We start from the raw sequence: 60873 nt of genomic DNA on the forward strand, positions 1-60873 counted from the left end.
CACAACTCTCCAACAAAAATCCCTTTTCATCACTAGGTCTACCACAATTAGGCTTCTCGCAGCAAAACTCTTCAGGCTCCTGCCCAGCGGGGGAAATAAGGAAAGGAAAAATAACTCCTTTAACAACAGGACCCCTTTTTCTTCCTAGAGCTCCCCAGTTTAGTATTGCTTTCTTCTTTCTTCCAAAAATCGCCCATCTCCCCCAGTTTTACAACCTGTGTCCTAGCTTCTTCGGTATGCCAAGTTCTGACTGCCTCTTCCTTTCCACTACCTGCTTTCAGGGCAAAAGAAGTTGGATGAGCGTCCTGAATTTACTGTCCAGCGTTCAAGAAGGAAATTTCCAATGATCTGACTGTCACCTGAACCCCCTTCCTTGTGGGGACTAAACTGGGCCCTCTTGTTGCCTGGAGTTTCATTTACTTGCTCTTCTTCTGGTGAGTTTCTTCCCTTTGCACTTATCCAAGAACTTCTACTTTGTCAAATGGGCTCCTTGCTTTCTCAGAAGGGTTTCTAATCCATCCAAGGGTCTCTACCAAATGGTGAGTCCATTACAAGTTGCAACTTTGGGAAGTCAGATAAGGAAAAGGGTTATTTATTGTACATGTTGACTGCTTTGGATGAATGCAAACATTTATTAGATTGATGTATTTCATTATTTATTGCAAAGAAATATTTTTCTCTTCTCTAGCTCAGCAACTTAGATACCTTTAGGGGATGGACAGGGAAGGGCCCAGAGTGTGGCCAACCAAAGACTGTGGTCCCCATATAAGTGATGCCAGCCAGTGGAAATGGCCAAGTGGAAATGCCAGGGCAGTGTTGGCAGAACTTTTTCTTTTTCTGAGAAGAAACCAGAACACTGTCTTTATGTGAAACCTTGTGATCTTTAAATGTTGACAACAAATTTAATAACTATAAAGACAGTGTGGGGTCCTTACAAAACATGTTTGCTGGCCACCAGTTTGGAATTTGGGGGTTTGGGTTACACAGACCTACACAAATACACACGTGTTTGGGTGTATGCGTCCATGCTGGACTTTGTCTCTTCAGAGCAGTGGTTCTCAAACTTTTTCATCTTAGGATCCCTTTACCACTTAAAAATTACTGAAGACCCCATAGAGTTTTTGTGCAGGTGAACTATATCTGGTGAAATTTTGCTGTATTAGAAGTTTAAACTAATAACTTTTTAAAATTTTTATTAATTCATTTAAAAATAGCAATAGTAAACCCATTGTATATTAACATAATTGACATTTGTAAAAATTTAACATTTCAGAAAACAAAACATTGAGTGAGAATAGTGGTATTGGTTTTCATGTTCGGAGTCATCTGGAGTCTAAAATCTGCTTCTGCATTCAGCCTTTTGAGATAAGTCCTGTAGCTCCTGGTAAGTTTCACTGAGAATGAGAAAGGCAGATAACATCTAAATATTATCATGAAAATGATTTTGACCTCCAGGACTCCCTGAAAGACTCTTGAGGACCCCAGGAGTCCTCAATATGAAAACTGCTTTCTAGATTTTAATCCTTATCAGCATTTGTCTGCTAAGACCAGCTTGTGGAGTGAGAAACTTAGATGCCTCTTTTCCCCATTTAGTTAATTCTGTGTAAGAATTTTCTCTGGAAAGTACAGTCATAGCCTTCTGATTTCTCTGTGTCTCTCCCTTTTCCCATGTAAGCTTTAAAATCGGCTTTTTAAATGAGTGATCAGAGGAAATGAGTTAACCTTCTGGTTAAACATATGTATTGGTTACATGGCTAGAGGAGGAATCTTCTCTGATTGTTCAACTTAAGGATGTAGGTGCCAGGTGTAGGACAGGAGTCCCCATCTCCAGCGTGGAATCCTAGCATAGTGGAGTGGTCAAGTGTGAGGGCTTTGAAGTCAGACTTCCTGGGGTTGAATCCTAACCTTGATTTTGGGCAAATTAATATAATTTCTCTGGCCTTTATTTGCCTCATCCGTAACATAGGGTTAATAATATAGTATATGCCTCAAAGGAATGTTGTAGGAATTAAGTGAAACAATATACAAGTGGTTGCAGTAGTGCCTGGAATATGATAAAGCTTTGGTCAGTGCTTGCTATTATAATGGTGATGATTATGGAGTCAGGCAGGAAGATAAGTGAGGACTCTGGGAACTGGAGGCCATGGCCCTTTCCAGGGATATCCATTGTCCCCCTCTCTGTCCTTTTGTTAATTCTTAGGAAACATTAAATCTTAATAACTTTCAAGGGAAGTCAGAAATTCATATACCTAGTTGAAATCTCCCCATTAAAAAAATGCTGGCGACTAAACCAATTGTGTAGGTCAAACAAAACAGGAGTATAGTTAGCAAAAATGCTTGGAGTGGGAAATAAGGAAAGAATATGCATATCAAGGGTAAAAGCTGCAAGTCTCTTCTGTCTCCCAGCTCCCAACAACCTGATGGTTGTATTGAGACATGATTGCGCTCTCCTGGGTAACAGAGAGGGAACGGAGGTGCTTGGAGCTGGGAGTAGGGGGTAGAGGCTGACAGACCAACAGGTTGGGGCTTTTCAAAGGGGACGAGAGGTGGCACAATGGAATCCTGTCACTCATCAGTGAAAGGACACTGGGAGCCTTCTGTGATCAGAGTTCTGTGCCAGGCAGGATGCTGTGAGAAGTACAGACATATAAGGCAGAGTCTCCGTCCTCTCAGAACTTCTAGTCTGGAGGGAATGGAAGAGCCTGAAAGATCGTTGAAGTCTGAGGTCATTTGGGATAAGAGTTAAGTGGTTGTCAGACAAGTGCTTATCCGAGTTCAGAGGAAGGAGAAATAATCTCAGACTTAGTTATGTTGACTGTATTCTCTATAGTGGAGGGGGGCATTTAGGCCTGATTTTGAAGGGTTTCATTTGGTAAAGCTGAATAAAGAAAAAGTGGTCCAGGGAAACTGCACAAATAAGGGTCATAAATATTCCAGGGCCGGTACGGCATATAAATGAGTGAGGTGGGAAGGTGGGAGAAATTAGGGAGTGGTGGGGACTGTGGCAAACTGGAGCGCGCATGCTGTGTCTGAAGGCAGCTGTGGCTTCTCAGCTCCAGCCAATGTTGTTTCTTGGACTCAGTGTTGACAGATTATCCGATCTTTCCTCCCAGATATTTAAATAGAAGTTGGAAAAGCTTATTTCAATGCAGTGTCCAATGTGGTAGCTGCTAGCAGCTCTGTAAATTTAAATTTAATTAAAATTAAATAAAATAAAAAATTTAGCTTGTCGGTTGCACCAGCTGCATTTCTAGCTGCTCATCACCCACATGTGGCGAGTGGCTATCATTGGACGGTGCAGATGAAGAACATTTCCTCCAGCACAGAAAGTTCTTTTGGACAGTGATGGGCTGGCCAAAAGAACTCTGACAGATTTTTCCACTTGATAACCAATTGAAAAATATTGAAATTTACTGCAGACTAAATAAAATATCTTTGTAGACTAGGTAGACATTCAGATTGTTCCCTTCCTTCCCTTCAAACAGTGCTACAGTAAATACTATTTACCTAATTGCGGATTTATTACTGTGGCCTAGAAGCATATGGTAGGTTACTTTCCTGATAGGTTGCAGCATTTCTTAGAAGAATCCCTTTCTCCTTCTACCCCTACCAGTCGTGGAATGTTGGCCTATTTTAGAAGAAAAAAATAATATTGCTTTGGATCCCCAGTGTTGACTTAAATTATTTTTTCAACTGGTAAACAAGGCCTAAATGATGATAAAATGAGGCTTAAATTCCTAAAGCTTACAGCTCTTGTGCCACCATAAAGCCGAAATCAGTGTGCAAATTGAAGACAAATAAAGCAACCAAACAAATGTAACTCAGATTACAAATATTAACTTAATGAGAGGGATGCAATTTTGCTGAAACTTAACTGCTTCCTTGAAACAGATACTTTGCAGACTGCCCCACTGGGCACTTTTGGGTTTAGCAGTCTCTGTGGTGTCTCAGATCTCCCGTCCTTTTTCTGTTTGAACTGCAGCAAAATTTCCACTTGTACCATGATGTCTGTTGGCTTTAGTTGAGCCCAAAAGCATTATCATGAGATAAATCCATCTCTATCCTCTTCTCACTAGCCTGTGGCAATTAAAGCCCTTTCCTATTCAGCATTAGTGGCATTAGTGAAATCATAAACATGCCTCAGGCATTGAAAGCAAGTGGTAGTTGTGCTGGGTTAGAAGGTGGTAATCCAGTAATCCAGATATACAGATCTTCTTCTTCAGGTTGTTCTCAAAATGAAAACACAGTATTACAGAGTTCTTGGAAAGAGTAGTTGAGTGCTTGGGAATGTCTCCAAGTTTCCAAGGGACCAGAAACCCTGCCCTGTGGGGACTAGCAGGGAGCTCTGTACCTAGAAGGCGCTAAAACTTGTTGAATTGAGTGTATCTGTTGACAGAAGAGCACATTCAATATTGGTTGGCGGGGGATGGGGGGGTTGCTTTACTGTCTGGAAAAGGATGTAAATGTCAAAGCATGACGTCTGGGCTTCCGGGTTGCCTGTCCGAGGTTGTCACTAGACCAGTTTGTTCTATGGACAGTGGGAGGTTATGTCGGAAGGTGGGTTGTTTGGCATTTGGGGGAATCCAGAGACATTCAGTCTCCCACCCCATCCCCACCTGGCACCTTTTGTGTTTTCTAGTGTAATTGGTGCAGTGCAATCTACAGTTTAATTTATAGAAAATCAATATTGGGCAGAGGGTAAGAATACAAGCTCTAAAGTCAAAATATTTGAGTTTAGAATCTAGTTCAGCTACCTGTGGCTCTATGACTTTGGACAAATGATTTACTCTCTTAGAGTCCCTTTTCTTCTCTGCAAAATGGAGGTAATAGAACCAGTCTCTGGGTTGTGAGGAGTGAGTGAATTCATGCACATAAATCGCTCAGTGTGATCCCTGAGCAGGAGAAAATGCTTAAGATTTTACTTTATAAAATACTGCTTTCTGTTTCTTTTAAATAATGCTTTATGTTTTATACTATTAGCTTGTTTTTATTACTCGGCAATGAAGGAGATGGGTTCTCTCCCCCTTGGAGTGCCGAGAACATTTCATAGCAGTATGGTAGAAGAAACTTCGGAGTTGGCAGAGAAATTCGTCTTGCCTCAGAGTATAAACATCTATAATCTGCATTCTCTTGTCTGCAATTTAGAATCTCCTAAAGCTCTGAGAATCCTGAGGTGTCTCAAACCTCACTTGGTGGCCCAACCTGAACTTACATGTTGCCATTTACAGACTGTATCTATTCCATTTACTCTGAGTTGTCAAGGGTGTCGATGCAAATAATGATTTGGTCACCAGGTACTGCCCTGGACCCACAGGGGTTACTTGCAGTGTGGCATGTGCATTGATGTACCTTTCTCTATCCCCTAGATTCTGAATTCTGAAACTCACTTGGGTCCCCAAGATCTGGTACAGGATTTCAGACCTGCATTCAGCTTTAATTTGAGCTCCCTCAGTAGGGAGCTTACACAGACACCCAGGTAGACTCATAATGTAAAACTCAGATGTTGAGGGCACAGCTGTTCCATTGCATGTCAACATGAAGTGTTTAGAAACAGTAGAAACCTACAGCCTAGGAAACTAGGCCCAAACTCCAGTTACTCTAGGATCCGCTGGATTTGTTATCAGTGAGTCATCAACTGTTTGTTAAATGTGGACAGAGTTATTCACAGTAGCCCAGAATGGAAACAACCCAGATACCTGTCAACAGGTGAACAGATGAAGAAAACATGCTCTGTCCAGACAGTGGAACAGCGATCATCTGTGACAGGGAGTGAAGTGATGCTTTGTGCCCCAGTGGCGATTTACCTTGAAAATACTGAGCTTTGTGAAAGAAGCCAGATGGAAAAGGGCTGCCTATTGTTTGAGGCATTTATATGAAATGGATGGTCTTCTCCGTACTTTATTTGCATGCATCATAATTTTTGTTGTTAAAAAAACTGGACACTTCGAATGTTATAATGTGGTGACTCTGGGAATCAGATTCTCACCCCTGACCCCAGGCTTTGCTGTTGCCCACTGTGGGTTGTCATTGTTTGTTTGTTGAGTGACTCTTCTAAGCTATCTTGGTAAAGACTGTATTTTTTTGTCATGTGTGGTCAGTGAAGTCTCTTCTGTCAGCTTAGTTGTCAGCTAGCGATTTGACAGAGATTTCCTTAAAAGTCCAGACCAAAAAACAACTCACAGTCTTTGCAGCACTTGGGGTGTTACCTGTCTCCTGAGCTTGGCTATGTATTAAAAATGGTCTTTTCTCATATTTTTGTGTGTCTATAGTTGGAGAAAGAGGTGAGTTCAGTCCATCATGTTGCCAACAGCCTTTCATTTATTCCTGACAATGGTATTATGATGGGGGGACTCACATGCTCCATTTACAGATGGGGAAACTGGGGCTTATGGGAATTCAGTGACTTGTCCAAGGTCACATGGCTGTTAAGTGGCAGAGAGCAGACCCCAGCACAGGTCTGTTTGAACTCCAAGTCCACTCTCTATCCACCATGTGTGTTACCATCTCATAATCGTGATTCCTCCTCGTTTGTTCTCAGGAATTAGACACTAGCAAGAGCTCTCTCCTCCCTGACTCCCTACACAGCCTTGCTTGTCTAGAGAGTAGCTCTTGGCCCAGACCTGGCAGTGGAGAGCCATGGACCAGTACAGCCTTGAGGACGAGGGCACCCTTCCATCAGAGATGCACCTCCCTTCGTTTTCCGAGAGCCAGGGGCTCAACTGCAGCGACACCCTCAACCGGGATCTGGGTCCCAGCACACGAGACCTGCTCTACACCGGCCTGAGTGGCTTGGACTTGGACCCCAGCCTCCCAACACCCGACGTGCCCAGTGAGGCACTGGAGGACAACTTGGACACCCTGTCCCTGTACTCGGGGAAGGACAGTGACTCCATGAAGCTGCTGGAGGAGTACACAGATCCGGAATCTCAGACCTCCGTTCAAGGTGAGGCTGTCCACCCGGGTCCAGGGCCTGGTGGGCTGTTTGAAAGTTCCTGTGGCCAGTGAGGGGTTGAGTGTGCATGGATTGGTTAAGAACGTTTTTCTCCCACAGGTGAATAGGGAACAGTCCCTTTTTTCCTACCTGGGAATTGTTCCCAACTTCCTAGTCAGGGAAGCTGAACACTGATCCTGGGGAATAATGTTGAGAAACATGGATGTTTGGAGTTGTCCCGATCTCGTGTGTGGGGTGGGCAGACCTTTGAGTTGATGGGAGATGCTCCCACCCATCACCACATCTCAGACACTCTTTTTCCATGTCCAGAATGAACTGGGGTCCTGTCCACCCGCTCCTTTGTTGTCTGAGCTTCCTCAACCTCGGTGTCTCCATCTGTGAAGTGGGATAGTAACACCCACTCTGATTCCCCCGAGTGACTGCTATAAGAAGCAAAAGAAGAAATGAATGTAAAAGCACTTCACAGAATATAAAGCATTGGACAGATGAGAGTGATTTTTACCAACATTGTTAGAATTAATTTCAGACAGTCCATTGATTCAGTTCTAAGTCCTTCTCTTCCGCAGCAGAGAAGCAAAGCGAGAATTAATGGAATAAAGACCTTGATTAAATCTTTGGTTTGCCTTCAGGCTTCCCCTACAGGATAAATTTGATTTTTGTCTTTCCCCCGCTTCATAGGTTCTCAGGCAAGTTGCTTAGGTAGGCTGACCAGGAAGAGTTCTTTGATATTTATAATCACACCGCATGCGTGGCAGGCCCCATCTGAACTGGCCCTGCAGAGCAAACGTTAGTGTTAATTGGGATAAGGCAGCTCAAGAAATGTCCTGAGCACTTGCTAGAATGAAAATCTTCTGAGGCCTCCGGCCCATGTACGATGTAGATAAGCCATTAGCCTGAACGGGAATTCCGGGAGCTAAGAACACAGCAGTGGGCCTGCAGAGGCCTTGTGTCCTTGGCCCTTCCGTTTCTAGTGGTTTGAAATCAGCTTGTCTTTACTCTTCATTCACCAGATCTACCTCTGGCCCTTGTAACACAACTGAGGCAGTCTGCTCCCTCCTCCACACCCCGGCCCTTCAGATATTTGCAGACATCTCCCCTCTCCCACCTGCCCATTCCCAGTCCCTTCCCCTGCCCCTCAGAGGACAGGATTTGTGGAAATGCCTTTTATCATTTACCCAGGGAGTACAGAAACATGGAAAATTCAGATCTGCAATAAGAGGAAAGCCAAAATGATCCATAATCCTACCAGTCAATCCCATTCTCGCCATTTGATTTCTGTTCAAATTTATTTTTCTGTTTTAAAGACCAGATCATTTCTGTTTTTCCACAGTCTGCTTGTTTCTCATGTAACGATATAGCACGAACACCCTTTCACGTCATCAGATATTTTTCTACAGTTTTATCTTAAATGTTTATACTGTAGGCCATTGGAACCAGACGCAGGCATCCACGTGCCCTTGTGTCAGATATTAGGTGGTTCTCACATTACACCGAGAAAAATGGTGCTGCAGTTCACTTGCTTGCCACTAACTCTTTCTACAGATCTACGTTAATTTCCTTAATCAAAAGACCCAAAGTGGAATTGGCTGGGAGAAAGGATTTATGCTTTTCTAAAGTTTTGGATTATATTTCTGGATTGCACTTCCGAGAGTGCTATGGATGGTATAGTCAGAAAGCCCTGCCCGTCATGGTCACTCTGTCCTGGTAGCTCCCCCCCCCCCCCGCCACCCCGCCACCCCGAGTGTGGCACCAAGACTGGGTGCTGCCCTGCAGGCATGGCCTGACCAGGGTCCCTTCTCCCAGGTGCCTGGTCTGAAGCCTTGTTCTCTCTGTGAATGAAGCTGCTGCAGTTGGAGTGAGGTTTCTTGGCCAGCTCTTCCCAGGTCCACAGGGGCTCTAAGAGTGCAGAGTTCTCTGGCCGCACTCTGCAATGTCCCTAGATGCCTGTAACCTGTGCTTCCTCCCTGTGTTTAGACCTGGGGCTCGGGACGCTCAAGGTGCTGAAAGAGGCTGACGAAGGTGGCAGAGCTGGCAGTGGGAGCACGAGGAAAGGCAGGCGGCAGCACGGCTCCCCTCAGAACCCGCTTCTGGACTGCAGCCTCTGCGGCAAGGTGTTCAGCAGCGCCAGTTCTCTGAGCAAGCACTACCTGACGCACAGCCAGGAGAGGAAACACGTCTGCAAAATCTGCAGCAAGGCCTTTAAGAGGCAGGACCACCTGTATGTAGGAGTCTGGTCAGGACATGTCTGTCTGGGGTTGGCGGGGAGGGGACACGCGCCCATGTCCTTTTCCTCTCCTCCCGTCCACCTGCCCCCTTTCCTCTTTTGGGTTCCCCAGGGGCCTGCGGCCTGTGCTTGGATGCAGACTCCATGTCTCACACCACCAGGGTTCCTGGGGCAGGTCCCACGCTGCCCTGGCCTGGCTCTTCCCAGCCTCCACGTTCACACCAGGGAGGAGGGCGCCGCTGCCGTTTGCATACGGGACCTTGGTGGTTAAAGACACGTGACGACTCCCTCCAGAGGCAATCTTGTCGTGGAGGGAGTGGGCTAACTCTGTAGAGAAGTGTCCAGAGGCCCTGGTGGGTGTCTGAGGAGGCGGGATCTGCGCTCCTTGAGGAATATGTGTTGGGGTAACACTGGGGCAAAAGAGGTCCTGAAACGCCTGTTTCTATTACATAGTAGTGGAGTTTTACTTTTTTCTTCCTTTTTAAAACTCCTCCTTTTTAACTCTTGGTTTTTTCTTTTTTTTAACTCTTGATTTTAAAAAGCAAGCTCATTATAAGGGTTGGGAGCAGAATTCCCTCTGTTCTTCACGTTTTAGAAATAATAAGCTTTTCTTGCTAGTGAGGAAGGAGACAGGTTTTTCAAACCAAGAGATCTGCAGGTAGGGGAGGACCACCCCTTGCATTTCTACAGCGCTCTCAGCCTTTACAGAGGGCTCTGATGGAACCTGCTTCCATTTTATTCTCTCCTCTTTATCCCCAGCCCTTGGATAGGAAGTAATTTGCTCATGTCACAAGTTCGTAACAGGACTAAAAAGTGGGTCTCCTAATGCGTTCTCTTCCCTCAGATAGAAACCAAGGGTCTACCTTTGGGGAAGGGTTTTGTTATTGATTGTACTACATTTATTAGAACTGTCCAGAGGAAGACTGCTGGGAACCCAAAATGTGAATTACTCTTTTGTTTGTATTTATAATACCTTAAGTAGATATTAAATGTGATATAAATATGATATATGTTCGTATTCATTTATAGTTACAGAAATTATAGCCACATTTGGCTGTTTTCTAGAAAATTTTTACTGATTGGGCATCTGGTTTTTTGGGAGGTTTTTTGTTTGTTTGTGTGTTTGCAGTGGGGGGGGTTCCAGGTAGCTATCTAGAGGAATCCTATGGGAAGAGCAAGGCTCCTTTGTTAAAGGAAGAATCATCCCCAAGTTAGCACTCCCTCAGGTGCATGCCCAGAGCTCTGATTCTCAGGGATGCTAAAAGGGGCTATTTGAAGAAATGGTTCTGTGCTCAAATAAGTTTGAGAGACGTCAAAAGTTAAACAGATGTGTCTTTATCAACTATGTGGCTTTTCAGTTTGCTACTATGAACCTCCAAGAAGCAAACTGTGTTTTTTCAAAACTTACTTGCCGGCTGAGCCCAAGTACCCAGGGAGCAACTCTGGAGACTGATGTTCCTTGGGAACCCACTTTGGGTTACTCAGACTTGACTCCCCAGTTAACTTTTCCTCAGATAAGGGGTTTGCTTGAGGAGGATGGAAGGAGCACCCCTCCCCAGTGGCTTGACTGCAGCAGGGGCCACATGAGCGTTCCCTCGTGGTGCTGCGTGCAGTTTCTGAACTGTGGTGTTGCTGTACCACTGCCCCTGGGAACACGCTTAGGGTCCTACGGTGGGAGAATGGACCCAAGACCCCCGCTGACCTCCTCCTCTCATGTGATTGCAGGACCGGACACATGCTCACCCACCAGAAGACCAAGCCCTTCGTGTGCATCGAGCAGGGCTGCAGCAAGAGCTACTGCGACTACCGCTCCCTGCGCCGGCACTACGAGGTGCAGCACGGCCTGTGCATCCTGAAGGAGGCCCCCCCAGAGGAGGAGGCCTGCGGGGACTCACCCCACACCCACGAGGCGGCTGGCCAGCCCACACCCGGGGGCCTGCGGACCCTGGTGCCCCCAGAAGCCAGGTCCCCCGGCTCCCTCTTGCCCAGCCGAGACCTCCTGCGCTGCATCGTGAACAGCATCGTCCACCAGAAGCTCCCTTCTCCCGGGCCGGCCCCAGACATTGGCGAGGGGAGAAGCACTGCCTGTTCCTGCCCACCCTCATCCAGGTCCTCCTCCTGCGCCCCGGCGGGCACCCTGGCAGCCCCAGGAGCCCCGGGCCCTGAGGTTCCTGAGGAGCCTCAGCCCCCACGTAAGGAGCCCGCTGCTGATGTGTTCACGGCCGTCCAATCAAGGGCAGCAGAGAACAACGGCCCTGACCCGCTGCTCCAGCTCCCATCCTCCCTGGAGGGCTGGCCTGAGGGCGGTCCCCTGCCCGCCTGCCTGCCTCTGTTCCGAGGCCAGACAGTCCCTGCTGGTTCCCAGACTTCAAGCCACAATTTCCAGTGGCTTCGGAACCTGCCAGGCTGCCCTAAGAACAAAGGGAACAACATGTTTCCTGTCCACAAGCCTCCTGCAGTGCCGTCTCGGGAGGGCTCTGAGCCAGGCCCTGGGCTCAGCAGTGCCTCGCCCATGGGGGAGTCCTCACCCAGCTTGGGCACTGGTCTGGAGGATGCACTGCCCTTCCCTCCTGCATTCCTGAAGGCGCCTGGGGAGGCCTCAGGCGACCCCAGATATGCCAGCGGGGAACATGAGTCCTGGGCTTCCAAGAAGAGCAAGTTTGACTGCGATTCCTTCTCGCAGCAGAACCCTGGGGAGTCAGGCCTCCAGGACATCCAGAAGCCGAGTGGCCTCTCATCGGATGCCACGCCGCTCTTCCGGCAGCTCTTCCTGAAGTCGCAGGAGTCTCTGGTGAGCCACGAGCAGATGCAAGTGTTCCAGATGATCACCAAGTCCCAGCGGATCTTCTCCCACGCCCAGGTGGCAGCCGCCACCTCCCAGCTCCCCATGCCTGACGGCAAGCAGGCTGCCCTGAAGTCGCTGCAGGGGACATGGCCGCAGCAGCCCCTACCTCTAACACCCACTGTTGACTCTCTCCATGCTGGCCCCGTGACCCCGGAGCCAGAGGGCTCCCCAGCCCGCAGGAGAAAATCCACATCCACTTTCCCCAGAGAGGCCTCCCCCAGCAGCAGGAGCCGGGACTCAAAGGGAGGGCCAAAAGTGGCTGCTACTTCGCCAGCCATCACAACATCATCCCTGGACCCTCCCGGGAATCCAGACATCTCTCTGGCCAAGCAGTTGAGATCTGCGAAAGGGACCTTGGACCTGGGGGACGTTTTTTCCCCTGGGGGCCCTCGGCAGACCCAATTAGGAGGGGATGAGCCACCTGGAGCCCAGCTCCCTGGGAAGCAGGCCCAGGCTGAGAATGGCACGGCTTCTGGGGCCACAAAAGGTGAAAAGGGCTCAGCCTGTTCCCGGGGCAGAGGCTACAGGCTCTTCTCCAGCAACTCTAGGGCGCAGCGCTTCTCAGGCTTCCGGAAGGAGAAGGTGAAGATGGATATGTGCTGCACAGCTTCTCCGAGCCAGGTAGCCATGGCCTCCTTCTCGTCAGCCGGGCCTCCAGTGGATCCCCCCCAGGACTCCAAGTCCAAGCTGACAATATTCAACAGGATCCAGGTACTGGGGCCCCTCTCAAGGGACCTGGCCATACGGGAGCCTTGTCGTTACTTGTTTCCGTATCTCTTATTGGTCTAGGCACCTTATTTAATCTCAGTGAATTCTCAGATGCAGTTTTACAGTGGAGGGAACGAGGGTTCAGAGAGGCTGTGGTTCCTCCCATCACCACCGCCTCTCACACACAAAGCAGAACGAGGGCTTCAGAGTTGTCAGAGATGCTTTGTGTCATCTTGTTTCTGCTAAACTAAATGTTTTCTGCTTGCTTTCTTCCTACCTTTCACTTCCTTTTGGATTTGCCTCCTTCACTCCTTCAGAGGATATCAAGGTAGAGCTCTTTCTCCCTTAATATTCCTATGTGAGATGGTGTGTCCTTTCTGGTCGTGAGTCATGGGTCCACAAGTCCGACTTGGCCCCTGCTGCACGTCTGGCGCCAATGTGCCCTCGTGGAGCATGGGTTGGGTCCCTCCCGCATCGTGCCCACGAGGTCCTGGGTACTGAGAGCCCAGCCACTTCTCTCGTGATGCGCTGAAGCCCAGCATCCTGTCTGTCACACCACAGTTGCCTCCCCCTTCTCCTCTTTTTCTCCCCCTCCCCCACCTTTTTTAAAACAGCTTTCACATATCATCTCTTTCACTGTTTTAAAGTGTACCATCCAGGTTTTAGTATATTTACAAGTTTGCTTAGCCATCACTACCATTTGCCAGAACATTTTCATTGCCCCCCCAAAAAAACCCACACCTTAGTTGTCACCCCTGATCACTCCATAACTCCCAGCCCCTGGCAACCGTGAATCTCCCTTCTAGCTTCATGAATTTGCTGATTCTGGACACTTCAGATAATTGGGATCATATACAGCATGGCCTTCGTGTCTAGGCTTCTTTCACTTAGCATGATGTTTTCCAAATTCATCCGTGTTGTAAAGTGGATCATTCCTTTTTGTGGCTGAGTAATCATCTGTTGTATGAATATAGCACATTTTGTTTATCCATTCATCAGTTAATGGACATTGGGTTGTTTTAACTTCTTGGCCAGTGTGATAACTCTGCTGTGAATATTTGTGTACAAGTTTTTGTTTGGACATATGTTTTCATTTCTCTTAGGAAATAACCTAGGAATAGAACTTCTGAGTCAGTGGGTAACTCTCTCTGTTTACGTGTTTGAGGAACTGCCAAACTTTTCCAAAGAGCTGCAACATATTATTTTCACACCCAAAGTGTATGAGGGCCCCATTTTCTCCACATCCTCACCAACACTTGTTTGTTGTTGTTTCTGTAATTGAAGTGTAGTTGATTTACAGTGTTGTGTTAGTTTTAGGTGTACAGCATAGTGATTCAGTTATACATATATAAATGGGTGTGTGTATACATATAAAATATATATATAATATGTATATATATATTTTATATAGAGGTACTGGGGATTGAACCCAGGACCTTGTGCATGCTAAATATGCACTCTACCACTGAGCTATACCCACCCCTATATATTATTTTTCATGTTCTTTTTCATTATAGGTTATTACAAGCTACTGAATATGTTTCCCTGTGTTACACAGTAGGACTTTGTTATCTATTTTGTATATGGTAGTTTGTATCTGCTAATCTCAAACTCATAATTTATCGCTCCCTCCCTTTCCCCTTTGGTAACTGTAAGTTTGTTTTCTATGTCTTTAAGTCTGTTTCTGTTTTGTAAATAAGTCCATTTGTGCCATTTTTTTAGATTCCACATATAAGTGATATCATATGGTATCACTTGTCTTTCTCTGTTTTCTCTCACGCCTCATTTCTGACATGTTGGCTTGGATGTATTTTCATCTTCAGGGCGGAAACATCTACCGGCTCCCCTATCCGATGAAGGAGGAGAACATGGCAGGTGGATGGTAAGTTCAGAAGCCCCTTCCTGCCCTCACTGAGAAGCTCAACCCTTCAGGGGTCCTCTGGTGGTCTTGGCATGCTGGCCTGGGTGAATGAGCTCCAGATGCTTCCCTCCTGAAGGGGCCTGCCCCAGGCCGTGGAGAATCAGGGGATCGTCTCCATTTCTTCAGCTTCATGGAGAGTGGTCAGTGGTCAGTGTTCAGGGACGAAGTCTCATTCTCCCATTCTTCCCTCCTGACATGTCTCCCTGCAGCAACCAGCACAGTGGTGGCCCTGCAGACTGGGCAGAGCCAAGGGGCACTTACATCTGCAAGAATTGCAGCCAGATGTTTTATACAGAGAAAGGGCTGAGCAGCCACATGTGTTTTCACAGTGATCAGTGGCCATCACCTCGAGGGAAGCAGGAGCAGCAGGTGAAGGGGCGGGAAAGGGGTTCTGTGCTCACCGGGTTTCTGACAGACTGCGGAGGAGTGACATCTCAGGACGGAGATGTCCTCCTGAGGGAAGCCTGGGGGTGGGGCTGGGGGGCAGGAGTCAGGGCCCTGCTACTCTGGAGGGGCTCTTTGCTCCCTGCTTACTGTTCCTCTTAAAGGGCTGTCTCTTCTCTGTGTGTAGGTGTTTGGCACGGAGTTTTGCAAGCCACCAAGACAGGTGCTGAGGCCAGAGGGGGAAGAGCATAGTCCGCTGGGAGCCAGGAAGTCCTCGGACAACATGACTGCAACCCCTCTGGTGGTCCCTGTGTCAGGGCCTGTGGCACCAATGAACCGCCCCCCAGGGAACATGGCCAAGGTGGGTGCTGGTCAGTCCACCAGTCCTGCCCATGCGAAGTATGGAAAAAGCCTAGACCAAACACCTCAGAAAATCCTGACCCCAGAAGAGCTTGGTTTGCATGATCGTTCATTCATTCAACCTCCTCTGAACATCCTTTGTCTGGCTCTGTGCTGGGCCATTCTGGGGACACTAAAACAACCACAACAGTCCCACCCCTGTCTCCTGGGGCTCCCAGTCCAGCGGAGTAGATAGACCCATCCCCAGACAGTGCCAACCCAGTGTGGGTTTTGTGGGGGGAGAAAGCTGTGGGAGCCCCATGGGGGTGCCAGAGCCTGAGGAGGTCAAGGAGGACTTCCTGGAGGAGGCGGTAGTGGAGCTGAGTCCTGGAGGCTGAGAAAGAGTAAGATGGACAGAGAGGAGGGGAGATTTCATGGAGCTGAGAGAGCATAGTAAGTTCAAGCCGTAATGGAAGACCCCACCTGGAGACGGTCATGCTGGGCTCAGGGACAGGGCACATGATCCCATTGTTTGTCCCACAGGAGCTTCTGTCATTTTGAGGGGAACAGCTTTTCCTTTTGTCATACTGTTGCACTGCATCTCTGGCCCCCACTCTTTAAGTGCCAGTCATTTTAACAACTGACATGGTTTCCAAAATGCTCTGAGTGAGGGCCCTCCTTGCAGGTGTGGGTGCATGAGAAGGCTCCGGCCTTGACCGTCGCCCTACTTCGGGTCTAGGGTCTGGCTCAAGCATGGTGGCCCTGCTCTGCTTCCTCTGCTGGGGGCTCTGGGTGCAGACATGCTGGGTGTGTGTCTCTGGTCAGTACCCCTTTCCCACTCTCATGCCATCTTGAAGACTGAGCTGTGGGGCAGGTGACCTCAGGTGACCCGCTGTGGTTCTGAAGTCTCTTCTTGTCCAGGGACAAGAGAAGGACAGGGAAGAGAGAGACAGCAAGGAGAGCAGCCAACACAGAAAGCGGAAGAAGCGCCCCCAGCCCAAGGCCTTGTTCGTCCCTCCTCCATCCTCCACGTGTGGGGAGCCTGGCCCTGGAGGATGCCACCAGAGCTGCCTGCGCTCTCCCGTGTTCCTAGTGGACCGCCTCCTGAAGGGACTGTTCCAGTGCTCTCCCTACACGCCACCCCCAATGCTCAGCCCCATCCGGGAGGGGTCTGGTCTGTATTTCAACACCCTCTGTTCCACGTCCGCTCAGGCCGGTCCCGACAGGCTCATCAGCACCATGCTTGGTGAGTGAGGATGGAGCTTGCCATCTCTGACCATCTCGGGGGGCCAGCGGCGGGCTGGGTCCACTCCCTCTTGTAGCTTTTGGTCCAGCCATTCTCTCTGGTGTTTGCCCGGGTCTGGTCTTGGGTACCATTTCTGTTCAGAAGTATCCCAGGACCATCTGGGACCAGCAGCCTTCTAGGTGCCTGTAATTTAATAGCCATGAAGAAAATAGAGGCCATTTGGCCTAACCACCCTCCTGCCTGCCCTTTCAAGTAATCTTTAAAACAGCTTTATTGAGATGTAATTCACACACAATGTGAACTACCCATTTAAAATGTACAGTGTTTTTCAGTATATTCACAGGGTTGTGTATCCATCACACAGTCTAATTTTAGAACATTTTCATCACCCCCAGAAGGTGCACTGTATCCATGAGTAGTTGTGCACATGCCCCTAGCCCCCAGCTCCTCAACCCTGGGCAGCCACCAGTCTACCAGTGTACTTTTGGTCTCTGTAGGTCTGCCTATTCTGGACATGTCATATAATTGGAATCAGACTGTATGTGACTTTTTTTGTGTCCAGTGTCTTAGTTTAGAATAATGTTTTCAAGTTTCATCCTTGTAAAAAAAAAAAAACCTGAGAGAATAAAGGAAAGCAAGCATAATTTATAGAGTTTGTTATATTAACCTTCTCATTTACCATTTCTGATCTCTTCACGTATTCTCGTGGTTTGAGTTACTGTCTGGGATGTGATTTGTTTGCTACAGTGCAGTTCTGCTCCTTGTTACTATCACCTATGTTTCTATGTTATAGGCCCACAACATATACTGTTTTATGCAATTGCTTTTTAAGTCAATTAAGATATGCAATCATGCTTATTTTTATAGTTGCCCATATAATTATATGTACCAGGGCTTTGCTTTTTTTTTTTTTTTTTTTGGTTTGGATTCAGGTTACTATTTGATGTCATTTGCTTTCAGTCTGAAGAATGTTCTTTAGTATTTATTTTTATTAGGGAGATATAATTCACACAGCATACAGTTCATCCCTTTAAAGTATATAATGTAATTTTTTTAATATATTCACAGAGCTGTGCAACCACCACTACCTTCAATTTTCAGATATTTCCATCATTCCCAAAAGAAGATATTAGCAGTCACTTCTTTCCACTCTCCCCACCCACAAGCCTAGATCATCACTAATCTACTTTCTGTCTCCATAGATTTGGCTGCTCTGAGTATTTCACATAAGTGTAATCATACAGTGTGTGGTCCTTTACAAGTGCCTTCTTTTACTTAGCGTAATGTTTTTAGGTTTCATCCATGTTGCAGGATGTATCAGAACTTCATTCCTTTTTGTGGCTGCCTTACTATTTCTCATAAGACAGGTCTGCTAGCAACGGATTTTCTCAATTTTTATTTACCTGGGCATATCTTTATTATACTTTCATTTTTGAAAGATAATTTGCTGGATATGAGATACTTGGCTGACAGTACTTTTACTTTCAGCAGTTTGAGTATGTTGTCCCACTGCCTGCTGACTTCCATCATTTCTCATGAGAAGTCAGCTGTTCATCTTACTGGGGAACCCTTGTATGTAACAAGTTGTGTTTCTCTTTTTGCTTTCAAGATCTGATCTTTATCTTTGGTTTTCAACATTTTGCCTATGATGTGTCTGGATGTATAGCTCTTTGTGTTTATCCTTCTTGGAGTTTATAGAGCTTCTTGTCTATATATATTGTTTTTCATCAAATTGGGGAACTTTTCAGCCATTAATAATTTAAATATTTTTCTGTCCCTTTTCCCTCTGTTTCTGGTGCTCCCATTACACGTATATTACTGCAGTTAATGACATCCCATATGTCTCTGAGGCTCTCTTCATTTTCCTTTATTCTTTTTTCTCTCTGTTCTTTAGATTTCATAGTCTCCATTGATCTATCTTCAAGTTTGCTGATCATTTCTCCTGCCAGCGCAAATCTACTATTAAGCCTTACTTTGGTTATTGTACCTTTTTTAACCCCAGAATTTCCCTTTGGTTCTTTTTTTTTTTTTTAATAATTTCTGTCTCTTAATGATATTCTCTCTTTGATGAGAAATTTTTATTTTATCTTCCTTTAATTCTTTAAGCATGGGAGCTGAGGGGGGAGAAGGAGCCAGCATCTCCTTGGCTGGATGTACCTGGGTAGAGTTCTGTTATACAGAGCTGGGGGCTAGGTGGATAAGGGAGTGGACCATGGCTCTAATGCCACAGACTCCCACTGTTATTACCAAGATTTAGTAGGTTTTCTTGAATGAGTACTTATTAAAATGCTGTATGCCTTTAGGACAACTTCTAGAGACTTTAACGTACTATTTTTAAAAATAATTTTTATCAGTTAATTTGTTGCTTTGCCGAGTTCCTTACTCTACATTTTCAGTTGTCTTATTCCCCTTCCATGCAATTATTTTATTTTATTTTATTTTGATATGAACAATTAACCTGCAGTTTACCTTCTGAATAAATATTTAAGTGTGCAGTACCGTATTGTTGACTATAGGTACAGTGTTACACAGCAGATCTCTAGAGCTTATTCTTCTTGCTTAACTGAAACTTTATTCCCATTGATTAGTAACTTTCCATTTCCCACTCCCCTAGCCCCTGGCAACCCCTATTCAGCTCTTTGATTATATGAATTTGACTACTTTAGATACTTTATGTAAGTGAAATCATGCAGTATTTCTCTTTCTGTGACTGGCTTATTTCACTTGGTATAATGTCCCCAATATTCATCCATGTTGTTGCATATTGCAGAATTTCCTTTTTTAAGGCTAAATAGCATTCCACTGGATGTTTATACCACATTGCCTTTATGCATTTATTTGTCAGTGGACATTTACGTTGTTTCCATATCTTGGCTATTGTGAATAGTGCTGTAGTGAATATGGGAGTTGAGATATCTTTTCGAGGCCTTGATTTCAATTCTCTTAGATAAATACCCAAGAGTGAGATTGCTGGGTCATATGGTAGTTCTATTTTTAATTTTTGAGGAAACTCCATACCATGCAGTCTTAAAGAGCCTGCTTTCAGCTGCCATGGAAGGCAAGCAGAAAGGGCCTCTTAGGTCACTTCTAGCCAGTCTTCTTGAGGCTTTTCTTTGTGTGTTTTCTAGATCAAGTGGAAGGCTCTTTTGGCATCTGTGTGGTGAAGGACGACACCAAGATCAGCATTGAACCGTGAGTTGGAGCAGACTTAGAACCTGAGGGTCCTTCCAAAGTGGAGATGCTTTGACCCTCCTTACATTCCAATGTCGGTTTTTCCCAGGGTGCCTTTTCCCAAGGGTCACAGGAAGATCAGGTCTAGATACAGAGTCTTTCTAGAAGAGAAATGGTGGGTTTCTCTGGGTAGATGTGGGAAGTTCCCCAGTGTTCCTTCTGTCCAGACATACCACATTTGGGCCCATGAGGACAGAATGCCTAGCACCCTGGGGTTCTAGGTAGAATTGGTGATGGCACAGTGCAAGACTCTTGAGTATCCATGGACTGTGTCTAGATGGATGTGACCTTGGATGTAGAAGCATGCCAGGTATCAGCACATACCCCTCATCCTAGACCTTAAGAGAGACACCTGAGGCCAGAAATCTGGTGATGAAGAATCTGAGGAAGGAAGGCAATATCCCTCAAGAGGTTTCTGGAATGCCTGCGCTTGTCTCTCGGGGTGACGAACACTCCACGTGTCAGAGAGGTGGCGGAGGGTTTCCACAGAGCAGGGCTGTGGCCCGAAGCAGGGCATCCCGCACACTTCTATTTTACTTCCCATCTCAGTCCCACATGTATGTCTTGTATGTCCGTGTGTGTGGCCTCATTTCAGACACATCAACATAGGAAGCCGGTTTCAGGCTGAGATCCCAGAGCTCCAGGACAGATCGCTGGCTGGAATCGATGAGCACATAGCTTCTCTGGTCTGGAAGCCATGGGGAGATGTGATGACCAATCCCGAAACGCAGGACAGAGGTGGCTGAGACTTGGGGGCCAAATTCCCAAGGGCCTTTCTCCATCTCCAAGGAGTTTCTCCTCCCAGTTCTCACCTTGACCAAGAAGCAGTGTCCCCAGGGTGGGGGTGAGGTGCAGAGGTAGCCTTCAGCCCGGGAGTCCTTCTCCCGGGCTGCGGTCCTTTGTCCTCACCTCTGCTTTCACACAGCAGCAGGCCAGGCTGTCCAGGGCAGGTGCCAGGAGCAGAGCTTCTGCCTTCCTCCTGGTACATCTTTCCCTCAGCCTGCTTTTAACAGAGATGTGAGGGTGACAGTGCTGTCGGGGAGGTCTCCTCCCGGACACGTGCTGACCTCTGCGTCTCCTCTCCCTCCCCCTCTGCCCGGCTGCTTGCTGGAAACAGTGACTGAGCTCTGCAATGTGGCCTGCTCCAGCGTGATGCCGGGCGGGGGCACCAACCTGGAGCTCGCTCTGCACTGCCTGCATGAAGCCCAGGGCAACATTCAGGTAAGGTGGAGGCAAGGGCTGGGCACAGAGGAACCGTGGGAAGCTCCCTGCTCTCCTGGGGCCAGGGGCTCTGGTTACATGCGATGTGTCTTCTGTGTGGGGGTGGCCCTGGGGTTGCTGCTGTCCTTGTGAATGTAGAGGAAGTGCACACATGTGCTCAGTTAATCAGTTATTTATCTGCACAGAAACAGCACCAGGTCTCCTCCAAGATTTCTCAGCAGTGCTGGGGAGGGGAGCCAGTAGAACCAACTCAGGCCCTGCATTAATCTGTTTTTTCTTTAAATTGAACTTTAACTTTTTGATTAAAAACCAGTGTATGAAAACCTCTGATGCAATAGAAATGCTTCTGCCTCCTTCAAGGTCCCTCCTCACAATCCTGAGGTTTAGAAAATATTCAAGTCTGACTCTGTTGTGGGGGAGGAAGTCACATCTCCCGAGTTAAGAGACCCAAGAGTCAGTGCCACCTGGGGCTTTTTCTCCAGCTGAGAGGCTGTGGCTGGCACATGGCGAGTGTTCAGCAGAGTAATCGCCACATAGTTACTGGGTCCTCCTGAGTACCTGATAGTGTCATGGTATCAGGCTGGGGCCGGGCGTGGGGCCCACTGTTGGTTTAATGCTCTGCTGCCACCATCTTAAAGTTCTCAATAATTTTGGAGCAAGGGCCCTGCGTTTCCATCTCGCTCTGGGCCCAGCAGATTCCATAGCCAGTCCTGACTGGGGTTAAGCTGGCAATTACAACAAAAGCCCTCTCTTTGCAGGGCTTCCATTTTACAAGAGTAAAACAGGAAATGTGGGTTTTTTTTTTTAAGTGGTAGATAATAATTAGTGCTATGAAGAATTTAGAAGAGAGCAAGACAAGGGCAGGGCTGTTCCAAGTGCTGCTCCTTGAAAAAATAAGCTTGTGCCAGAGTTAAGTCCACACGCTGTTTCCTTCATCAAGAAGATCTTGTTATGAAAAAAGACAATGTCAGCTGTACTCAGCAGGGTGCTTAGTGCTGTAGGCAACATGTTCCCCAGCGGGTAACCGGGGTGGCCGGTGGCCGACCATGGATCAACCTTGAATGGCCCTGGGGCAGGGAAGGCCTTCCGGAGGGCTGCAGGTGTTTTCCAAATGAATGAAAGAATAGAAGCAGGCCTCCCCTCCCCTCCCTCCACGAGTAGCCTGCCCCTTCTCTTGTCCCAGGTCGCCCTGGAGACTCTCTTACTCCAAGGACCCCAAAAGCTGCGGACTCACCCTCTCGCCGACTACCGCTACACAGGTGACTAGAGCCGGGCTGCCGGTATCGTTAGGGATTGGCCTGCATGAGACCCCTGTGAACCAGTCAGTTTCAATGGCAAGCTCTGCTTGTGCCTCTCGAATTCTCCTGGGGCCTTCACCTGCCTTCCCAGAAGGGCCTGTCTCCTCCAGGGGGCCTCAGTTGGAGCCTACCTTACCGTTTTCCCGTGGTGTCCCCATGGTCTCTGCCCGGCTGGGAGAAAGATGCCAGGGAGAGGTGGGGGCAGGCTCAGGGTCAGCGGCTGGGCATGCCAGCCTCGGAGTCAGGCAGCCTGGGGCCCCCTCCTGCCCTGGGCAAGCCTGTTAACCAGTGGAAGCCTCAGTTGCTGCATCTGTAAAGTAGGGATGCTAATAGCTCCTACCTGTAAGGTCTTTGTGAGTATTGTACGGAATAAGGTAAATAAGGGGTGTAGCAGAAATCTTGGCATAATTGGTGCTCAGCAGTGGCAGCTCGAAAAAGGAGGGGAGACTGCACTTCAGCCATGGCTGTGGTCCCAGGAGGAGAAACGTCCTTCCCCGCTTGGCTCTTTCCACAACAGGTTCGGACATCTGGACCCCCGTGGAGAAGAGGCTCTTTAAGAAGGCGTTCTGTGCCCACAAGAAGGACTTTTACTTGATACACAAGACGGTAAGGTGAACGTGGCAGGTGTAGACGGCCTCCTCACACAGCTGGGCCTGTCAGGGATGACACACTGCTCGCATTGTGAATGGTTGACAACCCCAGGCAGTACAGAAATGCATCCCCTGCTCGAGGCCCCTCCCCACAGTCCTACTTCTGATTGATAACGTTACAGGCATTTACTGCCCATCCAGATTTTACATACTTCTATGCACTTTCTCAAAAAAGGATGTGATCATGTATTTAATATCCTGCTGATTATTTTGCTCTTTTTTTAAACCTCATGTCCACAAAATTGCCCATAATCTTAAGTGTAAGATTTGACGTTTTGGCAAGTTTATACACTTGTAAGACCATCACCATGATCAAGGTAATGAAACTATCTCACCCCCCCCCCCCGCAAAGTTTCCTCCTGTCGCTCTATAACCCCTCCTTCCTGCCAGCCTCGCCCCCCCAGTCAGCACCTGCCTACTCTCTTTACGTTAGTTTGCATTTATTTGAGTTTTCTTAAGTGGAATAATCATACAGCATGTGATCTGCTTTGTCTGGCTTCCCACACTCAGCATCACGAGCCCCATCCACGGTGTCGTGTGTGCCCATAGCTCATCTCTCTGCTGCTGAGGATACTCCATTGTGTGCACGGACTGCCCTTTATTTAGTTGTCCACCTGTTAGTGGTTTCCTGTTACTGGGGATTACAGGTAAAGCTGCTGTGAACAGTCACGTGCAAGTCTTTGTATGGACATGTACTGGTTTTGCAGGGAGGGGGTAAATACCTAGGAAGGGAGAGAGGGGATCATATGGTAGAAGTATGTTTAATCTTTTTTAAGGAACGGCCAGACTTTTCAAAAGTGGTGTGCCATTTCACATCCCCACCAGCAGGTTACGGGAGTTTTAGTTGCTCCACACCCTCACCAACACTCGGTATGGTCAGCCTTTTTAATTTTCGCCATTCTAACGCGTGTACAGTAGCATCTGACTCCCTTCCCCTAGTGACTAATGATGCTGAGCATCCTTGTGCTTATTTGCTGTCTGTGCACCTTCTTTGGTGAGGTGTCTGTTCATTTGCCTGTGTTACTACTGGGGTGTTTGTGTTTTTACTGAGTTGTAGGAGTTCTTTATTTGTTCTGGACCTTCTTCCAGATATATGCTTTGGAAATATTTTCTCCCTATATGAGCTTTTCAGTCTCTTAACAGTGTCTTTTGAAGAAAAGTTTTAAATTCTGATTAAACACAACTTACTAGTTTCTCTTTTATGGACCGTGCTTTCGGTATTGCGTCTAAGAAATCTCTGCCTAATCCAAAGTCAGAAAGATTTTCCCCTGTGTTTTCTTCTGGATGAGATGCTCTGGAGGTTTTATAGTTTTAGGTTTTATATTTAGATTTATGATCCATTCTAAGTTGACTTTTATTATGTGGTATGAGGTGTGAGTTGAAGTTCATTTTTGCATGTGGGTATTTAGTTGTTCCGGTACCTTTTGTTAAAAAGACCATTATTTTCCCTACTCGGTTGCCTTTGTACCTTTGTTCAGTATCAGTTGACCATACACATACTCATATATTTCTGGGCTCTATTCCATTCCGTTGATCTATTTGTCTGTTATTAAGCTATTACCATACTGTCTTTATTACTGTAGCTTTATTCTAGGTCTTGAAATCAGAAAATGTGAGTCCTTCAACTTTGTTATTCTTTTTCAAAGTTATTTTTTTTCTATTCTAGGTCCTTTGTATTTCCACATGAGTTTTATTTATTTTTAAAATTTTTTATTTATTTTTTATTTTTATTATATTGTTTAATTATTTTATTTTGGCGGGGGGATGGTAATTAGGTTTATTTATTTTTAGAGGCAGTACTAAGGATTGAACCCAAGAAGTTTCACGTGCTAAGTATGTGCTCTACCACTTGAGCTGTACCCTTCCCCTCTGAATTGTAGAAATAGCATGTCAGTTTCCAAAAAATAAAATAAAATCCTGCTAGGAATTTGACTGGTACTATGTTGACTCTATAGGTCAACTGGGGAGAATTGTTATCTTAACAATATTGAGTCTTCTGACCCATGAACAAGGTATATCTCTGTTTGTTTAAATCTTTCATTTCTCTCAGCAGTGTTTTGAAGTTTTTAGTGTACAGGTATTGCAGCCCTTTTGTCAGATTTATTCCTAAGTAGTGCTTGTTTTTATGCTGTTGTAAAATGTTCTTTTTTATTACAATTTCCAATGGTTTGTTGCTAGTACAAACAGAAGTAGAATTGATTTTTGTATTGATCTTGTGTTCTAAAATGTTGCTCAACTCACTTATGAGTTTTTGTAGCTTTTTTGTGGATTTCATGGGATTTTCTAGATAGACAGTAATATCATCTGCAAATAAAGACAGTTTTATTTCTTCCTTTCCAACCTGGATGCCTTTACTTTTTTTCTTGCCTTTTTGCACTGTACAACCACCAGCACCACATTGAGTAAAAGTGGTGAGAGTGGACATCTTTGTCTTGTTCATGTTCTTAGAGGGGACACCGTTCCACCTTTTACCTCTAATGATGTTAGCTGTAGGGATTTTGTAGATACTGTTTGTCAGATTGAAGAGAAGTTTCTTTTATTCCTACTTTGCTGAGAGTTTATATCAGCAATGGACGTTGGATTGTATCAAATGCTTTTTATGTGCTTGTTGAGATGCTCATACAATTTTTCTTTTTTAGTTTAATATGATGAATTACACCGATTTTGGATTGTTAAACCAACCTCGCATTTCTGCAATGAGCTCTACTTGGTTGAGTGTAATGTCCTTTTTCTATATATCGTTGGATTCTATTCATTAAAGTTTTGTTTAAATTTTTTTCATCTATGTTCATGAGGGACTGTTGGTCTGTAGGTTCTTTCCTTGTAATATCCTTGTCTGGCTTTGGTATCAGAGTAATGCTGAACTTAGGGAATGAGTTGAGAAGTACTCCTTCCTTTTCAGTTTTTTGGAGGAGTTTGTTTAGAATTGGTTTTGTTCCTTCCTTATATATTTGGTAGTGAAGCCAAAAAAGCCTGGAGTTTTCTTTGTGGGAAAGTTTTGAAATACAGATATAATTTACTTAATAGATACATGGCTATTCGGGTTATCAGTGTCTTTTTGAGTGAGCTTTGGTAGTTTTTGTCTTTCAAGGACTTTGTATACTTCTAAGTTGTCTGATACATTAGCATAAAGTTGTTCAAACTATTCACGTTATCCTTTTTACATCTACAGACTGTAGTGATGTCACCATTCTCACTCTTGACATTAGTAATTTGTCCTTTCATTCTCATCAATCTGGCTAGAGGTTTATAACTTTTAATGATTTCCTTTAAAATCCAGGTTTTGTCTTGCTGATTTTGTCTATTTATTTCTGCTCTGTTATTATTTCCCTTTTTCTGCTTGTTTTGGATTTAATTTGCTTTTCTTTTTCTAGTTCCTGAAGGTGAACACTGAAGTCATTGATTTGAAACCCTCCCTCTTTCCTAATATAGGTGTTTAGTGCTATAAATTTCCCTCAAAGTGCTGCTTAGATAAATTTTAGTATGTTCGGTTTTCATTTTTATTCAGTTCAAAATACTTTTTCATTTCCTTTTTGATTTCTTTTTTAACCTATGAGTTACTTAGAAGTGTGTTATTTAGTCTCCAAATATTTGAAGATTTTCCAGAGTTCTTCTGTTACTGATTTTTAATTTAATGGCCTTGTGGTCAGAGAAATACTTTGTATGACCTGAATCCTTTTAAATTTACTGACCCTTATTTATGGCCCAGAACATGGTCTACATCCTGGTAAATGTTCTGAGTATACTTAGAACATTCAGCTGTTGCTGGGTGGGATTCTATAAATGTCAGGTCAGCTGGCTGATAGTGGTTTCAGGTCTTCCCCACCTTTAATGTCTGTCTGTTCTAGCAGTTTCTGAGAATGGGTTACTAAAACCATTGGACTGTGGATTTATCTTTCCCTGCGGTTCTATCATTTTTCATACATTTTCAAGCTGATTCAGATACATACATTTAGGATTATTATTTCCTCATGATTAATTGACCCTTTTATCATTATGAAATGAGTTTCTTTATCCCTGGTATTACCCTTTGCTCTGAAATTACTTTTTCTGATATTAATACAGCCAACCACTCCAGCTTTCTTATAATGAGTGTTAGCATGGTGTATTTTTTTTCATCTTGTCGCTTTTAACCTATTTGTGTCTTTATATTTTAGGTGTGTTCTTGTAAGTAGCATGTTGTGGGCGTTGTTTTTTTATTCCATATGAAACATTTAGCCTTTTAATTGAAGTGTTTAGACTATTCATTTTGAAGTGTGGTATTGAGATAGTTAAGTCCATTGTCTTGGTGTTTGTTTCCTATTTGTCCCATGTGTTCTTTGTTTCCCGTTTCCACTTTTTCTGCCTTTTGGGGGATTAATGTAGTCAATGATAGGATTCTGTTTTATCTCCTTTGTTGGCTCATTGGCCATAACTATTATTTTGGTGGTTGCTTTAGCATTTAGAGTTTGCATCATCAACTTACCACAGTCTGCCTTCATGTGATTTGATGACACTTCATATGCAGAATGAAAAACTTATGGTAGCATAGCATACTTCCATTTCTCTCCCTGGCCCTTATACTGTTGTTGTTATGCATTTTATTGTATATATGTTATAAACTCTGCAGTACATTGTTACTGTTTTTGTTTAAACAGTCAATTTTTAGAGCGTTTTATATAAAAAGGAATCTCATATTTACCCATGTAGTTACCATTTTCATTGCTCTGCAGTCCTTTGTGTGGATCCATATTTCCATCTGCTGTCATTTTCCATAAAGAAGTGTGAATCAGTTAATATTTCTTATAGTGTGGGTTTACTGGAAATGAATTCTTCCAGCTTTTGTATATTTAAGAAGGTCTTATTTCGCCTTCATTTCTGAAAGATATCTTTGCTAATTATGGAATTTGATCTTTACAGGCCTTTTTTTTCTTTCAGTAATTTAAAGCTATTGCTCTCCTTTCTTCTTGCTTTTGTTGTTTCCAACAATAAATCTGCTGATGTCCTTGCCTTTGTTCCTCTGTGTATAACATGCCACTGCCCCACAACCCCAGCTGGCTGTTTTTAAGAAATTCTTTTTCTCCCTGGTTTTGAGCAGTTTAATTATGATGTGCTTTGGTGTGGTTTTCTTCGTTTTTTTTCCTTATGCTTGTGGTTTGTTGAGACTCTCTGATCTATGAGTTTATGGTTTTCATTAAATTGGGGGGAATTCAGCCTTATTTCTTCAGATACTTCTTCCATCCCTCCCTCTCCTTTGAGGACTCTGCTCACCAGTGTGTCTGACTTCTTGTAGTTGTGCCACAGCTCACTGATGCGCTTTTCATTTTTATGGATTTTTTCTTCTTGTGTGTTTCATTTTTGATGGTTTCTTTTGATGTGTCTTCAAGTTCACTAATCTTTTCTTCTGCGGTGTCTAATCTGCCATGAATCCCATGTGTATTTTTCATCTCAGACTTTGCAGTTTTCACCTCTAGAAGTTCTGTTTGGGTCTCTTTTACATTTTCCGTGTCTCTGATACTTTTTGAACATACACAGTTATGATAACTTTTAATGTCCCTCCCTGCTAATTCTAACATATGTGTCCATTCTAGATTGATTTTGATGGATTGATTTTTCTCCCCCTTAATGTCATACTTCCCTGCTTCTTGGCACATCTAGTCATTTTTCACTGGATTCCAGGCATTGTGAATTTTAGCTTGTTGGGTGCTGGGTAAAAATTTTTGCATTCTCATAGGTATTCTTGAACTGTGTTCTGGGACACAGTTACTTGAACACAACTTGCTCCTTTGGGGTACTGCTTTTAGATTTTTTTAGATAGGACCAGAACAGCATTTCATCTCGGCCTAGTTATTCCCCGTCACTGGGGCAAATCCTGTCTCCTTGTTCTACCAATGCCCATGTGTTACGAGGTGTTTCACCCCAGCTGGCAGGAGCAGGCACTCTGCGGAGCCCTATGCAAGTGACAGGTTCCTTTCCCACTAACCCTTCTGGATAGTTCTTTACCCAGCTCTGGGCAGTCTTCTCATACGCACATGCTGCTCAGCATTTGGCTGGAGACTCAAGGGGAATTCTCTCCAGATCTCTGGAGCTTTTCCTTCTCTGCTGACTTCATCCTGTGCATCTGGCCACCTTGGTCTCCCCACACACTCTACTCCACTTCAGCTCAGGGGGTCTGTGGGGCTCTGCCTTCATCCCCCACCAAGGGCCATGGCCTGGGAAAACTCTCTCAAGTTCGCAAGTTGGGATGGTGGTAGTTTATTTTCTCTTTCTCAGAAAAGACTTTTTTTGACTGCTGTCTAGTGTCTTACTAACGATTGTTTCCTATATTTTGACTGTTTCTTCTCACTGTTTTGGATGGGAAAGTAAATCTGATACCTGTTGCTCCATCTTGTTTGGAAGCATAAACCCAACTTTTTTTTTTAAACCTTGTGATATTTCTTAGGCAGAGGATGTACTGTTTGGACTCATAGCTTGTGAATACACACCAAGTTGGAAAAAGAAAATTAAATAGCCAATTTAACTTTCCTGAGTTTTCTTTCTTGAGCAATTTAACTTTTCTCTGCTGTTTGATTTTTTACTGATGTTATTATTAATAGGGTCACTTCTCAGTGGAGGGAGGAGCAGATGGCAGGGTCCGAATGCCCTAGGATCAAACCATGCCCTCAAAACCTCCTCTTCCTCTCGTGGGCCACACCCCTCAGTACCATAGGGCTGCGCCTAGCTGTTGCAAAGGCTGTGAGGTAGCCACCGTGTCACCATGTGAGGGTATTTGGCTTCATTAGTCCCAGTCGGTAGACATGTAGCTGTTAGGCATGATGTCACGGCAGGCGTCCTTGTGTGTGTCTTTGTGTGCATCTTCCCTTACGGAAGGGTCCCCTGCACTGGCCTTGTTGCTCAAAGCGTGCAAGCTTAGATGATGTTGGCTCTGGTGGCTTCACTTTGAACACCTTCATTCCCTGGAAGGACTTTGTGATTCTGTGCACCTTGCAGCAAAGGAGCATGCCAGCGCCAGGCTACAGGGGAGAGACATGTCAGGAGGGCTTTCAAAAAGTGGCGGCTGGCCCCCTGGGGAGGGGATCTGGGGCCTCAAGGCCGTGCTCGCTGTTGCTCCTGAGGTGCTGTCCATAGCCGGCTCTGGTTTTCTTCCACCAGATCCAGACAAAAACAGTAGCCCAGTGTGTTGAGTATTATTACATCTGGAAAAAAATGATCAAGTTTGACTGCGGCCGAGCCCCAGGGCTGGAAAAGAGGGTCAGGAGAGAGCCAGATGAAGCAGACAGGACAGAAACGAAGGTAGAGGGTCACAGTGTAGGGGCTCTGGAGTTCAGTGCTGACCTCATGCCCACTTCCCATCCCAGCTGGGCAGGGGCTGGGGAGGGCACCCTGCGGGAGGGGCTTCCTTGAGGAGATGTTTGTGCCCTGGGTCCCCATTTCTCCTTTAGAAGGGTGGCAAGTCGGTCATCACTTTTTCGTCGTTTCTGACCCCTCCACAGGTCACTTGCAGCCCAAGGGATAGACCCAGCCACCGTCCAACCCCCGAACTAAAAATAAAGACTAAGAGTTACAGGAGGGAGTCCATCCTCAACTCCAGCCCAAACCCCGGCCCCAAGAAGACCCCCGAGCCACCGGGGAGCGTGGAGGGCCAGGGCATTTTTCCCTGCAGAGAGTGTGAGAGGTACCGGTCCTTTCCCTGGATGTCCCCTTTCTGCCTGCCCTCAGCCCCCTCAGGGCAACCTGCCTCCCCCGTCCTCTGACCCCCGTGTCCTCTGGTGACTCCAGGGTGTTCGACAAGATCAAGAGTCGAAATGCCCACATGAAACGGCACCGGCTTCAGGACCACGTGGAGCCCATCGTCAGGGTGAAGTGGCCTGTGAAGCCATTCCAGCTGAAGGAGGAGGAGGAAGAGGAGATGGGGGCTGACATGGGCCCCCTGCAGTGGTGATTCTAGGCAGATGGCAAGTTGGGGCAAGGCAGCAAGTAGGGGACCTCCAGCCCTGTCATGTCTCCCTTGGCCTCTCCAGGGTACCCCTCTGCCTCCCCGACCCTCACTGTCCCCACCAGCCAGCCCAGCTTGCAGACACGGCAGCATTTGGCCATAAGCAGGCAGGAGAAGCACCCAGTCACCCAGGCGCCGTGAAGTCCCTGACAGCTGGTAACAGAGGCTCCACTCTCTTTAAGTCACTCATCTCACCCCTCTTTGCAGTTCCACTCCTCTTAGAGCAGAGAGGCTGGGAGGGAACAGGTTACATCAGGGTAGCTCTTAAATGTCAGCCTCAGTTTGGGGTTTGTTACACTTGTTAGACAAGGCCAAGAGGTAGAGAATCAGCGGGAAGTACCTTCAGATCTGCACCACGCTGGGGCCCCTCACCTGGGTCTCTCTGCATTCCAGATTTAGTCCCTAGTCTTGCTGTGACTTGTACATTGTTAGGGTTTTTTTTGTACGTGTCGACTTGTAAATCTTATTAAATTGGGTTCGTAAGCAGCTGTTTTCTGGCTTCCCTGCTTGTTGATCCAACGAAGGCTTTGGGGCCCTGGCCACTCGCTGGAGTCACAGAGATGAGTAAACAAACTGAGTCCCTGCCCTGGAGGGGCTAGGGGCCTCATACATTCGGTAGTTATTAAGCGCCTACTGTAGTATGTGCCAGACAGGGCCCCACCCGTGTGACCGGAATACAGTGATATAGAGGGACCAGGCCCCACTCCTCACGGATCATTCATCTTAGCAGTGGGAAGGTAGCAATGATAAATCAGCAAAAAGATGAGTTTAGATACCAATCATGGAAATGCTTTTGGTTATAGTAACAGAACAGCGTAGGTTTAAGCTATCGGACATCTACTGGTTCCAGCAGCTCAGCTGTGAATCAAGGACTGCGGCGGCGGCCAGCACCTGCAGCGGAGGTGAGAATCCCCTCCTCCCACGCCAGTGTTCAGCCCTTCGGAGGGTGCAGGGCAAAGAGCACGTCTCCCTTCCTTGTGTCCTTTTTTAAGAGCGAGGAAAGGGCCCCAGCAGAAGGCCCTTCATGACTCATCGGCCAGAACTGTAGCCTGTGCTCTTTGTAAACTGATTCCTGCCCGTGGGAAGGGAAATGGCCATCATTCTGGGCACTCGAGATTTATCTCCAGGCCTGGGGAAAACCAGTGCGTTTCCTCGAGTTCACTGCCACCTGATCAAAACTGGAATCCTGTTTACCAGGAAAAGAAGAGGAAGCACAAATGGCTACTGGGTGATTAGACCTCATGTCCAACACAAAGTGAAACACGAGGAAAGCAAAGCAGGGGGCCAAGTCCAAGGGAGGGGCAGGGTGTGGCAGACAGCAGTAGGTGGGTGGCCACACTGAGAAGGCTGCCAAGGCTGAGACCTGCTTCCAGGCCATTGTGTGCCAAAGCACAGACCCTTCCACGGGAGCCAGGGGACGTTGTTAAAAGCTCTTGTTGCTGTGGGAGGCAAGACTGGAAGCCTGGAGGGTAGCTAGAAGGCTCTAAGGTGAGATGAGATGGTGGCCTGGGCTGGGGTAGCAGTGAAGAGGGCCAGAAATGCAGGGATTAGGGTTGCATCTTAGAAGTAGACTCAGACTCACTGATGGGCCACACATCACAGGGAGACCTGGTAAGGAAAAAGATGGAGGTTGGCACGGCTGGGTTGGTGTTTGAGCAGCTGAGTAGATGCTATTAACTTAGATGGGGAAGAGGGACACATCAGAGGATGGATGCTTTCGAGGTGTGACTGTGTCTATAACAGTGTGAGCTGCCTTCTGAGGGACTGGCTGGGCGAGCAGGGGCGAGGGTAGTAGGAGGTTTCACAGAGGGGCCACATTTCAGCTAAGCAAATCTGAAAAGATTGGGTGGGAGGAGGGGCAGGGGAGGAAGCTGCGTCTGAAGCAGTTCAAGCACCGCGGTGAAGGGAGAGGGCTCCCACATCAGATGAGCCAGAATTGACACTCTGGCTCCTCTTCCTTCTTTGTGACTTTGGGCAAATCACTTTCCCTTGTCTTGAGTCTCAGTTTCCTCATTCTGTAAACTGGGATGGAAAATGCTTACCCCCATATATCTGTTAATGAGAAAATGTAAATTAGGTATTGACAGGTGCACCCCGTGAACTGAGCAGCCACCACTTAATGAGCACTCGTGCTACTGTTGTCACTGTTTGGGTACCACCCTGAGTAACAAGTGAAGCTTGATGACTCTGGAAGTGAAAGTCCCTGGCTTAAAGGTTGGCTGGTATATTATCTACTGCTGCATAACAAATTAAGCTGAAACTTAACAGCTTAAAACCAGCAGAAACTTTTATAATAGTGCTGCTTACATGGACAGAGAACCCAAACCGCTTGTGGTAATCCAGACTCGTCCCCACTTTATCTGTGGTCAGAATACGGCAACCACGGGTGCGTGCTCCAGAATCTTTGAATGGAAGACGAGAGGGGAGCAAAGGTTTCGTGTGAATTGCCCACCTCAGTCAAGCCCCACCCCCAAATAAGTTTTCTTAAGCCTGAATTATCTGCCTCCTAACCATCTGGAGGTCCTGTAAAGAATGCATATTCCTGTACCCCACCACAGATTTTCATAATCTGAATCATTGGAGGTAGGGCCCCAGAATTTCAAAAAAATTTTAAAGAAGGTTGCTTAGTATGAATAGTTTTTAGACTTACAGAAAAACTGGACCAATGGTACAGAGTTTCCATATACCCCACACCCAGTTTCCCCTATTATTATATTAGCCTGCTACATTTATTATAATTAATGAGCCAATATTGATACATTATTATTAACTAAAATTTATATTTTATTCAGATTTCCTTTGTTTTTACCTAACATCCCTCTTCTGTGCCAGGCTCCTCCCATGACACCGCATTCCATTTAGTTGTCATATTTCCTTAGGCTTTTCTTGGCTGTGACAGTTTCTCAGACTCCTTGTTTCCGATGACAGTTATGAGGAAACTTGGTCAGGTATTCTGGAGAATGTGCCTCAGCTGGAATCTGTCTGATATTTTTCTCATGATCAGAAGGAAGAAGACCACAGAGGTGAAGTGCCATTGTCATCACATGTTATTAAGGGTACATAGTCTCAACGTCACTTGTCACTGCTGATGTTAACCTCCATCACCTGGCTGACAATGTTTGTCAGGTTTCTCCACTGTATACTTAGCCCTCCCCCATACTGTACTCTGTGGAAGGAAGTCACTGTGCACAGTCCCCACTTAAGGGATGAAGAGTTATGCCCCATCTTCTTGAGGGCAGAATGGCCAGATAAATTATTTGGAATTACGCATGAAATATTTGCCTATTCTCTGCCATTTATCTGTTCAGTCATTCATTTATATTATAATGGGCTCATGGATATTATATAGACTGGGTTATAATCCAACGCTACTTACTTTGTTGCTCAAATCGTTCCAGCTTTGCCTATTGGGAGCTCTTTCAGTTTGCACCTGTGTCTCTTTGACATACCCATCGTGTGTGTGTGTGTGTGTGTGTGTATGTGTAAGAGAAACAGAGACAAAGAAATAAAGGCTGAGAGACTTCCCTTCTGTGACTACAAGATGCTCCAGGCTCATCTTGTATCATTTCCGGCCCAGTGTAGAACCAGACATTTCTCTAATGATGCTTGTTCCTTTTATTGGGGTATGATACTAAAAACTAAGATCTGGGCACTAGGTGTGGTTGAACCTGAATTTCTAGCACACTCTTTCCAGCTATATTTTTTTAGTGACATCAGAGTTTAGAGAACCTCTCTGCTCTCAGTTTTGCCTCCCACCACTCAAGTAGGGGCGTACCCTGGAGTTGTTGCAGGTTGGGTTCCAGATCACCACAATAAAACCAAACACATGGGGATTTTTGTATCCCAGTGCATATAAAACATATTTGCACCGTACTGTAGCCTATTAAGTGTGCAATAGCATGTGTAAAAAATGCACATACCTTAATATGAAAATACTTGATTGCTAAAAAAAAATGCTAACCATCATTTGAGCCCTCATCGAGCGGTAATAGTAACATCAAAGATAACTCTAACAGATAACCCTAACAAATACAATAATGAAAATGTTTAAACTATTTCAAGTGTTACCAAAATGTGACACAGACATGCAGTGAGCCAGTGCTCTTGGGGAAAATAGCACCGACAGATTTGCTCAAAGCAGGGTTGTCACAAACGTTCAATTTGTTAAAAAAAACAGTATCTTTGAAGAGCAACAAAGCAAAGCACAATAAAATGAGGTATGCCTACTTCACTGGGCTTCCCGAACCAATTTCAGCATAGGTCGACAGAGGGCGCAAGAAAAGGGAGACAGGTTTCCTTCTTACCACAGAGCCATTCCAAGCGAAGAACCACCCGATATTAGAAGTGGAGGCGGGGACTAAAATCTGCGCAATAGAACTGTCAAACCCAGTCGTGGGTGGGACGTATCTTTCCGCAGGGCCCAGGAGCTGTCACGTGAGGATCAGCTGTCAGCTGACTGGGGTCTAAATTCCACAGGGACGTACAGATGGAGCCAGAGGCTACTGTTGATTGGTGGAGGAGGAGCCAGAAAGGTAGCACCTCAAGGCGGGTCCTTGGCGGTGAGGACTACGATTGGCTTATGTTGAGTCACGTGGACTGTCACCGGCGCACCAGGAAGAGTGTGGCGTGCTGTCAGCAGGTATATGCTCAAGCGTTAAGGCATCTGGTCTCCCATTGGAGGCCGTGAGTCACGAGGCGGCGTTCGGCGGCTGGCGAGGGCGAGCCCGGCGGGGAGCGCGCAGCTCTACGAGGCTGCTGGTTGGCCAGCGGGAGTCACGTGACTCCAGGGCCGCAGGAGGCGCGCGCCGGTGCGACGTCAACACAGCCCGCTGAGCTCCCCCGGCCTGTGTACCGCGCTTGGGCCGCGGCTGAGTCTTCTGAGCGCCCGGATCGGGCGGTTTGCTCAGTACCTTTGCGGCCGCAATGGACAACTCCGGGAAGGAAGCGGAGGCGATGGCCCTGCTGGCCGAGGCGGAGCGCAAAGTGAAGAACTCACAGTCCTTCTTCTCGGGCCTCTTTGGGTAAGAGCCGCGCCGCGGCGTCGGCCGGGACCTGGGCTGAAAGGGCGAAGGAGTCACGGCCCGAAGCGGCAGTAGAGACAAAGGACTCGCGCCTAGAGGACGGAGGCGATTCCAGGATTAGGTGACATGGTCTGAGGTAGCAGAAGGGACACAGGCTGAGGGCCAGGGAGCGCGGGCTGTGGCAGTGGCAACACGGTTTGAGGAGAGACTGAGATGATGGAAGGGCCCTCGGCTGAGGACACCCAGGATGAGGCGACACCATCTGAAGGCGGCAAGGGGACGCAGGCTGAAGACGGGCCAAGAGGCTGCAGGGGAACCTGGGCCGAGGGAATATGGTCTGAGGCCTTGAAGGGGACCTGGCCTGCGAGGACTGAGGGAGCCTGGGAGGGCAGCCAGTGAAGAAGCCTTTTGGAACTATAGGAGAACCTATTTAAAGGATTCCAGACAGGCATCTTGGCTCATGGGACAGAGAACCCTTGCCCGAGGGCTTCACCTTTCCAAGGCCTGGGGTGGTGGATTTGTGTGAACTCGGGGTCAGGGGTTAGGACTGACGTGATCCTGGGAGTGATGAGCCCAAGTCTGAGGTGTGTGAGGTGTCTGGGGTGAGTATGGCCCTGGAGTGTAGTGGAGGGGGACCTGACACCCGAGTGGGATCTGAGTGGAGGAATCCCTGGGTTGATGTCCGTTAAGGCTGAGGAGGCCTGGGCTGGGAGGCTGGAGTCTAAGGTGGGGTGAGGGAACAAACGAAGCTGGCTTGCCTTAGGAAGTGTAGGGATAAAAGGGAAAGATGAGGGAAATAAGAGAACCAAAAGGGGCTGAAGGCTTGCTGTGCAATCCTTGACTCAGGAAGGGGCGGGCCGTGTGAGCAGGATGACTGTGGCCTGCCCAAGAGAGGCCTGAAGGGGGCTGGGAGAGGGAACCAACAGCTGCAGTGTGGCAGGAAATTCACATAAAGTTTAGGTTGGCTCATGAGAGTTGTTCTGATGACCATCCTTTAAGGACTTTTAGTGGCTTTGGAGTGGTAGAAGCCCAGTCTTAAAATGGACTCTGCCATTTTATGACCTTGGCAAGCTGTTTAATTTCCCTGTTAAAGGGGATCTTAGCGAAACCTACGTCAGATGTTTGCTACTAGTATTGAGTAATAGCGCACATCAAATGCTTAGGATTGAGCCTGGGACATGGTTAATGCTCTGAAAGGGTCAGTTACCATCAGTGTGACTTCCAGGAAGGAAACAGGTTGGGGCCTGTATAGGGCTGGTGGGGATCAAGGTAGGAGCCTGATGGGAGAGGTCTTGGGGAAGGGGGTAGTCAGAGCAGGGAGAGACTGGGTGTGATGAGATGGGAGCTGAAAGGGGCTGGGAAAAGGGACTCCAGGCTATGGGGACTGAATAGGGTTAGGGGAAGGGGCTCAAGGCCCTGGGTGGAGGAAGAAGAGAGCCCGGGAGGACTGGGGGAGGGTCGTGTTGCTTTTCAAACTGGGAGGAGCACTGCAGCAACATGGATGAGTTGGTAGAGAGTTAGGAAGAACTGGGGCAGGGGGGTGGGGCACAGAGGCTGGCAGCAGAGAGTGACAGAGACTCGGGGAGGCTGTGGGACTGGGGGAGAATGCCAGAAGGCTGGGGAAGGGGTTTGGGAGGAGGACCTTGGGATTGGGAGAGACAGTGTTAGGAGGTCAGTAAGAAATGAAAGGGAGGGTTCTTTCTGGGAAAGGAGATGGAGCTGCTCATTGTTACTCGAGCGTGGATAATATTTAGCAAAAGAACTTGAGTAATGTGGCTGAGAATTGCCAGGTGAGGAGAAACATCCGGGGCTGATGGGTTTTATTGATTAGGTGGGGGATGTTTTATTTTAGAGGCTGAGAGTGGGGGAAAGGGTGTGTGTGTTTTCTTTTTCCTTCACAAGGAGAGAAGTTCAGGTGCAGTGTTTTGGGGTGGGTCCAAGAGCTCAGTTTTCAGTAGTAGTCTTCCAGGGTGGCTCAATGTCTGGTCCCTTTGGACTGGGGATTAGTGTGCTGTTGGGCTGTGCTTGGGGGGAGCAGCTAAGTCAGACCCTGAGACACTTGCCCTTGGTTGGGAAGGCCTGATGAACGCTTGCTGAAACGCTAGTAATGCAGAATTGTCAAATGTGACTGAGGGCTAGATTATGTCACTCGTGTGAGGTTCCTGAGCTGAGAGGAAGCTGCAGGAGCTGAAGAAAGGCTCTGGTGAGGGGTGAGCTGGGCCCCAAGGAACCCTCAGACAGGCTTAGGGAGTAGGGACTGGGAGGGTGTTCCAGGCAGCGGGCATTGTGTGAACAGAGGTCTAGTGTGAGGGGAGATTCTGCCTGGAGTGATGGGGACCCGAGATCCAGCAGGACCAGGGATAATGCCCCAGAGGAGAGGCCTCCATCTGAGAGGATGAAGAGGAGTTGCAGGGGTGCCTTCTGGTGGGGGAGCGCTGTTTCAGGCGGAGGGGACATCTTGAGCAAGGCCCAGGTGTGCAGAGTTCCGTGTATGAAGGTTTGATACAGGGAGTTCCACATTAGCATGTGAAATTAGGATGGGCAGAGGGGAGGTGAGACAGTGAGAACCAGGCCCAGTCCTGGAGGGCCTTTTGAGAAAGGGCTAAGATTTGAGGAGGTGCTGGAGAGCATTGAGGGTTTTAATGAGGGGCCTGTCTTAGTCTGTTCGGGCTGCTATAAACTAGGTGGCTTATAAACAACAGAAATTTATTTCTCACCGTTTTGGAGTCTAGGAGGTCCAGGATCATGACGCTGGCAGATTTGGTGTCTCATGAGGGCCTGCATCCTCATAGACAGCTGTCATTTCACTGTGTCCTCAACATTGTGGAAGGGGTGGTGGCGGTGGCAAGGGTGAACTAGCTCTCTGGGGTCCTTTCACTAAAGGCACTAATCCCAATTAAAAGGGCTCCACCCTCATGACCTAATCACCTCTCAAAGGCCCCACCTCCTAGTTATGATTTCAACACATAAATTTTGGGGGAACACAAGCATTCAACCCATAGCAGGGCCAGTCCTGGAGGGTTCCCATTTGCATTTTAGAAAGGACTGCTGCAGCTGGTGTTGGGGTGAGTGAAGGCAGTGACAGTAATAGTAGCTGATAGTGTTTATTAAGTGCTCGCCCTGACTCTGAGTCAGGCCTGGGCCAGGCGTGTTACCTGCGTCCTCTCATTGGGGCCTCACAGCATCCCTGCGGAGGTGGAGGAGCTGAAGCTTGGAGATGTTGATGTGTGAGCCCCAGGCCCCCGGTGAGTGGGAGGGAGATCCGCATTCAGACCCATGCCTGTCTGATCCCAGAGTTCTCTTGCTGCTGCCTTAAGTTTATTCTTGACACTCAGGCCCGTTTCTGGACACTATGTTTAGGAAGGATGTTGGCAAATGAGTGTCTTAGGGGATTTCCTTCCTGATTTCTGCATCTTCCCTGCCCACGGGGCAGTTTTCTCCAAACATCTGAATGAAAGAAGAGCAGGTGTATTGAGCCCAGGCCCTTCCAGCTCCAAGAGCAGTTGCGATAATGCTGAGGGGAGACTGAGCAAGGCAAGCACCCAGGGCCGGCATGCAGGCAGGAGACCGGCCGGCCTGACCGGAGCCTGTGTGCCTGCGCGGGGAGTGTGTAGGCCTTGTCTTTTCTCAAGGCCTTCCATGGCTTCCAGGGAGGGGGGAGGGAGTGTCGGGGCTCAGCTGCTCCCGCCTGCTTCTCCTTCCCCTTTCAGGAACCTCAGCAGTGACAGCATCCCATACTGAGAGGTCTCTGCTCACATCAAAAGAGCCAAGTGGGGTAGCTCCCACCTAGGGTGGGGGCAGCCTGGTAGCCTTGGACGTTAGGGCCGCCTTTGCTCTTCATTGCTTCTGGGCTGCCGGACACTAGGGGGCTTTGGTGCCCTGGTAGCCCGGGAGGGAGGCAGTGCCAGCCAGCTGGTAGATCAGAGCCGATTCTGTGCCTCCCCCTCTGCTCCCTCCTCCCCCTCAACTCTGTCCGGGGAGGGAGGTGGGGGAGCGGCCCAAATTTCTGCTCTGGAAACCAAGAAGGGGAAGATTTCCCACACATGATGAATCTGTGGAAGAAGAGAGGGGACAGGCGAGGTGCACGTTCTCTTCCTTCTCCCCGTCTGCTGATGGGTCCAGGCTTCCTTGCTGTGCTGCTTCCGGACTGTACAGGTTCCACACAGTGCTTCTATTCCCTGGGGCTGCTGTCTCCCCCGACCCTTCCCCCAACCCCAAATAAAGACTTCTTTCCCCTCAGCTATTGATGTACTTAAGAAGTTCCTTCATCTGTGAAATGAAAATCATAGTAACACCTACTTCACTGGGTTGTTCTAAGGAGATTATGTGTAAAGTGCTGAGAGCCTGGTGCCTGACCCTGGTAAGTGCTTACAACTGTTGTTGTTGTTGTTGTTATTATTATTGCTAGCTTTGTGATTGGAAGTTGAGCTGGAGGCGCTGGAGAAATAGAGACAACAGGGTGTTTGTGTTCTTTATACAAACAGTACCCTAGAGATCAGATGTCGACACAGTCCTATTTGAACCGCCTGCGGGCACCAGCACTCCCTGGGCACCCCAGAGCCTGGCTTTCCTGAGGCAAGAGCTGCTGCCAAGGTCTGGGTTAGTGTCCCCTGTACAGGACCCACCTGGGCCCTTAGCTGAGCCTGGTGTGGGAATGACAGCTTCTGGAGCGGCTCTTCTGGGCACTGAGGTGATTCCCAGTACCCTGCCAGCTGCCTAAATCCACAGCTTAAAACGTGGCATCTCTTGCCCAGTTTGAGTGGAGTCTTCCCCGAGGGGACGCAAGTTTTCCAAGGAACCCGGCCACCATCTTGCTGCAGCCCAAGGGGTCTGCGTCTCTTGGTGGGTGGGGCTCTGCCACCTGTTAGTACAGAGGTTTTGAGGCTCCTATTAGGGATGAGGCGACTGAGAGGCAAATCTTCCAGAAACATCTTTTCAGAATGGGAAACGTTCAGCTCTTCGGTTGTGATGAAGTCATCCTGTTGGGTTGCAGAGGGCATCGCTGTAAGAGTCACAGGAGCGCCTGCCAGGCCGTGTGGCATGCGCAGCTCCTGCCTTTGGCTTACAGCCCGGAGGGTGATGGCCCGTAAAGCCCTGTCAGCAGGATGGGGTAGGAGGTGGAGTAGGGGAGGCCCTGTGCTCTGTGGAAACCGGAGGGGGGGCAGTGCTTAGCTAATCTGGAGGCGGGGAGATGAAGCACACACTGAGAGCTGAAGTAGGCGAACATTTCTAGAATCTGCTCTCTCCGCCAGCCTGATGACAGTAATGCTCTCGTCTGCTAAGCACCTGCTGTGTGGCCGGCGCTCTCCTGGGTGCTACCTGCAGGATTCCTCCTGGTCCCAGCAGGCCTGCCAGCTGTGGATCTTCTCCCCAGTTGTAAGGAAACACCACGAGTCAGCACTTGAATCCAGGCCTGTCTGACTACCGTCCTTGATTTTTCCCCCCATCCCAAACGACTGTAGGATCCCGTTGTCGGGTGGCCGGCAGCCCTGGGAGCGTACTTCTCCTCCCTCGTGTAATAGCAGCCGTTTGAGCACCTGCTCCATGCGAGGTACCGCGCCTGCGTTCATCCTCTTGCATCCTCGCAAAGATTCCTCCCGGGTCAGGCTCATTGTCTCCATTTTGCAGAGAAAGAAACGGGGCCGCTAGCCCATTTCGCACGGCTAGCAAGGTGCCCGAGACTGATTTCAGCTCAGGTCTCGGCCCCCAGGTCTGTCCTCTCTCTCCTCCTGCCCTGGCCCTTGCAGACGTGTCTCGAAAGAGTCCTGTGCTGTTTTCAGAGCTGGGTGGTTAGTGTGTAGCACTTGATTCTTCCGTCATCACAGGTGCCTGTGTGAGCTTGGTGGGGGCCAGGCCCTGCCCTGCAGAAGCTCTTACCTTTCCTCGTGTAGGAGGCAGTGAGGGGCTCAGTGCTCATGGGAGATGCAGGAGGAGATGCCAAGAGATGCCTCGGCTCTGGCTCTGACGGCCCGGCAGAGTTGGCAGAGAAGCAAGGCAGGCTAGGTGGGCTAGGGCTTGGCTCGGGGGAGGGCTGGCTTAACGATTGCCTCCCCGGCCTCCAGGCTGCTGAGGGGAACGTGAGCAGCGCTGGCTGTTGAATCTACCAGAGGAGCGAGAGCAGGCAGAGACTTTGTCAACCCTCTTGACTCCCAGAAGACTCTCGGACACAGGAAGGAAGCCCCCCAGATCACCGTGTGAATGACGGGCAAGGCAGGTTCCCCAGCCCTGCTGCTTCCTGGCCAAGTGGCTGGGGCGAGTCCCTTAACCTCTCAGGGCCCAGCCTCTGTAAAGCCAGATGACACCTGGCGGGAGATTGTGAGGAACTCTGTGCACCTTCAGGCCGGGCCTGGTAGGCCACTGTGACTGGTTATGAGAATGCAGAGCGAAGGAGAGGAGATCAGGGTGGGACCGGCCCCTGGATCCGCTCTTCCCCACCTGCCCTTGGGGGCACTGCCTGAGAAGCAGGAAAGGGACCTTCAGTCTAAGCAGAGGACCGAGGGCAGGTGTCTGTGGCACCGCAGTGTCGAGGGCCTAAAACGGGAGTTAACTCCATCTGCCTTGCCTCTTGGGGGCATCAGGAGATTGTGCGCAGGTGGGGTAGGTGACATGTTCCTTGGGAGCCAGGAAGTGCCCAAGGGACAGAGGAAGGAAGGAGGGAGGATGCAGCTCTGCCCTGCAGACCCCCTGGCCCGGGTCCCACCGGGCCGTCTGTGCATCCCTGGCACCGCTCACTCCCTCCATATGGTAGTCTCTGGAGGTTGGTGGCTGTGCCTGGGAGACCTGAGACTGCTTCCTCCGCCGTGGGAGGGGGAGAAAGCAGAGCTGAGCGGTAATTATAGACAGCCTTGCACCCGGCCGGCCCAAACCAGTTCCCACTATTCCCGGCCTGGCTCTGCGTGGTTCAGCCGTGGGATGGGAAGAGCGCAGCAGAGGCAGCTTGGGGGAGATGAGTGGGGGAGGGACAGTCAGCTGTCACAGGCGCTGTCACCTGGGCTCTTCAGAAGATACAGGCCCAGCTAGCTTCTCTGGATCTCATGCAGGGGTCTGAGGGAGAAGGCCTGGTTTCTTTTCCTCAGGGAGTGTGCGGGTTTTATTGGGGAGGCCACCTTTCGATGAGTGACATGAAGCATCCTGACCCGGGAGGGAAGTCCTGTAGTAAACTACGCAGATTTATCATGTGGGGAGACGGTGTGGTGGAGCAGGGGAACTGGGGTCTTCCTTCCACTCATCCTTCCCTTACCAGAGCCTTCCTACTAGAGTAGGGCCCAAACCCTTTTCCTGGCCCCCAGCATGGGTCCCCGTCTGCCTCTCCCTGCACCATAGCCGTCCTGGCCCCTTTCTCTTCCTTGAGCTAGCCAAGTTTATTTCTGTCTCAGGGCCTTTGCACATGCTGCATCTGCTGCCTAGAGTGTTCTTCCCTCTGTACATAGATAGCTCCTCAGTCGTCTTTGAGGACTAAGCTCACATCTCATCATCACAGCAGCTTTCCCTGACTTGCCCATTCAAAGCAGCCACTCGTCCCCCAGTCCCTCTGAAATTGTCTTGCTGGTGTCCTGTTTACTGAGGGCTGGCTCCTTCTCCTTTGTTTACTGTTGTTATATGTAATGTCTGGCACATAGTAAATGCTCAGGTATTGGTTCCCCAAATGAATGAAAGGCTCCATGAGTGGCTTCTCCTTCAGGATCCGCCAGTGGCCTGAGGCAAGTTTCTTTCCCCCTGTGATGACTCCACTTCCATCTAAACCAAGAGAATGGAGTGCCAGAGATCTCCTGTCATCGCCTGGCCTGGCGGTGAAAGTGGCCTCGACCCAAGCATTGAGGGGGAGGAGGAGGCAGAGTGGAGGCCTGAGCAGATGTTAATCCCTCTGGCTTTTCCACCCCACAGTTTAGCATCATTGACTCAGCACAGAGCTGGCCCCGCTTAGTCTGGGATCATCCGATTGCAGCCTAGCAGCTGACAGGCTTTGTGTTCTGAGTCCACAACGTCCCACTGAGCCAAAACAGGCCAGCGGGGGCTGACTCTACTTGTTGCTGGTCACCTGGCTGGGGGCCTCTCCGTGGGCTGGGCCATTTCTGCTCAGCTGGGAGCCTGAGTATTTTCAGAGAATGTCTGGGCTTGGGTAGGACTTAACTGTGCCCACAGAGAAGGGAAGGGTGCTCTGGGGGCTCCACAGGGTGAGCAGGCCTGAGATTGCGGTCTGAATAAATCAGCTCCTTTAAGAGAACCTTCCAGAGAAGGTCCTCCAGGAGGGTTCTGCAGTCTGGCCCCAAGGAGCCCTTCTGGAATCTCTTCTGCCCAAAGCTTGTCAAAGTTCTTCAGCTCTCCAGGGCCAGGAGTGGATTCTAAAGGGGCCAAACAGGGGCCTGAGGCCCAGGGTGTGTTGTGCCCACTAGGGTGAAGTCTATGGGTGTGGGGAGACAGTGGGACCCTGCAGGGTGAGTGTGGGAGGAGTGCATTGCTCAGGGCCACTTCCTGGAGACAGCAGAGGGTCAGAGGGGACAGTGTCAGCACAGGCCCAGGAGGCAGAGGGGAGACTTTTTATCTAAAGAACCTTACCTGTTGTGATTGGGGTTCAAGAGGCCGGGATTCCAGTCCCAGCCCCCCAGTAACCCGCCCTGGGTGTATCTGCCTCGTGACATCTCTTGACCTGGGACAGGTCATCAGTGGCTGCTTTCCAAGTGGTCAGTCTAGGTCAGCTTTTTCCCTCCCAGCCTTGCCTGCTCCTCTGAATCATCTGGAGCCATTGTTAAAGATCCTGATTCCAGGCACTCCCAGACCTGCTGAGGGGACTCTCCAGGGAGGGTGGCTCTGGGGCTCTGGTTTGATGATTATAACAGCTGATATGATTCAAAGCAGGGACAAGCTGGACCTCCCACACTGGCAGTGCCCAGTGCAGGAGCGCTCCCAACACAGCTCCCAGAATGGTGCCTGAAGCCCGCCAGCAGTGCTGGTGTCGGCCAGTTTCCAGGGCCACCTGACCCGGGGTTGAGCGGTGGGACCGTGAAGATGATTTGTGTGGCTTTTAATCAGAAAATACTCCCCTCTTCTCTTTGTTCAAAACAAAATACTAATTGATGTCAGTGAGGAGAAGATCTGAAATCCTTTTGGTGGGACTCCCAAGTATGTGGGTTTCATTCTACCAGATATGTGGGCTGGGGGAGTTTGAACACTTCCGGAGACCACAGACCTCATGGGCTAAGCCTCGTTGGGTTATCGGAGGTGGAAGGACAGAAGGATGCGGTGGGGACTTACCAGGTGAGGTACTCATGAAGGGTCCCCTGATTCAGGAGGAGGTTCGCATGTTCTCCTTGGAGGTTGGGAAACTAGGTAAAGTTGCCCAGAGAGGGTGCTCTTTATTTAAAAAAAAAAAAAAAGGCCTCCCCCGGAGGGGAGGGTGTAGACCTAACTACCTTCCTCTCCAAAAAAAAAAATTGAAGTAAAAAAAAATGAACTGCCCTGAACTTCCCAGGCCCCTACTGCTGTGCAGTAAGTCTTTTAAGGGTTTTGTTAGGGGATTTTTTTTGCCATTTAAATAGTCTTGTGCTGAACACCCTCATAGCTTTTCTGCTTAGTTTCTTAGGATAAATTGCTAGAAACGTATGTAATTCATTACTGGACCACAGGACCCAGTAAATCCTATATTTAAAATACCTATATGTGGGGTTTTTTTTTCCTTGAAGAGGTAAAATGTGCAGATGATTTTAAAATTCAGGCAGTACTAATGAGGGATGTGAGTCTGTTTCCTACACCTGACGCCCAGTTCTACAGAGCCCACCTTGGAGAAAAACACTGTAACTATCTTTGTATTTTTTCCAGAAATATTCTGTGTTTACATGTGTATTTCTGTTCTGACGCTTTTTTTCTGTTTGTTTGAACACAAGTGGGAACTTTTTATACACACATTTAAAAATGGTACTTCTTTGTACATCGGATTAGTCCTGAATTGGCAGTGACACGCATTTAGGGTTGAGAGGTCTTTGTTGAACAAGTGCGGTGTGTGGGGCGCAGGGCTAAGGCATCGAGGAAGGGGCAAGGTGTCCAAAGCTGGACTCTCCCCCGATGATGCTTTTCACTCTCTTGGGGAACAGGGATTTGCAGAGAGCCTGGGAACCAGGGGTCCCCTGAGAGCAGTCCTAGCAGGCTGTCAGAGGCAGGGTGCCTGGGGAGATTGGGAAGCCGCCCCTCAAGTGAGGGGCCCCCGCAGGCCTGCCCAGCGAGGGCTTGGGCAGCCTTTGTGTGACAGAGTGGGGACCACCACCTCAGTCTCCCTCGAGCCCAAAGCAGAGGCCTGAGCCACAGCTGGACTCCAGAAGCTGGCTTCCCAGGGGGCAGGCCACCAGCCCATGGAGCTGTAGGGGCACATCTCCACTGTCACTGGGGCAGAGTGCTTGCTTTCTCCCTGTGACCAGACCAGATCTCCTCATCTTTTTCTCCTTTCCTTTTCCCCAGAGGCTCATCCAAAATAGAAGAAGCATGCGAAATCTACGCCCGAGCAGCAAACATGTTCAAAATGGCCAAAAACTGGAGTGGTATGTCATCCCTGCTAGAGCTCCTCCGAGGTTCTTTCTCCTCCCCACCTCTTTCCCTTCAGCGTCCAATCCCAAAGGCCTGGCTGAGGGGTCCGCAGCCCCCCGCCCCCTCCAGCCTCACAAGCCCTCTGACCTGCCAGCTGGTCACTTGGAGCTCACTGGCTTAGTTTACAACTTGGTCCCAGGGCCTTGGAGAGAGGACCTAGAGGATAAGGATAAATAGAGACAGACCAACGTGGACTGATGAGCTCTTTGAAGGGTTTCTCCTTAAATTCAGAATTTCCGGTTTTCCCAGAAGCACTTCCCTGACTTCCATCAGAGTCTGAACTCTGGGCCGGGGAACATTCAGGTGGTTCCAGTAATAACATTAATCACAGCTTCATTTATGGAGCTCTCTACTAAGCACCAAGCTTGCATTCGTTAATTGAATCATCACAGCAGTGCTGTGAGGGTCAGTACCATCCCTGTCTCTATCCTGCAGACTCGAAAACTGAGGCCTGGCCCAGCCGTTTGCACAACATGCCGTGGCTAGTAAGTGACTGACTCACAAATCAGAAACCAGAACTGACTGTGCAGCTGGAGTGCTTATTACCCTGCCCCTGGTTGCCTCATGAGCTTCGGAGCTGGAGTGACTCGGGTTTGTGTCCCAGCTCAGACTGGCCAGGTGACTCTAGGAAAGTTACCCAGCCACTCCCAAACCGTGTCCTCCTCAAGAGTCTCAACCCTGTGGGGCCGTAGTGCGGATTCGTGGAGCTCAGCCGTGACCACCAGGCCAGGCTCTTCCTCTCTGGGACTCTTTCCACATCTTGAGAACCCAGCCACCTCCCGGGGCACTGTCTGAGCAGCTTATGAAGCGTGGAGCCCCGCTGAGGCTGCGATCCCTCTTTTCCGTTCCAGCTGCCGGAAACGCGTTCTGCCAGGCTGCCCAGCTGCACCTGCAGCTCCAGAGCAAGCACGATGCGGCCACCTGCTTCGTGGACGCAGGCAACGCGTTCAAGAAAGCTGACCCCCAAGGTGAGGGCCCCTGTGGGCCACTGGGGCTGGCCGCCCAGAGCACCAGCTGAGCCCTCTCCAGAGACATCCTCAGGTTTCCGAGAGGCTCTGGTTTTCTCCAGCGGCCGCCAGGATCTGCTGGCAGGGAGGCGCCCGCACTTTAACTTCAGAATTGGCTCCCTTCCGCTTGGCATTTGCATCCCACTCCAAGCCTCCGCCTCCCCCTTCTACTTTGTGCGCAGCTGATCGCTCCCCTCCCCTCGTGGAGCCTGGGAGCATTTGGGAGTGGGAGTTACATTTCAGACCCACCGCACGCCTGGAAGAGAGGAAATCTGTTCTGTTGTCAGAATTAACATGCAGAAGCAGGTGGGAGGGGGTTCTAAGACCAGCCAGGTAGGAGTCACTGCCGAAAAAGGAGCGGAAACTATCCTAACCTGGCTTCCCTACCCCCCTGGGGGAGGAGGGGACATCGGAGAGAACGGAGCCTGAGATGTAGTTGCCAGAGAACAAGTTCCTTAAAAAGAGAGAATGTTGGGGACAGAGCCCAGCTTGGGACTGATTCATTATGACGAAACTGTTTCTGTCCCCCTGGGCTCATCCTGAAGTGGAAACACAACCCAGTGGGTACCAGACTTGTGGATTTCATGGAGCTGGAATTTTACTTTTTTTTTTTTCAATCTTGGTGCCAGACATGGGTTGCTAACTTCTGATTTTAATAGGCAAAGGTTTTGTTTTTTTTTTTTTTTGTAATGACCGTCTATTGTGACTGTTCCCTCATAAAAGAATGGGAAATATATGAACGTTATTTAAAAAAAAAAGGACATGCATAATCTTGAAATACAGGCCTGTCCTTCCCAAGAGAGGGCAATTTGTGGCTGTGTACGGAGGTCTCTCCAAGGATCTGTGAGCACCAGTTCACACACCAGTGCTGGGGGATTGCTGGTGTATCTGTTACCACTATCGGAACATCCTTGTTCCCAGTCGAAGATTTCATGTCTTTGTGGACCAAGTAGCTATTCTCTGTCCCCAGACTCGACGAGTTGTTCCTCTGCCACTGGGTGTCTCACAAATGTTGGCCTAAGTGGTCACGTGTTGAGCTCAGGCCCGGCAAGAACTCAAGGGGAGGCCTTGTGACTGGGTGGGCTCTTGTCATTGCACAGAGCTGAGTGCACCTGGCTGGGAGCAGTGAGCCACAGCAGGCCATGGAGGGGGCGGGATGTGGTGATGGCCCAGGGTGACCTCAGGTTTGTTTTCAGCCTGAATCACCCAGGAAAGTTGGTGCCTCCCCCTCAGAGGGCCCCCCCCAACCTTCCTTCTCCCTGGGGAACTGGTCAACCTGGAGATGCCGTCCTGGCATCTGTGACGCTCAGCTGCTGCTCCAGAGTGACTGGAAAGACTGGTTTCTGAGGCAGGAGCTGAGGGCCAGACTTCATGGCACATGCATAGCACCATTTGCCCTTTAAACAAGCCCCAGCGCTTCCAGCAGGCAGGCCCCCCTGGCACCGTGATGTCTCGTCCTTCCCGAGCTTTTGACCTGAGCCTTTGCAGCTGGCAGCAAGACTCTGCTGGGTGTGTGTTGGGTGCTAGGGCCCGAGTCGGGGGTGTGGCCCCGTATCTGGCCTCCAGAAGCACAGAGGGTGACTGGGCATCCTCTGGGAAGGTAGCAATAGTTAGGTGTGGTGACGTGCCCATCACAGGGCACACAGGCTGACTTGGTTTCTCCAGGGGTCAGCGAGCGTGCTTCACTGCCCTGGATGCTGAGACTGGGCAGGGTGGACTTGGCATTAGAGGCGGCTTCCAGGGAACAGGAGGCACCGTGGTGCGGAGGAGAGCCTAATTTGGACAGAGCCAGGAGTGGGTGCCTTGGCCGGACCCCCAGGTTCTTGGCACTGAGCAAGGAGGGGTGTTGGAGTGGCACCCCAGCACCCCTGTGTCACAACGGCCCACCCCAGTCGAGGAGCGTGGGGCTCAGTGTGATCCTTGAGGTCCAGGAGGAGCCTGCTCCCCTGTGATCTTGGCAGTCACCTGTTCTTTCGGATCTTTACTTCCTGGTCTGGTAAAGCAGGGAGCACACGAGATAAAGTGCGGACGTGCCCTGCACGGCACCCGGCATGGGAAAATGGCCTGCCCCCACCCCGGCCTCTTCCCCGTGGCCACTTGCCTTGTGAGACAGAGCTGGGGTCCCGCTGGGAACTTTGCCCAGTTTCCCCAAGCAGATCCCTGGGTCTTTGTGGTCTGCTCACCTGCCTCACAGGCCTCCGCCTGTGTCTGCATTTCTGCGACGGTCCTGGAAGGCACCCGCCTGGGGAGGCAGCTGGTGCTGAGCCTGTGCCTGAGGCCTGCAGAGCCGCCAGGGCGGAAGGACAGGATTTGGCTCCAGCCATTGCCCTCCCCCTGCGAGTCTGCCCTGAGCATGGGCCAAGGGGTGGCCCTCTGCCCCCTCAGTGGCAGGGCGGAGAGATGGTGCCTGTAGCTGTCACTGGTTCTCAGAGTTTCCCCGCCCTTGTTAGCTGCTGTGGGTGGACTCAGGCCAGGGAGGCCTCTCCGCCTGCCTGCCTGATAGCCCGGCCCGGGGGTGCATGTGTGCACCCATGGATGCAGCCAGGGTGGGGATGTGGCCAGACCCCTATTTGCCCTCCCTGTGCCCCGCACAACTTCACTGCCATTTACCAATGCCTACTGTATACCAGACACATGACATCTCTTTAATCCACTCCACTTCTTTGTGGGGTTCTTCGTGTGATTTGTCCCCATTTTACCGAGGAGGAGACAGCGGCTGAGTTCTTGGGTGTGATGAGGGAGGGATTGCATCTGGCCTGGGAGGCCACTGGCACACAGGGGTGCGTAGAGGACCCTGGGTTGCATGGCTGCCTGTCTCCTTCAGCCAGTGCCTTTCCCTCTCTGGGCCTCAGCCCTCCCCACCCACCTTCCTGGGCCGGATTATTCCCAGAGCCCCTTTCTAGCTCCGGCTTTCTGTGGGTGGATGGTGGGAGACAGGTGTGCTGGGGTTCCCTGTGCTCATCCAGGGACGCGCTGGTCGCTCACCCTCAGGCTCCTGGTGACAGCCCATGAGCTAGAGTTAGCCCCTGTGTCAGCAGCTCGTCGACCAGCGTTCTTGCTCAGGTGTCAGCCAGCAGCCTGCGGCTTTCAGGGACAGCCATACTGGAGCGAGGAAACTTAGCCCTGTGAGTCCTTGTTGCTGCCTGGGGTGAGCCTTCCTCCCCTGCTGCCACCATAAGGGCCACCTTGCCGACAACACTCCAGGCCAGTGCCAGCAGGCCCCAGGCGGCTGCTGCGGGGGCACATGTCCTGCCAGCAAGCCTCCAGCCTCTCCCCCTCCAGGACTGCCAGTCTCACCCAGAACAGCCTTTGCCACCTCTGCCTCCAGGTGCTAGGTTGTGTGCCCTGTGGTTCCAGGAGAGGGGCCCCGCTGGCCACACCCAGTCCAGGGTGCAGGATGGGGTGGGGTGGGGTGGGGCGGGGCGGAGTGCGCGGAGCCCTTGTGTTGCCATCTCATCAGTTATGTCCAGAAATGCCCTGTATGGAACTTGAGCACCACTCTTCCCACTGTCATTTTTTGTTGTGTTCTCTCCCTGTGCTCCTCCTCTGCCCTCTTTCTGCCTTCTTTTCCTCTTCCCTGATGCCTCCACCTTCCGGCTGTCAGCCTCAGAACCTTGACCCAGTGGTGTGCATTCTCTGAACTTTGAGGGGTCCTCAGAGGCCTTTCAGAATTGGAGTTAACATGCAGGCCCTTCTTCCCCAAGAGTCGTGCTCATAGACAACCCCTTTTTGCCTGTGAATTTAGAGGGGGCTCGTGGGCTTCCTGAAGGACCAGCCACAGATCTGGGGCTGAGAACCACTGTTCACGTGTCTTCCTGGCTGACGAGACACCGGGCCTGAGGCCTCTTTGCAGCCTCAGCCCAGGGGCCCAGCTGACTTTGGAGACCCCAGTGGCAGACCTGGAGCCTTACAGCTGCCCCAGATGGCAGGGTGCACTCTTAGCCTTGCCCCAGCTCAGCGCCTACTTCCTGTGGTCTGTCTAGACCCTTTGTCCTTCCCTGTCCACCTCCCCCAACACCCTTCCTCCTGAGATGCATGAAAACGGTGTTAAATCCACCCAAGAGCTCATCTCTATCTGCTAGAAAATGCTTCCCACTCATGCTTCTCTCTCTCCTCCAAATAACTTGTCAAAGGGAAAAAAAAAAACTTTCCCAAATTTAAAATCTTGCAAGAGATAGTACAACAAAGGGACCCCAGTTCTTCCTCCCAAGTGCCATCCCGGTGTGTTTGTGTTGGTGGTGAAACCGGTGGTTCCAGGAACCGGCAGGCAACCAGGTTAAGGAGGGTGCAGAGAGCTGTGCTGAACGCTGCAATGTGGGCGAGAGAGAAGGGTGGAGAGTCCCAGTGGCAGCGCCTCAGTGTCATGGTGTCCAGACTCCTCCGGCCATAGATGGAGACCAGACAGGTGCAGGGGACATGGCCAATTCCTGGTCCCACCTTGAAAGGGTGGCAGAGCCCTGGTGGAACCTGGGCGTCCCTCAGGTGTCAGGCTTGGCTGCTTCTTGCCATTAGCCTGACATGGTGCTGGCTGTACTCTGTCCCAGGGATTGTCCCAGTCTGACCAAGTTTCCTGGGGCTCGGGGACTCCTTAACCTTCTCTCTCTGCCCAGAGAGCAGAGCCCTGCCAACTCCGGGTGCCCCGCGGGCAGCCTGCGTCTGCCTCCTCCCCTCGGCCTCTGCTGGAGTGACTTCACCTTCCCTTTCTCCTCCCCACCTCCCTTTTTCTCTCCTCAGAGGCCATTAACTGTTTGATGAGAGCAATTGAGATCTACACAGACATGGTAAGGGTCACCGCGGGTCCTGTCCCCCTGCTCTTAGTCATGCCATACAGCCCCAGCCTCCCCTCCCCTCCCCGAGCACTGGGAGCAGGCTGAAGGGGCGGGTGGTTTGGTCACCTGAGCTGGGCTGGGCAGGCTGGGTCCTCACTCAGCTCTGTACCAGCAGGGCTCCTGGTGACAGCTCCCAGCCCATCACTAGGGGCCAGGGCTCCTCCCCAGGCCCTGCTTCTGCTCCCACCCAGGGCCATCATTGTCTGCACTTGTAGAGGTCACTGTTTTGGGGGCCCATGTGTGTCCAGCGCATTTCCCCTCACCAGCCCTCCCCACAGGCATTTGATAAAGGTGGGCAAGCAGGGCCCAGAGTCAGCTCCACCCTGCCCCACCCCAGGGAGTGGCCCCTTGGTCAACAGATGAGGCCCAGAGAGATGGCTACTGGTCTGAGGCCAGGGAGCCAAGACAATGGACCAAAACCAGACCCTGGCTCCTGTCGACCCCACTTTTTGCCTTTTCATCTCTGTCTCTGTCACATCAGACCCCTCCCTCTGACAGGAACACAGTCCCGGACTGCATCCTCTCAGTGTCTGAGTGCTGTGCTCTGCCCTGTCATGTGGGCACTTCATTATACTGTCCAACAGCCAGGAAAGGGGATCCCAGATGAGATGTGGCTTGCTCAGGAACATGTGCCTATAAGCAGGAGTCACTGAGACCTGAAAGTTGTCCTGGCTGAGCCCAGGGCCTTGCCCTTTCCTGCTGCCCTTTGCAAGAGGTGGCCTCGGACCAGCCCCTGTGTGCAGAGTGGCAGCCCCGGCACCTCGATCCCTGCTGGTAGAGGCGGGTAGGAGGGGCTCAGCCCCTCTGAGAGCTGGAGGCCTCCTTGGGGGAAAGCTCTGGGTGTCTGCAGGGGAAGCTGGAGGGGAGTGGGCGTTGGCCTGTGAGGAGTGTGTGGCCACACAGGGATGGGGAGGAGGAGAGGGAGGCTGTCCCTTGGGCAGTAGGGCCCTTGGCCCTGGTTTCTCCAGAGCTTTGACCAGGTGACTCTGGGCTGGTCCATCCACCTCCCTGGACCATCTGTCAGGTGCAGCAGGGCCTCTGCCAGGTCCCTCTGCACCCATCATCTCTGGTATTGGCCCGTCTACCTGTGCCTGCATGGACGCTGGATGAGGGATGACTTGCCCAGGGTCACCCAGTCGGGGCAGCACTCAGGCTAGAGCCTCCCACTTTAGCCCCTGTGCCCCTCTGCTTCTAGGAGTCCCCTTCTGCACACCTCCCCTTACAGGTGCGGCTGAGGGATGAGAATCCAGCTTTGGGGACCTGGAAGGGCCTGGTCGAGCTGGAGTGGGGCTCTCAGGGTATCACTCATCACTGACGGCCCCTTCCCTTGTCTTACCCAGGGCCGATTCACGATCGCAGCCAAGCACCACATCTCCATAGCCGAGATCTATGAGACGGAGCTGGTAGACATCGAGAAGGTAGGTGGCAGTTGGGGACCCAGCCTGGCCAACAGCAGGGGAAGGCTGCAGCGGCCAGTCCTCTGGTGTCTGCGCACCAGGACAGGATCGGGGGGTACCGTGGCAGAGCTTGGGGAAAGGGCTTTGGCTGAGCCCCAGGCCAGGCTGGGCGAAGGTGGCATTGGCTCCTCCCTCCCGTCTCCCCAGGCCATCGCCCACTACGAGCAGTCTGCAGACTACTACAAAGGCGAGGAATCCAACAGGTACCCCGGGCACAGGTCCCCTCCTGTCCACCCCAGCCCCTCAGCAAATGCCCCGGACCCAGACTCCACTACCATCACCGACCTCCCTCCTCTCCCCCTGCCCCATACAGCTCGGCCAACAAGTGTCTGCTGAAGGTGGCTGGTTACGCCGCGCAGCTGGAGCAGTACCAGAAGGCCATCGACATCTACGAACAGGTAGGGGGCAGGCGGGGCTCCAGTCCCAGCCTGCCTGCCAGCACTCCCTCTCCCTGTCTCCCGCCCTTTCCATCCCTCCCCCTTTCTCTGCACTTCCTGTGTTCATCCCCTCCCCCAGGTCATCCCCTGACATCATCCCCCCTGCACTCTCACAGAGTACTCAGCCTGGCTATACGAGTTTTCTCCACCCACGACCCCATGCCATGTCACCACCCTCTCCCTAGACAGGCCCTTCCCACACTCCTCACAGAGAGCTTCCCGGTGGCCGGTGGCCCTGGAGTGAGGCCTACAGAGCCAGAGTCAGGGAGAGAATTGCAAGAGGTGGCCCAAGGCAGCTGAGGAGCCCGTGGGTAGGGGCAGCATCACAGGGGTGCACGGGCTCCCCTCTGCCGGGCGGGGCAGGGTGGGCTGTCCTGGTGAGTTCAGCCTGGCCCGGAGAAAGGCAGGCAGCTGGCCTCAGAGGAGAGCGGGGCAGGCACCGCCTCTCATGTTGCCGCCCCTCTGCCTACTGATGTGCCAGCCTCCTGTTGGGCCTGACAGCAGGGCAACCTCACCCTCCACCATCTTGGGCCCCTGGAGAAGCCCACGGACACCTGGCCTCAGCCCTGTGGCAACACTTGCATCATGCCTTGCCCTCGGTCACATCCCAGTTACTGATTTCCCCAGGGCTGGTCTCTGGTCTCCCTGCCCTTGGGGTCCTGGGTTCACAGGGCCTCACTGGGGCACGGACCCAGCTCCCAGCTGGCCCCCAAGTGCCTGGCAGTGACCCTGGCCCTCCGGGTGCCCGCAGGTGGGGACCAATGCCATGGACAGCCCCCTCCTCAAGTACAGCGCCAAGGACTACTTCTTCAAGGCGGCCCTCTGCCACTTCTGCATTGACATGCTCAATGCCAAGGTGAGCGCAGGCCCTGCGGGTGACCTCCCCCCACCCCGCCACGGGATGACCAACCACTCCTGGAGTCCCATGTCTGTCACTAGGCCAGGTCACTTCTCAGCCGCTTACAAGGGGCTAACCCTTCACGTCTGGCCCCCAGCAGTCAGCCTCTGGGCACAAAATGCTTGTTCTCACGGGTGCATCTCTATCCCTGATACTACCTGCCCCGTCCCTGTGGCCTTTTGAGTTTCCAGCTCCCGGCTCGCTCAGGGCCAGGCTTTTTCTTTTGTAGGAGCACTTTTTGAGCCCTTACTGCACCCTGTGAGGTTGGCACCATGGTCACCCCATTTTACAGATGAAGACACTGTGGCCCTGACCAGAGTCTCTTGTTCAAAGCCACGTGGCTAGTAGACTACAGCCCCAAGATTCCAGATCTTTCTGACTCCTGGTGTCATGGTGTGAACCATAGCCTGCATGCCAGCCCCACCCGTTCCCAGGGCTTCTTAGCAAGAGAGGGGTCAGTGCTAGGCAGGGGGTTGGGAATGGCGGCGGGGAGAGGAGCTGGATTCTGCCAGCATCTGGGATTTCCTGGGATCACGGCACACCTGAGCCCCACTCCTGGCTTCCTTCCCTGGCAGGGCTGGTAAGATCTTAGGCTTTGGTGTTAGGCCTGTTCAGATCCCCACCACTTACCCTGTGCCCTGAGTGGATCACTGCCCTCTCTGGATGTGACTCCCACTTTCAAAATGGGGTCACCATCATTTGATTCCCCCGGGTCCTCATGAGGGTTGAATGTGAGAAGTGTCGGGCATCGGGCCTGGTGTCTAGGACGTACTCACAGGAGGCAGTTGTCGCCCCCACCCTGGGTGGGCCGGGCACGGGAAGAGGACTGAGCACCGGCCTCGGGCACCCTCCCCCCTTCCCCAGGCCCCTTCCCCCGTTCCCCCCGCATCTGTCTCTGCAGCCAGGCTCATGCTGAGCTCGGCTGTATGGAGCGGCCCCCAGGCACAGAGCCAGGTGACGCTGGAGGCTGAGGTAGGGGCGCAGAGAGCTGACTTGGCCCAAGTGGCCCCATATCTCCTCGACTGCCGGGCCCACCGCTCCACGGGCCGTTGTTTATCAGCTTGCCCCCTTCTTCCTGCCCTCCACCTTCAGCTCGCTGTCCAGAAGTACGAGGAGCTGTTCCCCGCGTTCTCCGATTCCCGGGAGTGCAAGCTGATGAAAGTGAGTGCCGGGGCCCCGGCTGCCCCCTCCCTGCCTCTGAGCCTGTGGCAGGGAGTGTGGATGGGGGGCCTGGAGGCTCGGGCCCCAGTCAGCACAATCCCTGCGATCTGAGTGCTGCTCAGGGGCCTCCTCCGCCCTGTCTGCCCTTTGACTGTCAGTTTTCTAGAGGAGACCAGTAAGATTCAGGCAATGATGGACCCACAGGCAGAGCTGGGAGGCCGCGTGGTCTCACGTGCATGCCGGCGTGCACGTGTGCGCGTGATATTCCGTATCAGTGACGTTGAGCGACTTCTGATGCAGAGGGCAGGATGGGAATATAGCCCCTTCCTTCCTGGCAGCGTGGGAGTCCCCCCAACTTTCACCCCCAGACAGTGTGTGGTGGAGGGTCTCATCCAGGCCAGACCTCAGGCCAGCCTGGGCCCCTGACCCCTGCCTGCCATTTTCTTGCAGAAATTGTTAGAAGCCCATGAGGAGCAGAACGTGGACAGCTACACCGAGGCGGTGAGTGGCCCCGGGGGTGGAGGGGTGGCTGCTTTTGTCAGATATGGTCCCATCAATTTCACCTTTTTTTTTTAATCTCTGGCCCTGGGTCCTGGCTATGAATCCCATTCTCCAGTCACCCCAGAACCCTCACGAGTAGCCCCAAGAGGTGCTGGGAGTGTTCTCACCATTGAGAGAGGTCAGGCCTCTTGGGAACAGAGCTGGGATTCCAACCCACATCTTCCTGCTCCTGAAGGCCAAGATCTTTGCACCACTCAGAGTCTGCCCCGGGTGAGCAGTTGAAGGCTGTCTCACACTGGGCACTTTGGGTGACCCAGGAGGTGCAGAGAGGGAGGGAATGAGTCATGTCCTCCCCTCTCCCCCCTGCCCGGAAGCAGGAGGGAAGAGGAGCGAGGGGTGCAGGAGAGGCAACATCGGGAGGGCCCACCCTCCCAGCTCCCACGTCCCTGCTAGAACCGCCTCTCAGAGATGTCTCCCCCTTTCCTCAATCTGTCCTGAGCATCCTGGAACTCAGCTGTGAGCAGCTCAGGTCCTCATCAGGTCCTCTAGACTACCTGTCGAGTGTGTCTCCCCCTGAGTGCCCCTTAGCGGACAGAGGCCCCTAAATGATGACAGAGACCAAACTGCCCCGGTCAGCCCCACCCCAGACAGCGGGCAGTGGGCAGCTGTTGGGAAGCTCAGCCAGGGAGCTCGGGAGAAGGGAGAGTAGGCCCAGTAGGGCGTGACTTTCTCTCTGACCCCTCCTGGGACACTCAGTGCAGGCCTTCTTCATGTCTCCAGGCCTCCGTTTGGTCCATAAAACAAGAAAGCTGGACCTTTTGTTTTTAGGCTACAAAATCTTTTTTTCCCCAGGAGAGGCCTTATACCCAGGCCAGTACAGACACAGAAGGGAGCTGCTCTGGCTTGGGCCGGGGCCTGCGCCTCCCCGTGCGGCTCCTGGGGGACTAAGGCTGACAGGGGCCCATCTCGAGGGTCCCAGGACCAGATACTGGAGGCTAAGACCAGGGACAAGGAGGGAGCTAAGGCCAGGTGTGGGGTGGGCCGCCCACCCTGACTCCTTTCCCCGCCCGGGGCGCTACAGGTGAAGGAGTATGACTCCATCTCCCGGCTGGACCAGTGGCTCACCACCATGCTGCTTCGCATCAAGAAGACGATCCAGGGCGACGAGGAGGACCTGCGCTAAGCCCGCCCAGCCCCCTGGCACCTGTCTTCCTGCCCCTCCGCCCGCTCTCCCCTGGCTAGACCCTTCAGCGAGGATCACGGTGTGAGCCCGGAGAGAGGCGGAGTCCGAGACCTGGGCTGCGTGACCTTCCCTCCTTCCCACCCTGGAGGCTCGCAGGCCACAGTGTGGGCTCAGCACTGCTTCAGTGGGCCCTGCAGCCGGGCCCGCTGGCCAGACAGTCACCCTCTGTTCTCGCTGCATCCCTCACCCCCTGCACCTTTATTTAAGTCCCCAGAAGTGCCCTTCTCCACCCTAAAACACAGAATCTTCGACACAGACCTACTTGCTGCGGGCGCTGCCAGGGTCGGGGTTGGCACCTGTCCCCCGCAGCTCCCATCCAGCTGAGTCACAAGGTTGGTGTCTGTCTCTCCACTTTTGTCCTCCGGCTGAGCTCTCAGTCCATGTAGCCCCACGATTTTCTCTCATTGCTGGGGGTGGGCTCCTCCCGCCTCCCCTTGCGCCTCCCCCCAGCACTGGAGCCTCCCAGCCTCCTGCAGCCCTGACCTCTCAGGATAGACCCAGGCCCTGGAGCTCAGAGGGTTGTCCCTATCCTCACCCCTCCATCTCCTCCCTGTGCTTTGATGTGTTGCTTGTCGGAAGCTGCAGCTGGCTCGGGGAAGGAAATAAAAGACAACATTTGTGCATGAGTCTCTCTTCCTCCTCACCTCTGCCACCCTCTTCACCCTTCAGAGCCTGAATCCCATATTCCTACCCTCCCTGGGCTCTGGGCATGCTTTGTGGGAAAGCAGAAGGCAAACTTGACTGGGAGAATGAGCTGGGTCAGAGGTCCTAGAGGAGGGGAGGGCTGGGGATGGTGGGTTTGGGAAGGGGCCTCAGGCTCAGGAGTTGGGCTCTGGGCTCTGTGGGCCTTGGTCTCCTCGGCTGGGATGTTTGTGGCAGTGCCACCTCAGAGCTGGCGGGAGGATGGATGCAGCAACTGTGATACAAATGGGTGGAGGAAGCAGCCCACCAGGTCTCCCAGCCTCACCCCATGTCCATGTTTTCCCAGAAGGTGGGCCGAAGGCCCCACTGTTCCATCTGTTGCAGGACAGAGGAGGAGGTGGTTCTGGTGGGCAAAGTACAAGGACTGAGTGGGTGTGGGGAGTGGGAGAGAAGACGGGAGCCCTGTGCCCGAGAGAGGAGGGCAGGAACCACCCACCGCCTCCACACAGGCATGTAGTCCCAGGGACAGCCAGAGGAGGGTCAGTGCAAAGGCAGGCTCAGTGTCACAGTACAATGGGATGACGTCAGGAAGTGAACAGGGCAGCAGTAACGCAGAGGAGGGGCTGCCTGGGAAACTGGGGCAGGCCCCTGGGAGAGCTGCTCCAGCCTGGAACCTGGAAGAAGTTCGGGAAAGGTTCAAAGTCACCATGTCGAGAGATGCCTCTGTATGACACCCTGCCCTGTTCCTCTGTCCCCTTCAGCTTCTCCCGCAGCTCTAATCAATTGATAATGGTTGCCTAGAGGTCAATTAAGAGTCTTGAGACCTCAGATTGATTACCAGCGTCTGCTGTGGCCCAGGCTGAAGGAGCAGTGTGAGACTCTTGTCTCTGCTGTCCGTGACCTAAATGGTGATTCTCAGCCCTGGCTGTGCTTCAAAATCTTAATATTAAAAGTGTTCAAGCTTGGGTCACACTGTGATAAACTGTGGTTTGATTGAGGTTCCCCACCCTTTTTTGAGTTTTGGGGGATTTTTCCCTCCGAAATTTCCATAGGTGATCCAAATGTGTAGCTAGGGTTGGAAACCACTCAACAGGACAATTTTCTCCTTTCCAACCCATAAATTCAGTTGTTTATTTGCTCAACAAACAATAGAGGAATGTGGTTTAGTGGTTACCATGGGAGGTAAAAGAAGCCTGAGGAAAACATTCTTCAGAAGTGGGAGCCCCAGACCCTACACCTGGTTACTCAGCGAGTGTTTATTAAGCACCTACTGTGTGCCCTGCCCTGGTCCAGTCCCTGGAATTACAGCACTAAACAGCATAGCCAGATCTGGAATCGATAAAGCTGCTTTTTTTCACCACCCTCCAGATCCAATCTGCTTTTGAGAACTCTCCTCTCCTGTCTCTTATGGAACAGTGACCCGGGTGCTTGGCAAAGGGCCTGGTACATAGTTTGGGGTTGTTAACATATTTACTAAATGCTTGCTCCATGTCAGGACCTGTGGTCCAGGTGCTGGATGTGACTGTGACCAAGGGAGATCCAGTCACTGCCTTCACGGGTCTTGCAGTCTGTGTGTGCATGTGTGTATGTTTGTTCTTTCTGCCTGGAAGGGGATGACAGAAGATTACTCAATGTGGCCAGGACAGCTGGCCAACTCATATCTTCTGGAAATAACATACAGGCATACACAGAGTTGCCTGATGCCCTCCTAGGGACAAAAAAAAAGCACATACTGCAATCCCAGAAGAACTCAGAACCAGAAAGACCTTGTTTACATCCTGTCTCCACCACTTACAAACCTAACAGTCAAGGGACTTATTCTCCTCCAGCCTCAGTTTCATTCTCTGTAAATTGGTAAAGTAAACCTCTTTCCAGATTTGTTACAAGAGTTATGGGAAGAAATTTGTCCAGGATGTCTTGGCACATAGTAAGTGCTCAATAAATGCTAAATAAATGAAGGGTAACTAGAACAAAGTAGTTGTGAGGATTCAATGAGATAATCAGCCAACATGACTGGCATCATGTAGGAGGTGGTGGTTATATGTCAGGACAGATAGCTAGATCTTTTTTTCCTTGCGGTAAGAAAATGCATTTCACCATTTTATCGG

The 60873-nt window shown here is 50.6% G+C and overlaps 2 protein-coding genes across 2 annotated transcripts; both read left to right on the forward strand.

The window, feature by feature from the left end:
• Window positions 1-6556: 6556 nt before the first annotated feature.
• ZNF541 (zinc finger protein 541) lies at window positions 6557-31472 on the forward strand. The gene is made up of 15 exons (XM_010946874.3): window positions 6557-6943; window positions 8927-9170; window positions 10902-12732; window positions 14553-14611; window positions 14860-15019; window positions 15222-15395; window positions 16295-16619; window positions 19748-19811; window positions 20446-20588; window positions 20968-21071; window positions 22255-22330; window positions 22887-22975; window positions 30151-30291; window positions 30492-30673; window positions 30778-31472. The coding sequence occupies exons 1-15, from the start codon at window positions 6637-6639 to the stop codon at window positions 30938-30940; spliced, it is 4062 nt and encodes a 1353-aa protein (XP_010945176.3). The 5' UTR covers window positions 6557-6636; the 3' UTR covers window positions 30941-31472.
• A 4290-nt stretch (window positions 31473-35762) lies between these two features.
• NAPA (NSF attachment protein alpha) lies at window positions 35763-58749 on the forward strand. Its single transcript, XM_010946873.3, has 11 exons — window positions 35763-36015; window positions 46465-46544; window positions 47442-47558; window positions 52332-52378; window positions 53767-53844; window positions 54031-54086; window positions 54197-54281; window positions 55072-55176; window positions 56311-56379; window positions 56830-56880; window positions 57962-58749. Exons 1-11 carry the CDS (start codon window positions 35918-35920, stop codon window positions 58061-58063), a joined length of 888 nt encoding a protein of 295 aa, XP_010945175.1. The 5' UTR covers window positions 35763-35917; the 3' UTR covers window positions 58064-58749.
• Window positions 58750-60873: the final 2124 nt, after the last annotated feature.

This window comes from Camelus bactrianus, chromosome 9 (genome assembly GCF_048773025.1).
Source record: "Camelus bactrianus isolate YW-2024 breed Bactrian camel chromosome 9, ASM4877302v1, whole genome shotgun sequence".
Taxonomy (NCBI): domain Eukaryota; kingdom Metazoa; phylum Chordata; class Mammalia; order Artiodactyla; family Camelidae; genus Camelus; species Camelus bactrianus.

What these genes read in the sequence shown, in the direction of transcription:
- ZNF541 (XM_010946874.3), top strand. Translation starts at nt 6,637, where the DNA reads ATGGACCAGTACAGCCTTGAGGACGAGGGCACCCTTCCATCAGAGATG. An exon ending in TTTACTTGATACACAAGACG is followed by an intron (nt 22,976 to 30,150) that starts GTAAGGTGAACG and finishes TTCTTCCACCAG; the next exon opens with ATCCAGACAAAAACAGTAGC. An exon ending in CAGACAGGACAGAAACGAAG is followed by an intron (nt 30,292 to 30,491) that starts GTAGAGGGTCAC and finishes ACCCCTCCACAG; the next exon opens with GTCACTTGCAGCCCAAGGGA.
- NAPA (XM_010946873.3), top strand. Translation starts at nt 35,918, where the DNA reads ATGGACAACTCCGGGAAGGAAGCGGAGGCGATGGCCCTGCTGGCCGAG. An exon ending in TTCTTCTCGGGCCTCTTTGG is followed by an intron (nt 36,016 to 46,464) that starts GTAAGAGCCGCG and finishes CCTTTTCCCCAG; the next exon opens with AGGCTCATCCAAAATAGAAG. An exon ending in TGGACAGCTACACCGAGGCG is followed by an intron (nt 56,881 to 57,961) that starts GTGAGTGGCCCC and finishes GGGGCGCTACAG; the next exon opens with GTGAAGGAGTATGACTCCAT.